Here is a 72,089-nt window from a genome sequence, read left to right on the forward strand (position 1 = left end):
CTGATTACACTGTGTGAGGGACACAAAGGAATGGGAAATGAGAAGGTTGGGAAGAAGAGCATATGGATGAATCTAGCCCTGTAAAATTAACCCAGGAGAGACCCTTTATATTTGTGATAAAACATGACATTTGTTCTGCTTCAAATGACACAATGCAATCTGACAAAGTGACACATGAGCTCTCAGGGCAGCTATTGGAAATCCATCTTCTGGAACTTTTAAGTACTCTTGCAGTAAAAGGGGGGGGAAAGCATTTTCCATGCTGTTGAGAATCAAGTGCTGTGCCATAAATCAAGCACCAGGAGGCTAGCTGGCATGCTGAAACAAAGTAGTGAATGGACGTGGTTACTGCCTGTACTGATGATGTGCAGGGGAGTCACGACAGGAAATAAAAGGCAGATATCATTTTTCCACAGAGTATGTAATTAGACCGTGGAACTCATTGCCACCGAAAGTTGTTGAGACCAAGAAATTAGGGATTGGACATTTATATGCATATCTAGAACATCCAGAGTTATAATTCATGCCCAGACTGCAAAGAGGAGCAGCAAGCAGGAGAGTTATGTGAGGGAGTTCTCCAAGTAAAGCAGGAGCGACGATGTGACCCTTGGGGTGAGTTTGCTGTCATTTTGTTTGTCGTTGTGTGCTTGCTTGCCATGTGCCTGCTTGATTTAAGTTTGTAGTGTGTTCTGTCCAAATGATGTTGTGGTATCCTCTCACACAGAAGATACCCCTCCAAGGGAGGGAGCCTTAGTTGTTAGAAAGAGACAGGTCATAATTATGGGGGATTTGATCATTAGAAATATACATAGCTGGATTTGCGATGACCAGAAGAACCACGTGGTGAATTGCCTGCTGGGTGCAAAGGTTGTGGACCTCTTGAGACGTCTAGACAGACTAATGCGCAGTACTGTGGGGGAGTCAATGGTCGTGGTACATGTAGGTACCAGTGACATTGGAAAAGGCAGGAGAGAGGTCATGGAGGCCACATTTAGGTTGTTAGGTAAGTATCAGAGGGGTAGCCGTGTTAGTCTGAATCTGTAAAAAGCAACAGAGGGTCCTGTGGCACCTTAAGACTAACAGAAGTATTGGGAGCATAAGCTTTCATGGGTAAGAACCTCACTTCTTCAGATGCTTCTTAAAGGTGCCACAGGACCCTCTGTTGCGTTGTTAGGTAAGAAATTAAAGTACAGGACCTCCATGGTAGCATTCTCTGAAATGCTTCTAGTTCCACAAGCAGGGCCAGTAAGACAGGCAGAACTGCAGGGTCCCAATGCATGGATGATACGGTGTAGGGAGGAAGGGTTTAGATTTATTAGGAACTGGGGAACCTTTTGGGAAAGGAGGAGCCTATACAGGAAGGATGGGCTCCACCTAAACCAAAATGGAACAGATTACTGGCATTGTTACCCTGGAATTTGACATTCCTGCGTGTACCTCAGAACTTGACAGTACTGCAGTCAGCCATTTTGTATGTTCAGCCACTGCCAGCTGCAAACCAACCATCCCATAGCTAGGAATAATCGTAGGCCTTTGTGAGACAAGGTCAGACAACTGCATACTCGCAGTTTACTAATCAGAATGGGAGGATGGGACAGAAAGTTATGGAACAGAGTGAGTGAATAGTGACCTGGGTTTTAGGTGCCCCAATATATTGTTGTTATGGCTAGAAATGTTTTGAGATAATGAGCAGTTTGATGAAATTAGAAGAATTGGTTACCCAGTAGAGATCATTATGCTGACCCACTAGAGGTCACTATAGGTTATGTGCTTTGTTAGAGTTAGCTATAAAAGATTAGGTAAAAGTAAATATCTCGGAGCAGTCCGAGTGAGCTTTTCTTCAGGCAAGGAGCTGACATCTAAACTCCCCATCAACTGGATGGAAAAAGGGCCCCAGAAAGCCTGGCTGGTGATCACTTGAACCCATCTCAGACTGTGAGTAACATCATCTGGGATGTCCTAAACCTATTGTGTATGTGTCTAATTAATATCTCATAAATAGTCTATTTAGATAAGGGCATGGTTGCTTGTATCAAACATTTATTGATTTATTCCTGACACCACCTGGAGAGAAACAGTTAAGTTACCACTGCTTTGGGTTCTGAAAACCCTGTGTAACTGCATGTAAAATTGAAAAGGTCATAGAGGAGTTTTTAAACTAAGGGCTGGGGGAAAGCTGACAAGTGTGGAGGAACACACGGTCTAGACAGACACATCCCTTAGGGGAGGATTTATTAAAGGAGCCATAGGTGTCGACTCCATGGGTGCTCCGGGGCTGGAAAAAAAATGGTGGGTGCTCAACACCAACTGGCAGCTCCATGGATCAGTGCCTCCCCTGACCCCAGTTCCTCCCACCTGCCAGCGGCCCGCTGATCCTTCCCCTCCCTCGCAGCGCCTCCCGCCCACCACCATCAGCTGTTCAGCAGCATGCAGGAGGCTCTGGAGGGAGGGGGAGGAGCAAGGACAGGAAGAGGTGGGGAGGGGGAGAGGAAGAGGTGGGGAAGGGTGGGGGCTTGGAGGAAGGGGTGGAGAGGGGGTGGGGCATGGGGCAGAGTGCAGGTCATGCAGCCCCCACCCCGGGATCTGAGTAGGTCAGTGCCTTTGAAAGGAGCTACTCTATCTCCAACTAAAGAGGAGAGTATAAACTTTGATAAAGTACAGGTAGGAACTGAAGAGAAACAGTCAAATGAAAAAGAGAACCATCCAGTTACATCACATGAAGACAGACAACTAAATATTGCCAGATTTTGTAAGTGGTTGTATACAAATCCTAGAAGTCTAAATACTGTGATGGGTGAACTTGGGTTCCTGATATTAAACAAGGATTGATATAACAGGTATCAAAGGAACTTAGTGGAAGGATAACAATCAAAGGGACACAATATATAGGAATATTAGAATTGGTCATGACGGTGAGGGAGTGGCAGTATATGTAAAAGAAAGCATAGGAATTTAGGAAAAATTTAGGAAAAATCTTAAATGAACCAAACTGTACCATAGAATCTTTATGGATAGAAATCCCATGCTTGAATAATAAGAGTCTAGCAGTAGGAATACACTCCCAATCACCTGACCAGGATGGTGATGTTAATTGTGAAATGCGCAGGGAGATTAGAGGGGCTACAAAAACAGAAAACCCAATAATAATGGAGGATTTCAGCTATCCCCATATTGAATGGGTACGTGTCACCTCAGGACGGGATGCAGAGGAGCAGTTAGTCCTGGAACTCTCAAGGGGAGATAGAGTTCTTGATTTAGTCCTAAGGATCTGGTCCAAGAGGTGGATATAGATTAACAACTTGGTAACAGTGACCATAATGTAATTACATTTAACATCTTTGTCGGGGGAATACCAGCGAAACCCATCACAGTAGCATTTAACTTCCCAAAGTGGAACAACACAAAAAATGAGGATGGTAGTTACGCAGAAAAGGAACAGTCACATGAGTGCAATGCCTGCAAATCACATGGAAACTTTTTAAAAGCACCATAATACAGACACTCCCCAACTTACGCAAGCGTTCCATTCCGGAATACCTTGCGTAAGTCGGGGACATATACCTGACAATTACGAAAAGAAAACAAAACCCGCTTATGGAACTTATGGAACTTTTTCCGTAAGTGCGGGTTTGCGTAAGTCGGGTTTGCATAACCCAGGGAGCGTCTGTACAGGCTCAAACTGTATGTATACCACAAATAAAAAGAAATAGTAAGAGGACCAAAAAAAAGTCACCGTAGCTAAACAACAGAATAAAAGAGGCTGTTAGAAATAAACAGCTATCCTTTAAAATTTGGAAGTAAGTCCTACTGAGGAAAATAGTAAGGAGCATAAACTCTGGCAAGTCAAGTGTCAGAATATAATTAGGAAGGCCAAAAACTAATTTGAAGAACAACTAGAAAAAGACAGAAAAACTAACCGCAAAAAACTGTTTAAAAGTATATCAGAAGCAGGAATCCTGCCAAAGAAACAGTGGGCCCTCTGGATGCTCAAGGTACTAAAGAAGCACTCAAGGAAGACAAGGCCGTTGGGGAGAAGTTACATGAATTATCTGCATGGGTCTTCACTGCAGAAGATGTGAGGGAGATTCCTGAACCATTCTTTTTCAGAGACAAATCTGAGGAACTGTGCCAGACTGAGATGTCAATGGAGGCGGTTTTGGAACAAGTTGATAAATTAAACAGCAATAAGTCACCAGGACCAGATGGTATTGACACAAGCTTTCTGAAGGAACTGAAATATGAAATGGCAGCACTACGAACTGTGGTCTGTAACCTATTGCTTAAATAAGCCTCTGTACCAGATGACATACTGAGAGCTAATGTAATGCTGAATTTTTAAAAAGGCTCGAGAGCCAATCCTGGCCATTACAGGCTGATAAGCCTAACCGCAGTACCAGGCAAATTGGCTGAAACTATAGGAAAGAACAGAATGATCAGACATATTGGTAAACATCATATGCTGGGAAAGAATCAACACAGCTTTTGTAAAGGGAAATCATGGCTTCCCAATATACTGCCGCAGCTCCCATTGGCCACAGTTTCCTGTTCCAGGCCAATGGGAGCTACGGGGGCAGTGCTTGCAGGCAGGAGCAGCATGAGGAGATCCCTGTCCCCCGCTCAAAGGCCGCGGGGGCATGTTGGCTGCTTCTGGGAGTGGTGTGGGGCCGGGGCAGACAGAGAGCCTGCCTTAGCCCTGCTGCACGGCCAGACTTTTAGCAGCTAGAGATCGCAATCAATCGGCCGAGGCTCCAGGATCTACCGGTCGATCGTGATCTATGGGTTGGTGACCACTGGTCTAGGGTGCTCAGACCTTCAGGCAGTGTGGATCAACAAATAGTTTTCATGGGGGTCCGAACCTCAAGGTAGGGCAGAGCAATAAGCAGTCTTTTGCCTGGCATCCTGGCTCAGCAAACACAGGCCTCTTGGCCTAAGGCCTAAGGTGGATAGGCAGCCACCTCAGGGGTGGGGCGGCCGCAGGAGTTAGGGGGACCTGGGCCCACTCTACACCACCAGGGCCCTGACAGTGGCAGAGGGCTCCACCACTGGGTCAGCAGGGATGCCATTGAAACAGGCTAACCAGTATTCTGGCCACACAACCGGATTATTGTCTGGTGTCCCTGGACTACTTTCTTTGACCCCATTGCAGTGTACCTCTATCTCATGGAGGTCCTCTGTCCCCAGCAGCACTTCCAGTAGCTCCTCCATGCTCCTATCCTTTGGCTCACCCGACAGTCCTTCAGGCTCCTTAGCACTGCAGGGCTCATCCTCAGGTGTGGGGCACAGCAGCGGGCTGTCTCCTTTGCCAGCTCCCTTCCAACTGAGCTGCAGGGACCACCTTTTAAACTGCCTATCCCACCCATCTGCTTCCGGCAGGGTGGGCATGGCTCACCTGGCTCCACCTACTAGGGGGTAGATGGGGCTTCCTTCCTGTCTGTCTTGGCGGGGGGGCCATACCCCCTCACTACAGGATGTCAACAAGCATGTGGACAAGGGTAATCCAGTGGATATAGCAACAAAGGGTCCTGTGGCACCTTTAAGACTAACAGAAGTATTGGGAGCATAACTTCTGTTAGTCTTAAAGGTGCCACAGGACCCTCTGTTGCTTTTTACAGATTCAGACTAACACGGCTACCCCTCTGATACTTGACACCAGTGGATGTAGTGTACTTGGACTTTCAGAAAACCTTTGACAAGGCTCCTAACCTAAGCAAAGTAAGGAATCATGGATAAGGGGGATGGTCCTCTCATGGATCAGTAACTGGTTAAAAGACAGGAAACAAAAGGGTAGGAATAAACTGTCAGTTTTCACAGGAGAGAGATGTAAATAGCAGAGTCCCTCAAGGATCTGTACTGTGACCAGTGCTGTTCAACATGTTCATAAATGATCTGGAAAAGGGAGTAATCAGTGAGGTGGCAAATTTGCAGATGACACAAAATTCCGCAAAATAGTTAAATCCAAAGCTGACTGCGAAGAACTACAAAGGGATCTCACAAAACGGGGTGACTGAACAACAAAATGGCACATGAAATTCAATGTTGATAAATGGAAAGTAATGCACATTGGAAAACATAATCCCAAGTATACATACAAAACAATGGGTTCTAAATTAGCTGTTACTCCTCGAGAAAGAGATCTTGGGGTCATCATGGATAGTTCTCTGAAAATATCTGCTCAGTGTGCAGCAGCAGTCAAAAAATTAGCAGAATGTTTGGAACCGTTAGGAAAGGGATAGATAATAAGACTACAAATACCATAATGCTACTTTATAAATCCATGGTATACCCACACCATGATACTGTGCACAGTTCTGGTCATCTCATCTCAAAAAAGATATATTAGAATTAGAAATAGTACAAAGAAGGGCAACAGAAATGATTAAGTGTGTGAAACAGCTTCCATATGCGAAGAGATTAAAAAGTCTGGGCCTATTCAGTTTGGAAAAGAGGCGAGTGATGCGGGTATGTCCTAGAGGGCTATAAAATCATGACTGGTGTGGAGAAAGAGAATAAGGAAGTGTTATTTACCCCTTCACAAAATGCATGAACCGGGGTCACCCTATGAAATTAGTAGGCAGCAAGTTTAAAACAAGCAAAAGGAAGTACTTTTTTACACAATGCACAATCTGGGGATGTTGTGAAGTCAAAAAGTATAACTGGGTTAAAAAAAGAACTAGATAAGTTCATGAGGGATAGGTCCATCAATGGCTATTAGCCAAGATGACCAGGGATGCAATTCCATTCTCTGGATGTCCCTAAATCTCTGACTCCTAGAAGCTGGGACTGGATGACAGGAACTCAACAAAGTGCCTTGCTCTGTTCATTCCCTGTGAGGATCTGACTCCGGCCACTGTTGGAAGACAGGTTCCTAGGGCTTGATGGTCCATTGGTCTGACCCAGTATGGCTCTTCTTATGTAATATAAATGTTCAGAGGGGATATTACATTATGTGCTTCAGGGATTAAGCCAGTCTCTATTAGACATTAGGATGATGAAGGGCAGATTATCCTACATCTGTCACTACAGGGTTTTTACATTGTCCTCTGAAGCATGTGCTATTAGCTACTGTCACAGTCAGCATATAGAGCTAGATGGACCTTGGGTCTGATCCAGTCTGCCAATTCCTATATACGTAGGAAGGGGGCAGCACTGAGACATGTTCGTACACACCACTTGAAACTACATTACATATACATTAACATATACGCCGTACCTCTCAGAGTGTATAAAGGTCAGCGCAAAGGGAGATGGGAGGGGAAAGCAGGATCAGAGAGACTAACCTGTCTCCGACATCAGGACAGTGGAGATTACCCGGGAAAGGTGATACAGCCTCAGGGCTTCCACGGAAGCCCTGTCCACAGCTGTGAACTTCACCTTAAAGAGGGGCAGCTTAGGGGCAGGCCCCAGTAGCACAGTTCCTGAAGTCTTTAGTTAGGTCTTTCCTAGGCAGAACTCTAAGGCCCTGACTCAGCAAACACTTAAGCATACGCTTAATTTTAAGCATGTTGACGTCAAGGAGACTACTCACATGCTCGATGTTATGCATACACGTGAGTGCTTTGATGGGTTGATGTCAGGACTCCCGTGCTGGTTGAGGCCCTGGACCAAGTGGGGGAGGACTCAAGAATATGGTGTGAGCTCAGTCTAGATTCTAGGCCAGAAGGAGCAGTTTGTGTTAGCATCACGCCAGAGGATCAAGTCAGTGTCAAAGAGGATGGGGCCGGAGCCAAGTGAATCAGCCGCAGTAGGGTTAGTAGGACAGAGGCAGAGCAAAATGTCAGGAGGGGAGCAGGGGGGCAGGGATCAAAAGGGAGGACAGGTATAATGGGTGTGCACCAGGGTCTGTTTTCCACACTGAGGCAGGGTTCTGCCTAGATGCACAGACAGCCTGCAGGGGTTTTCCCAAGGCCTTACATAGGGTGCCTGAACCAATCAGGGAACACAGTAGGCACTGTCAGTCAAGACCTCCATGGATGGGCCATCCAGTAGTGCTTGGACCTGTAAGGCTCATAGGCCTTTGTGAGAGCTGCCAGGTGGCAGCGTAGACACAGCAAACCTGGGTTTCACCCCCAGATCACCCCCAGATCCTCACAACTGGGCTTTAAATGAATTCACAGGCTGTTTTGCCTGAATAAAGCCTGCAGTATTTGGGCCTCTATCTGCCAAAAAAAAAAAGCCCCCAGTGACTGGTTTGTTTCCCTAACTCATAGCTTCCTCTTACATGAGTCACATTTAGAAAGTTTCATTAGTGGCTAATTGATTTCAGCTATCAAAGGGGAATGCAGATTCATATCAGGGTCTCAAACAATGAATTAAGTGCCAGCATTTTAGCTTCTCCTGATTCCATTTCTAAACAAACATAATCCATCTTATTAAAGTTGCATCCAAAATCTGAAAACTATTAGCCTTAATTACAAAATTAGCAAATCAATTCCAAACCAATAAATGCCAGAGCTGAAGGAGAGGTTTGTTCTGACAAGAGCCCTGGGGAAGGTGAGTGCCTACTGTTTTTGTTAATGCTGAAGCGATCTGGGGGTGGATTGGGGGAGTTAAACCATTCCCTGCCATGTTAACAGCTAATCTTGTGAAAGCCGGAAAGGAATGGCTAAGGCCCATGGCATTAATAGACCCAGTTGAGCCCTGAGTCATCCCAACATTCAGAAGCTGAAACTTCACAGTTAGAGTGGCAAGAAGCAGCGGTAGGCACAGGCTGGAATGGAGGCTGTTTAACTCCCTCCCTCCCAGAGAGATGCAAATTATTGCAGATGAAGGGCCAGATTCTTGTTTACACTAAGGCCACTTATCCACATTCTGACACTAAAGGGGATCTTAAATAGGGTGCAAATTTGCATGCACGTTAAGGGCTCTTTGTGCTGCCAGAGAGGTGTAAAGTGCCCTTAGGCCATGCACGCACTTCTGTGGCTATGGCAGTACCGCTACCGCACTGCAGCTGTGCCGCAGTAGTGCCGTAGTGTAGACGGGTTATCCCATCAATGTCGTTAATCCACCCCTCTGAGAGGCGGTAGCTAGGTCAATGGCAGGATTCTTCCATCAATCTAGCTGAATCTGCACCAGGCATTAGGTGGACCTACCTATGGCGTGCAGGGTGCAACATTTTTCACAGCCCTGAGCAACGTAGCTAGGTTGATCTAACTTTGAGTGTACAGGCCTTTGAGTAACTGAGAATCAGGTCCCAAGTCTGCAGTAACTTCCTCCTCTGTGCTGTGAACCTTTGTCCCCAACCCCTCAAAGGAGTTGTTGCCTAAGCAGTGATGGGAGGACCACGTATCAGCACAGCTCCTTCAGGAATGGGAGGAGACCATAGGCATCAGAGAGGGGTGGCCAACTGGCAGGTGCCTCAACGTTTGTCTCTGATGGTTATCCCAAGGCCCTTGCCACTCAAGGAGGAAGAATAGGACTATAGTGTTGAATTATGGTGAGTAAGGAAGAGTGGGGATGAAACTTCTACCTCCAATTAGGAATGACCCATCTCTGTGAGCATTGGCCCTTAGAAGACACAGGTTAAGATGACAAGTTCCTGGAAAAAAGAAGATTATAGGCCTTATTCCAGTTTTGATTACAGATCATTGCCGCCTTACTCCAGTTTTATTCAATTTTTATGCTCACTCCAGTTTAATCCCAGTCATGAATCCACTGGAGTTAAACTGGAGTGGGTCTAAATCCACTGGGTCTAAAACCAGAATGCCATGGCATGAACTAAGGACACAACTAGGATTGTGAACCATACCAATCAAGGGCAGGGGAAATCAATGGTCCCAAATGGAGTTACAGTGGCATGGACAAGAAATCAGAGGAATGGGCAGAAGACAGTGAATAATAAGAAACCACAATGAGAAAATGCAGCTCTGGTCTGTTTGTTAATTGAATTTATTTGAAGGACCCACCCACCCCAAACTCATTGAATAAAATATGGAGCCACTACTGTGTGACCTGTTTCACTTTGTACCTGCAGGGAGCCCAAAGCGTAATAGGGACCTGCATCCAGCACACCAATGCCCCACTTGTACTTGCTGTATCAAGGGTGAAATTCACACTGATGCAGAAGGGCAATCACGCAGCCTAGGCACCAATTCAGCTCTCAAATCGGGATGGGATTCAAGTGGTGACTTAGCTTCACGCTGACCCTCTAAACAGGGGCTGGGCTTCACCCTTACGCCCTGATGCTGCCACAGACACTTGTGCATGGGATTCTCCACACGCAAGGGTTTGCAGGACTCGAGCCTCTGTGAATTAGAGCCACGAACTGTATAGAATCATAGAATATCAGGGTTGGAAGAGACCTCAGGAGATCATCTAGTCCAACCCCCTGCTCAGAGCAGGACCAATCCCCAACTAAATCATCCCAGTCAGGGCTTCGTCAAGCCGGGCCTTAAAAACCTCTAAGGATGGAGATTCCACCACCTCCCTAGGTAACCCATTCCAGTGCTTCACCACCCTCCTAGTGAAATAGTGTTTCCTAATATCCAACCTAGACCTCCCCCACTGCAATTTGAGACCATTGCTCCTTATTCTGTCATCTGCCACCACTGTGAACAGCTGAGCTCCATCCTCTTTGGAACCCACCTTCAGGTAGTTAAAGGCATATGTAGGAAGCTGAGTCTAATTGTTCGACCACTCTATCTATAATAGAAATGTGAATGACTACATGGTTGCTAAGGCCGGAAGCACTCAGATAGCATGGTTTGTGCACTATAAATGGCCAGAAGGATCCAGTTATCTAGATGGGGGACAGAGAATGGATTCCTAGATTCTGGGGTGAAATCAAGGGAATTTCTGAAGTCCATGGGCATTTAGCCATTGACTACCATGGGGTCAGTATTTCATCCCTGGTTCCTCCAGCTCAGGTTTGAGGGGCACTGGTGCGACTCTTCCAGTACTTTTGATGCCACTGTGCCTGGTTTGGGTTCAGGCCCTATCACTTTCAGTCCAGCCCCTTTCATGAACATTACAGTCACTTACTTTAAAAAAGAATAATTTAATTTAAAAAATTACACTCTGCAAATGGAACTTATCAAATCATTCTGCAGTTGACCCTCTGTGTGTTATGCTTCTTCTGATAGATTGCATATTATTTATATTACCGGAGCATTTAAGGCTCCAATCAAGGATCAGGGCTCAATCAAGGATCATTGTGCTAGGTGCTGTACAAACCTGTTACCAAAAAAAATCCCTTGAGTGCTCAAATTCTAGGATTGTGCCAACAGGTGGAAGCAGCAGAGAAATTAGAGAGGGATGCGTCAGTGGCCAAGGAAGTAATTATATGTCAACCTATATTAGGTTTACTTAATACCAGAGTTTATGCTCCTTACTATTTTCCTCAGTAGGATTTACTTCCAATTTTTAAAGGATGTCTGTCAGTTTCTAACAGCCTCTTTTACTCTGTTGTTTAGCTACGGTGACTTTTTTTGGTCCTCTTACTCTTTCTTTTAAACTTGGATTCGTTAAGGTCAAGAGAGCCATCAGGTTGCAGGCATTTTCAATACCAAATGCAGCCCCTGCACTTATTAAACCATTAGTGAAAAGCAGAAGCTAATGTTGTTAAACGGATTTAATTAACAGGGGGCCTCGTGCATGAAGTTAAGTGGCGCCAGCACCTGAACAATTGTAGCTTTGATATGGAATGACAAATTCATCTGCCTCCAAAATTAGTCACCCGCTATTAGTAAATAAACCCATTCAGCAGCTGCAAATGTAAGCTTGTTTTACTAATGATTTTACTGCTCAGATTCTGCTTGAGGTTTCCGGCTTGTACCCACGAGATGACCTTTCAGCTAAAGGCACCATGATCCTAGGGCATTAACTTAACTAACTTTAAAATAAGGAGATCAGGCCTGATTCAAAGGTCACTGAAGTCAATGGAAAGACTCTCATTGACTTCAATGAGCATTGGATCCCCCACATGGTCATGAGGTGAGAGGCGTGGCCATGCAGTGATGGGGGTAGTTAGACAGCAGTTGCTGTCCACCATTATTTAACTCATGCTTCTTCATGTGTTCAGGTTTCTGTATATACGTTTGCAGATAGGGTGAAATTTGCCCCTGTTTTGAGGACGTAAGTGCGATTCGGGTGGGACATAAGACCAGATTTGTAAAGGTATTAGGCACATGAAGATATAGATTGGCATCTAGGGGCTAAATCCCTTTGAGGATCTAGCCGTATCTGCCACTTTAGGCACCTATCTCCAAAATTTAGAACCTGAAAAGTACCATTCAGCTGCCGCCTAAACCCATAGGTGCCTAAATTCCCTAGGTGCCTAAGTGTCCACTGATTAAGTCCCTGAAGTGCCTAAATCCTGCCTAAGTCCTGACACCCAGTGCCTACTCATGTCTAAATCCAGGCGAGATCTTCAAGCTAGACGTTCCCTTGCCTATATCATCTGTGGGACCCAATCCTGTAGTTGTTCTCACAGGCTACTGAGGACCATGCCTGCTGGGTCAGGCCCCACACAAATGGTAGCTGTTACAAGCTGTGGTACGCCTTATAGCCGAGTGGTTAGTGTACTCACCCAGATCATAGAAAACTCTGGTTCAAATCCCTATTCTGTCTAAATCAATGGGGGGCTGTTAATGTAGGTTTCTCCGCTGGAAGCCCTAACTCCTGAGCTATAGAACATTCTGACTTGGGAGCCTTTGAATGTGTGCCAGCCTTTGTGTAGCTAGTTAAATAGTCATTGAGACAGAGGCTGACTCTATACCCCAGTGGCTAGGAAGCTCACCTGGGATGAAAAGAATCATTCAAGTCCCTGATCCTGTGAAGTTGTACATATTTATGTAAAGTGGAAAACCAGGAGAAACAAGAGAACCGCATCCAGAATATCTTACAACCCAGTGGTTGGGGCACTCCCCTAGGAGGTCTGGCATCCAGTCCCTGCTCTGCATTAGGCAGAGTGGGGATTTGAGCCTAGGTGTGCCATATGTAGGGTGAGTGCTCTAACTAGTGGACTACAGGGCATAAGGTGCGGGAGGCACCACCGTTGTTTTGGTGAGAAGCAGTTGACCTGGCCTACAGGCATAGGCGGCAACTCTGTGGGTGCTCTGGGGCTCAAGCACGCACCAAAAAAAAATAGGGAGGGGCTCAGCACCTGCAGGACCGAGTAATATTTTGTGGGCTGTGACCACCCCCCTGCTCTGTCCCCGCTCCACCCTGAGGCTCTGCCCCCGCTCAGCCTCTTGCCCTGAGACCCCGCCTATGCCCCAAAGCCCCACCCCCTTCCCCTCAAGGTCCCACCCACCGCTCGCATCAGGGGGAGGGGGCAGAGAGGAGCACCCACTGGCAAAAACAAAAGTTAGTACCTGTGCCTACAGGTCTAACTCCAGGAAAGGATTCACAGCCCAGACTTTGGCACCGAGTTCCCTTTGAGGGCTAGGTCTTCAGCCCGATCCCTCTCCTTGACATTTCTTACTGCCTCCCTGCTCAGCATGCTGGCATCTGTGAATCCCATTCTTAGGCACCTAGCTCTCCTTGTGCCTTGTGTAGGGAGCCTGGGTGCCTAGCGTGAGACTGTGAATTCCACTGGGAGGCAGGGTGTCTGCAGTTCTACATTGCAATGTTGACTCTAAATCTCCTTTGTGAATTTAGCACAGAGTGGGATTTTCAAAGAGTCTAGGCACCTAACGCCCACTGACTTCAAGCTTTTGAAAATCCCACCTAGGCACGTATCTGCATTTTTAGGCTCCTAAATACTTTTTAAAAGCTGACCCATAGACCTTATGATGGTCCTATGCCTAGGGGTGCTTCGCACCCATATTCCTGGAAAAGAATAAAAATAGGGCTTGAATTTGTCAAACAGGAAATAGACCCTGATGTCTAGCGTAGACTAGAGAGGTTCAGTTTTCAATATAAAAGAGCCCATAAAATAGGAATGAAATTTAATGATGTAATAAAGGTGCAATTATGTTTTCATGGTTTATGTTATTTGAGGTGAATTATACCGCAATTAAGATATAATCAGCCTAATATCTACATGATGTAATATGTTTAAGCATTAATATTAGTATTCCATAGCTGCCTGGGAAGCAAGTCAACTGCCAAAGAATAATGGAATAATATAAATCGCTTGAAAACAATGTGTTTCTTTTAGCTTAGTTATATTTTTTTCCACCAAGGATGTAAAAATCATGGGCCTATTCTTCAGTCCGGACCCAGGCAAAAGCACCATTCCAGTCAATGAAGAGTTTTGGAGAAGCAAGGAGAGCCAGAATGTGGGTAGCTGGGTTAAAGTAAAACAAGGAAGGAAATTCAGTCTAAAACACCGTCCTCAAATCTACCTTCAGGGTGAAATTGATCCTTTTGCACAGAGCCAGTGACAGTAATTAACAGTGTGGGTAATTAGCCATTGAAACAATTTACCTAAGGTTGTGGTGGATTCTCCATCCCTGCAAATTTTTAAATCAAGAGTGGATGGTTTTTTTCTGAAAGCTATACCCTAGTTCAAACAGGACTTGATTCAGGGAAGTCCTATGGTCTGTGTCATACAGAAGGTCAGACTCGGTGTTCACAGTAGTCCCTTTTAGCCTTATAATCTCTGAATCTATGAAAAGGCTACACACATCTTAGAACTTTAGTGGACTTAAGTGTTGTGTAAGGATGATATTTATCTGCACTATATGGTTCAGCCACGAGATGGCACTGTGTTCTGGATAGCCTTCCTGACAGGGTGTGGTGCCTGTTAAACAAAAAAGCCAAAGCTGGAGCTCAAGCTGCATGGAAGCCTAAGGCTACGTCTACGTTACAGCCTGGATCAACACTCTGAGATTGATCCACCAGCAGACGATTTAGCGGGTCTAATGAAGACCCATCAAATTGACAGCAGATCACTTTCCAGTTGACCCCTGTACTCTACCTCCAACGAGAAGAGTAAGGTAAGTCAATGGGAGAGTTTCTCCCGTTGACCCCCCACGGTGTAGATCCCGCGGTAACTCAACTTAAGGTACGTCGACTCCAGCTACGTTATTCACGTAGGTGTAATTGCGTAGCATTGGTCGACTTACCGGGGTAGTGTAGACATAGCCTAAGGGTTTGGATCTAGGGTTAGCAGCTGTTTCTTTAATACATATCTCCTGTTTAAGACCGACTCTGATTCCATTTGTTGTGACACTGCATACAGGCCTTTGGCTGGCCCTATGCACAAGGGTTAGTTTCACCCTGTCTGTTCAAAGTCGAAGTATAATTACGTTTTACACATAGGATAGGGGAAGACAACCCAACCCCTCTCCACCTCCCACCAGCAGGATTTTGGTGAAACTGTTCTTAGCCCCCACTCTGAAATCTAACCTCCGTGTCATCGTCATCATCGGCTCTGACATGGTCCCCATTATCCTTCAGGAAGAAACTGTCCATAAGGGAAGGTTATCCCATAACTATCAGGCTTCTTACAGCTTCCTCTGAAGCAGGCAGGCCAGGCCACTGCTGGAAAGAGGAGTAACTGAGGCTCAGCTCTCACCCCTATGGCAATTCCTATGTTCCTTGGTGCATTCCCAAAGCTAGCTAGGCCAACTCAAGTGGAAACTGAGTCAATACTATCTATAATTGAGTCTCTCTCTCTGCCCCAATGACTATTTAAGTGTTAATCCACCGTGGAACAGTCATCGTTGGGCCAGAAAGAGAGAGTCTCTGCAGTGCCGTGGTGTGTTTGGACACCCGTATGGGAGGTGGAAGCTCCTAGAGCCAATCCCCCTGCTCCAATCACACTTTCATTATTTATCCACAGTGGAACCACTTCAACAGGAGAGACTGAGGGAGCCCATATCAGATTATCTGCCATAGCTCAGTGGTCAGCAAATTCTTCCGAGAGGTAGGAGCTCCCTGCGCAAATCTTTTTGTCCTCTGTGGTACGGAGGCTGGAACTGGACCCAGGTGTCCTACATCCCAGCTGAATGCTCTAACCGTTGGGCTTCACCTCTCTCCCTCCAAATTTTGAACAGGACCCAATCCACTAGCCATGCTCAGAGGCCGCCTCCCAGAGGAGGCCTCACATGTGACTTAGGCAGGCAAATGCTTATCTTCCCCCAGTTCGTGACTCGCTCTGGCGCTTCGGCGGGAGACAGACGTCCAGACACCTAGAGTGGGGCAGCAGCATGTGTGCCCTAAAGTTTAAAATTTAGGCACCTGCAAACTTTTACAGTGGAAAGTTAGACGCCGAGTGACTTTAGGTTCCTACAGGATTAAGCAGCAGCCAAGCGGGAGTATTGTGGAGTTCAATGGTGCTGCGCACTGGAATGTAGGCACCTAAGTTGCTTCATGGATCACACCCATAGTGGCTCCTTCATTCGACCCCCTCATTTGCCTGGGTCCCACTGTAAACACCTCAGGAGTACGCAGGCTCCTAAGGGCTGACAGGTTTTGGCTAGTACAAAATGCTGCTGCTGGGATTGTGACTGAACCGAGCAAGTATGTTCGTTCCAACACCTGGCTTGCCAGTTGGAGTCAGCACGCGTCTCTTGACTTATAACTATGGTGAAATATTGGCCTACATCGTTTTTCTGACTTCTTCACCCCTCACATCTCCAGGCACCAGCTGAAGTCATCCTCAAAAGTTGAATGGCATGAGATTCCACCGCTTCCCATGGGAGATTATGCCACACATGGGTAGATTTTTTTTTTATTTTTTGTTGTTGTTGTTGGGAGGTTTTTCTTCCTGGTATCCAGCCTTTCTCAGCTTCATGCCCTTACCCCTAATTACACTCCTTGGCCAGTAGTACTGACATCTTAAATATATTTACAATTTGCAATAAGTGGTTGCAGCTTCGGCCTTTTAGCACCTTCTCTCTGGAATACCCTGCTAAGAGTTATCAGAGATGAGGCTCCCTTCCACTCTCTATTTCTAAAAGGAAGCTCCCTTGCTTTATTTTCCTTTGCCTTCAGTCACTGGTTCAGCAAGGCTAGAGACAATACTAAGTTATAACTCCTCTATGTGTGAAGTGTCGTGAGGTGTCCTGGCACAAGGCCTGGCCCATCCCAAGTCTGCAAGCAGAATGGACCCTCCATCTGTGAATATCCCCTTGAGTGTGCAGAAGAGGGGAATCCACCTCCATCATGGACCCTCATGCACTCTGCTCCTGAACCCCATTAAAGGCTCTCTGTGGTGTCTGGGATATGTGTGTGGGGAAGGAGGATGTAAAGTGCTGTTGCCGCCATGTTGTCCCAAGATATTGGAGAGACGAGTGGGTGCAGTAATATCTTTTATTGGACCAACTTCTGTTGGTGGGCAAGACTAGCTTTCAAGGCAGGAATGTATTGGGACTGGAAGGGCATGAATTATTCCAACAAAATGTACCTCGCTGACATTTCTTTCCCCCCACCCCAGCCCACTGGCTTTTCTACAAGTAGGAGTAAGCTATCCTAACATACTTTGAACTGCAATAGTGCTTCCAGCAATTGGTAATTCCAGCAATTCCAGTGCTTGATAAACTCATAACTTTATCAAGAATCTCACAATATTTGGTGGTCATCTTAAAGCTCTAGCTCCTGGAATCATGTGATTATTTGCAAATCTTAGTTTCCATTTTTAAAAAAGCTAATCTCTAGCCCTCATGTTTGTAACTAAAAGCTCAAACACCAGAAAGCAAATTGAAATGAACTCAACATTTGTTCTTTTTTTACCATTTCATTATTTTTAAACCAGTCTTATGATTTGGAGGGGCTGACTCATCATGTTTGAACACTTGGCCTCAGCAATAGCAAATTTGCATCTGAGCATGCTTCCCGAATAGTAATTAAACTAATCATTAATTGCAAGTATTAAGCTCAACTCTATCCCTATTAGGTAGCTGATCATTTAGTCAGCTTATTACTAAGTTATAGGTTTTTAAGTACACTTAAAAATTATTCCATGGGTGAAAACTAACAATGCCCAAATTCTTCTTTGAACAACTCTGAAAATGGGTATTTCATGACGGAATTTTTCAGAGACCCAAAACCTTAGCAGTGTATGTGACTGCTGCATGATTATGCAGTCACACAAGCATTAGTTTTGCAATCATTTCTTTTCCTTTCAGTAATATCTGGTCTGTGCTTTCACATGGAACAATTTGCCCCGAACAATCTGCACAAGTGCTACTTATGTTTACATTTGTAAGAGCTGCCATGTTAAATACAAGTTAACTGCCTATCTGCAATCCTGAAGTTAAGGTGTCATTAATTTGTTTGAGGTGTTATAAGGGCTCTTTTGAACTTTCATCTTAATTACTTCTTGTTTTGCTAAAGGCTTCCTGTTGACTTACTTGCTTCCTTGTGTTTCCGTTCCTTAATTGCTCTTATGACTTGTGCAAATTGAATAGGGCAAAGTGGATGTCACATCCTTTTTAGGGGCTGATCTACTAGAATATAAGAGCTTACTACTGCTGCCAACCAGTTGTGGTATTCCTTTCATGCAGGGGGTGGTTGTGACTGAGTAAATTAAAGTGTGGATTTAAGAATTATTTTTGATTAGATAATACATAGCAATGAGTTACCTCGTTAGTTGCATTGAATTACATTGAATAAAAAAAACCCACTTGTTTTTATAGTTTCACTGAAGCAGGTTTTTTTAACATTTTCAGAGGAGGATTAGGAGCAGGGGTGAAATTAGGCCAGTGCGGCGTACCGGTAAGAAGTGGCCGCTGGTACCGGCCCATACGCAGCTGATATTAAAGTGTTGCTACCCCTTTTCCTTCCCCACATCGGCGGCCCTGCCGGTAGGGGCCCTACTGGCAGGGTCGCCAATGGAGAGGGTAAAAGGGGCAGCTGCTCCGGGGCCCGGTGATTTAAAAGGGTCCGGGGCTCCCGGCCGCTGCCACCGCCACTACCGCGGCAGTGGCCAGAGCCCCGGGTCCTTTTAAATCACCACCAGGGCCCCGGGCAGCACAGGCCAGGCAGGGCGGATGGGCCGACTTGGGGAGGCTGACCCCCAGCCCTGCCCCTTCCGCCTGAGGCCCCGCCCCTTCTGGGGGCCAGGAGCCAGTCCCCGTACTGGTATAAGTCGGCTGTGTTACTTTCACCCCTGATTAGGAGTAATCTCCTGCAAGGAGTGGAGCTGAAAAGTGAGGGAGGCCTTCCTCAGAAGGACATATAATGCTGGAGGTAGCATGAGAACAGACAAAATCCTTACACTCATACCATTTCCAAGTAATAGCTCTGCACATCTCTGATATTCTCCGGTTATGAACTAGGTTGTAAATTTGCAATTTGCCAGAAGGGGCACCACATAGCTGCATTGCACAGGAAGCACACCAGAGAACGAATTGTGACCCAGAGAGTAACCGTTCCAATTCTGACCCTACCCCCTTGCTCTAGAGGAGGAGCAAGGGCCAGATCCTCAAAGGTGTTTAGGTTCCTAACTCCCACTGAAATCTAATACATACTAAACACCTTTGAGGAGTCTGGGCCAAGATACTTCATCCCTTTTCATGGAGCAGTTCATTCCCCTCTGTGTCCGATTAGCTACTCTGGCCAACGAGTGTGTGTTTGAGGGGGTTGGGAAGAGAGGGGTGAAGCCAGGGCTCCTCCCACTCCTCACCACATCCCCCCCACTTTTTCATACTAGGGAGTATCGGGGTGAATAGACCCTTTCCCTCCCTCCCTGAGCTGGAACCTCGCTCTGAACAGGAGTCTTTCTCATGCCGACACTCCAACTCTATGCCTGCGGGGAGCTCAAAAAGTCCATTCAAAGGAAGAGAGTGGATGAAGAAGGCGACGGGGAGTAAATTGAGAGGAATGACTCCAGCCGTTACAAGGTCATTAATTCAGAAGTTGTACTTTATTGACGATCGCTCATTAATTTGCCATCCCAATCCTCTCCCTGTCTTACTCAGCTGCCTAGTGGATGATCATTCAATGTGGTAAATAAATAAAGTTAAAGCTAGAACTGATGCCTGAATGCAGAGCTCCTTATCTTATTTTGTTCTTCAGCCTGAGCATAAATAATTCTAACAAGCAGATCAAGGACAGACAGTGCAGATATGTGAAAGCAAGTTTGCTTTAAAGAGAGATCTTATTTCTGTGCTTCCTTGTTAAGACTGAGCAAGATGGGAATTTGTAGAGAGAGAAGTATGGTTTGCCAGCGGTTAGTTAGAGCAGGACCCTGGGGTGTCAGGAAGGCTGGGTTCTCATCCTAACCCACCCATAGACTGGTTGTGTGACCTTAGAGAAGTCACTGAGCCCCTAGCCTCTGGTTGCCAGAAGCAGGGAATGGGCGACAGGGGATGGATCACTTCATGATTACCTGTTCTGTTCATTCCCTCTGGCCACTGTCGGAAGACAGGATACTGGGCTAGATGGACCTTTGGTTTGACCGAGTAGGGCCATTCTTATGTTCTTATGAGCTTCCCTGCAATGCAGTCCATGTATCTTTAAAGGGATCAGAACAATCATAGCGACAGCTAATTAGTTCAGAGAGCCGCTGTATAGACTCATCCTCTCTCAGCTTCTCCTTCAAGCATTGCTGCTCTTTCTTCCATGCTGCCCCTTGTGTGTGGAGCAGCCTCCTTGAACTAATCTATAAAGCCACAAGCGGCTCTTCCTCAAGATCGACCCCTCCACAATTGAGCCATGTGCTCTTGTTTTCCTTACCTTCACTCCTTTGTCACATCTTGTCTCAAATTAGGCCCCGAGCCTGTTATCACTGCCATGCATGCTTAACTTTCCACTTTCAAGTAAAGTCAATGGGCTAGATTTTCAACTGTTGGGAGTGATCAAAACTCCATTAAGTTCGATGGAGCTCTGCTAATTTAAGGCAGTTGAGGATCTGTACTGCATACATGTATGCTTGCAGGACCTGTAAACTCTTCAAGTTAGGGACTCTCTCTTGCCATGTGTTTGTACAATGCTAACAGGATGGGGCCCCGGTCCTGTTTGGAGGCTCTAGATGCTACTGTAGTGCAAATAATAAATAATAATCCATATTGGTAAAATGATTTTGGATCTTTGAGTGAATGCTGCTACATATGAGCAAAAGATTAATTATATAGATATGTATATGTATATATATGCTCATATGTATATGTATGTATCCGTGAAAGAACTGTGTAAGTTATCATGTAGTCATTTTGGCTGAGTGGCAGGGAATGAATCTTAAAAACGCAATTTGCAACTGCTGGTAGCACAAATCATTCATCTGTTTTAACACAGTTTTTGCTTCCTGCTTCTGTGAACACACTTGCAGCTGCCATAAATCTATAAAAGGAGCAGATTAATACGTTCCCATCTCCCCCTTCATATTCTTTGTTCTGATTATTGCTGCCAGTCAGCACCGATTGTTATTGTCTCCTATTACTAATTTGTATTTGGAATTGCTTTCTTAAGGAAGAGGTATTCACCCTTCCAAAGCAGGCTGAAAGGCAGAAGAAATACATCTTACTCAATTTTACTGGTTCACCCCAGGGCAAATGGGCCAGCAAAATACTAATACCTCGCTCTTTATAGAGCTATTTTCATCAATAGATCTCGAAATTCTTTACAAAGGAGGTTAGTATCATTATCCCTATTTTACATATGAGGCATAGAGAGAGGAATTAATTTGCCAAAGATCACTCAGCACCCTAAAATCTAAAGCTCCTGTGTTCCAGTCCCATATGGTATCCGCTAGCTACACTGTACCTTTGCACCATTCTAAGCAACACTCAAACTCTCAGAGCAGGTGAAAGTGGGGCACAACGCTTGTGCTGATCTCAGTGCAGGATTGAATTTCACCCTGGCTGTCCACCTTCTTTCACTGGGGTCACTTCAGCTCAGCTTCATGTATCAGTGGAAATGAATACTCATTTTGGAGGCCATTCTAGATTTGGGCACATTTTGGGAAGCCAGCTGCACTGTTACTGCTATGTGGCTAGCTGAGTGGGTCAAAATACTGGGCAAAATTTTCGTGACAAGGTCATCCGCTTTTTTGGTCAAAATGTTGGCAGTACATGAGTGGATGCAAAAGGCCAAGCCACAGCAGTGGGTTTTGAAGTCGGCGAGGCACACAGAAAGTGGGATGGTTGGGGCATAGGGAGCAAAGAGCATGAAGGGAGAGTCTGCGAGAAAGTTGTTTCTAGGTCTTGGAGCTGAGAACCTGTGGATCTGCTCCAGTGAAGGCATTTTTGACATAACCTCACCTTCCAGGTAACCACGGGCATCATACTTAAACTTCTGTAAGCAGTGTGAGCTGCTGTAGAGTGACCAGACAGCAAATGTGAAAAATCAGGACATGGGGGTGGAGGTAATAGGAGCCTATATAAGAAAAAGACCCCAAAATCGGGACTGTCCCTATAAAATTGGGACATCTGGTCACCCTAAACTGCGGTCACATGACATTCTGACTAAACAATTAGCAGTGCTCAGTATCAATGGAGGACATGTTAAACGGATTTAAATCACCATCCAATGAGAGTGTTTCTTCTGGGGCTTCACAGGGACCTGTTCTTGGTCCCACTCGATATCTAAATGAATGATCTGGAAGAAAATATAAAATCACGGCTGTAAAGTTTGCAGGTGACAATAAAATTGGTGGAGTGGTGAGTAATGATGAGGATGGGTCAGTTATACAGACTAATCTGGATTGTGTGGTAAACTGGGTTTTTCCAAACATGGTGCATTTTAATATAATCAAATGCAAGGTCATATCTAGGAACAAAGAACGTAGGTCATACTTACAGGGTGGGGGACTGTATCCTAGAATGCAGTGACTCTGAAAAGGATGTAAGGGTCATAGAGGATACCCATCTAAACATGAGCTCCCAATATGATGCGGTGGCTAACATGGCTAGTTTGATCCTTGGATGTATAAACAAGGGAGTACCATGTGGACGTCGGGAGGTGGTATTACCTCTGTGTATAGCGTGAGTGGGACCATTACTGAAAAACTGTATCTAGATCTGGTGCCCACACTTGGAAAGGGTTCAGAAAAGAGCTTCACAAATTATTTGAGGACTGGAAAACCTACCTTACTATAAGCAGTTTAAGAAGCTCAATCTATTTTAGTTTATCAATGGCAAGGTTGAGTGACTTTATCATGCTCTAAAAAGTACCTACATATGGAGAAGATCTGCAGTGGTAGAGGGCTCTTTAATTTAGCATAACCAGATCCAATGGCTGGAAGCTAAAACTAATGAAATTCACACTGGCAGTAGGGCACAGATTCTTAACAATGTAGGTAATTAACTACTGGAATAATTTACCAAGGGATGTGGTGGATTCTCCCTTTCAATCAAGACTTCATGTCTTTCTAAAAGATATCCTCTAGCTCATCCAGAAGTTATGGATTTGATGGGTGAAATTCTATGGCCTATGTTATGCAGGAGATTATACTAGATGTTCATAGAATCATAAGGGACCTCAGGAGGTCATCTAGTCCAACTTGCTGCTCAAAGCAGGGCCAGTCCCCAGATTTTTGCCCCAGATCCCCAAATGGCCCCTTTAAGGATTGAACTTACAACCCTGGATTTAAGAGGCCAATACTCAAACTACTGAGCTATCCCTTCCCCTCAATGGGTCCTTCTGGGCTTAAGAGCTATAAATCACTGATTTTGCCAATTCATCCCCTTTGAACTAAATATTCTATGGGTTTTTGCCCCCTCCCTAGTTCTAGTTTCCTTCATCTTCTCAACCATCTGCTTCAGCTTCCCTTCTAAGTAGATAAAGTCACAGCTCTAGTGTCTCTTGGTTGGCCTCCTTGTTATAGATCCACTGCTCCGTGGCTTCTGTTGTGATTCTCATTTTAAGTCGCAGCATGAATCTTCTATGGCACTTTTCACGTTGTTGGAATCGCCAAGTAGTGTGGTTCTCTGTACTCAGTCAACATCTTGGTAGCTTGTACAACAGTGCAGGGAGCAAAGATCTTTGGATTCTGCCTTCAGTTTCTTTTCTACTTGTTTTTGAGTTGTTCATTTTTAATTTTTGTCACCAGATTGCTCACTCTCTCAAACGCATATTTTAACATCATCGAAGTCAGGCTTGGGATCCAGGTGGAAGCCTAGAGCCAGCATCACGTATTGTGTTATTTCCCTTCAGACAGAAAAGTTTAATTAGTTTATACACTCGATAAGAGCAAATGAGACAAATACATTCTAGGCACAGGAGGATACGATCCTAGCTTGTAATTGATTTATTTCTGCAAGGTAAAGCACACTATCTACATGGCAAATAGAAAGCAGCAAATATTTTGCATGAAAGGAAAATGATACAGCGAGCCAGATTGCTGAAAGGTGTTGACCACTTTGCATTTTACGATGGAAGGCTTCTGAATGATTGCTCAGTTCTGATACACAGGCTTAATCTGTCTCTATGCCAAAATAAAATAAAAAATTGAGAACAAATTCTCCCGCACCCGTCTCACTGGTGAACCATGAGTAGGCCTGATTAATATTTGGACGGGAGACCATGAAGGAAAAGCCTAGGTGCTGTAAGAAAAGGTCTTTGGAGAGTCACTAGGTGGCATTCTTTCCCCTCCGAGGGTACGTTTCCACTACAAAGTTAACTCAAGTTTCTCCACTTGGTCTAGCGCGAGTGAGAGCATCCGCACTGGAAAGGGTAACTGGAGCCATACTCAGTCACTGTGTCCACACTGACACTGAACTGAGTGAGGTGCTAGGCCTTTTGGGGGCATTTCCCTTAGTTCTTAACATTGCACTAGCTCAAGGGGCTGGTAATGGGATTTCAGAGGGACAGTCTTTCCCCCGCGCCCCCGTTGAATGAAAATCCGCAGAATTCAAGTTTTAGTTTTTTACACAGAGAGACGGATTCTTGTCTGGTGTAAAATGGTCTAGTTCCAGTGACAGAAACGAGAGCTCTGAGGATGATGGGACCCTCGATCTCTCCTTCCCCTCATTTCAGCAGGGCTATAACCAGGTTGAGGCATGCCGGTGGGACTGCTGGAGGCAAGGTTGCACTGCTACATCCTGCGAAGTAAATGCTGGGTGGAGGTAAAAAAGCCAGCACTGGAGAATGAAATTCTTCCCAGAACCTTTTCGCAAGTGCTAAAATTAACAAAGTAGTTTTAAAACATGCTTAGTATTTTCCAAGTGACTGTTCAGACTCTTAGTATTAAATGTAGGACAGTAGCACCGAGCAGCCCCAACTGAGATCAAGGCTCTGCTGTTCTATACACGGTGCAAACACCTTTTAGAGTCCCGGCCCTTACGAGTTTACAATCCAAGGCCCCAATCCTGCAAACACTGATGCACACACATGTGAGCAATGCTTTTGAACTCAATGGGACTGTAAAGCTAAGCAAGATACTGAAGTCGGGATATACACTGGGGACTTCCACAGGCTTAGATATGGTGGTCAGGGGTGTGAAGAAGTCGGATGCCTGACTGACATACCCGGGCTAGCAGAAGCCCCTAGTGTAGGCCTGGATATATCAGCAAAGCTGCGCTTTTACCGATATCACTTGTTTTGCTCATGGGGAGGAGGGGTTAATTTATTATACTGGTACAAAGTGCAGTTTTGCCAGTGTCGGTGATTCCGCATTGCCGATGTAGTGTCCTGGTATTCCTACGCCGGTAAAGAATTCCTAGTGTAGAAATGGCCTGAGGTATGTAAAGTTAACAACGTGCATAAGTGCTTGCAGGGTTAAATAGACGAGGCAGACAAAGGGTGCGAGCAGAGAAGTATTATTAGGCCCATTTTTCAGGTGGAGCAGTGAGGCAGAGAAAGATTTAGGGCCTGATCCAATGCACTGAAATCAATGGGAGACCACTGGTTTCAATGGGCATTGGATCAGGCCTACCCAAAGTCACACGGGAAGTCTTTGGCAGAGCCAGGAACTGAACCCTGATCGCTTGAATCACTGAGACTAGGTCTGCACTACAGACCTATATGAGTATAACTACGTCACTTGGGGGGTTGAAAAATCTACTCCGCTGAGCGATGTAGCTATACTGATCTAAGCCCCATGTAGATAGTGCTGGGTTGACAGGCGAGCATCCCCCTTTGACAGAGCTACTGGCTCTTGGGAGGGATGTGTGTGGATTAATTACGTTGACGGAAGAAGCTCTCCCACCGGTCTTCACTGAAGCGCTACAGTGGTGCAGCTGCACCGTTTTAAGTGGAGACCTGCCGCCAGGGCCAGTGCAAGGAAGTTTCGTGCCCTAGGCGAAACTTCCACCTTGCGCCCCGCCCCCCCCCGCCAGCCCTGCAGCAGCTCCCCACCCCCCCCCCCGCCCTGAGGCGCCCTCCCCCGCAGCAGCTCCCCCCCCCGGGGAGCCATGCAGCAGCTCCCCACCCCAGCTCACCTCTGCTCCGCCTCCTCCCCGAGCACGCCGTCCCCGCTCTAATTCTCCTCCCCTCCCAGGCTTGCGGCGCCAAACAGCTGATTGGTGCCGCAAGCCTGGGAGGCGGGAGAAGTGGAGCGCCTACCGCGCGCTCGGGGAGGGGGCGTAGGAACGCTGTAAAAAAAATTGGGGGCACCGCTTTTTGGCGATCCCAAATCTTGGCGCCCTAGGCAACCACCTAGTTTGCCTAAATGGTAGCACTGGCCTTGCCTGCCGCCCTGAATCAGAAGAAACAATGAGTCCAGTTAGAAAATAATACTAGCCTAGACCATCCTGGTGGCTCCCAGACAGCTGGGAGCAGAAGAGCCGGTTTTCATAAAGATATAGCCAGACTAAAGTATTATTAAAATGAATGAACACAGCATTGTGCCTGGTTCTCTTTAGGGAACATCTCGAAGTGAAATAGTAAAACGACAGGCACTAGCCCATGACAGGGCTCAGAGATTCCAAGGCCAGAAGGCACCATTGTGACCATCTAGTCTGACCTCCTGCATAACGTAGGCCATAAGAACTTCCCCAAACTAATTCCTGGAGCAGGTCTTTTAGAAAAACATCCCATCTTAATTTAAAAATTGCCTGTGATGGAGAATCCACCGTGACCTTGGTAAATCGTTCCAATGGTTAATTACCCTCCAGTTAAAAATTTACCCTTTATTTATGCCACACAGGCAATGAAAGGGTTACTTTCACCCTCAGGAAGGGTGAGCCTAAGGGGATGATTAGACTTTCTGGATGCACCTGAAGGGTGGGCCATGCTTAATTAAAGATGCAGTGCGGCGGGGGAAGGAGCTGACTGGTAACTCTAAAGAAAAGAAGCACCGATTAAAAGGGGGTGGTAGGGAGAGAGGGGAGCCTGTGAGCCTGCTTTAGTAGCAGAAAGCACAGATAAGGCCCAAAGAGGGGCTGTGGGAAAGGGCTTGAAGGAAAGTCAAGATAAGAAGCAGTCTAGGGAGGCCATGAGGACTCTGAAAGAGCAGACTTGCCCCGGGGGGGGAGGGATAGCTCAGTTGTTTGAGCATTGGCCTGCTAAACCCAAGGTTGTAAGTTCAGCCCTTGAAGGGGCCATTTAGGGACCTGGGGCAAAATCAGTACTTGGTCCTGCTAATGAAGACAGGGGACTGGACTCAATGACCTTTCAAGGTCCCTTCCAGCTCTCTGAGATAGGTATATCTCCATATATCAGGGTCCCTGGATAGGGACCCATGAAGAGAATGAGGGTTCCCCTAATAGCTACCTTGAAAAGGTAGTGTGGAAAGCCCTGACATGGGGGGGCTGAGAAGGGAAAAGCATTATTGAGTATAGAAGTGGGCCTCTCCAAGGAGAAAGTGCTAGGAGGTGTTGCTTTGCACAAGAGCAAGAAGACTCTGCAGGGTTGTGAGCCTGGGTGGGGATGAAAAGCTAAATTTGGTTGATTGGACTCTTTCCTTACCCCAGAAGGGGTGGGACTATCCATGACATGACCTGGCTGGAGGGCCAAGTCACAAGAAGAGGCAGACCACCATGGGGCTGGAGCTGCTGTTGACAGGAGGTGCTAGATGAGGCAAGCCTGCTTTGCTGTGCCCAGGCATGCGGCATGCACCAGGAGTGAATCAACACTTCTATATAGCCATTAGCTATATTTTTGGGAAATGTTAGATTCATAGATTCATAGATTATAGGACTGGAAGGGACCTCGAGAGGTCATCGAGTCCAGTCCCCTGCCCGCATGGCAGGACCAAATACTGCCTAGACCATCCCTAATAGACATTTATCTAACCTACTCTTAAATATCTCCAGAGACGGAGATTCCACAACCTCCCTAGGCAATTTGTTCCAGTGTTTAACCACCCTGACAGTTAGGAACTTTTTCCTAATGTCCAATCTAGACCTCCCTTGCTGCAGTTTAAACCCATTGTTTCTGGTTCTATCCTTAGAGGCTAAGGTGAACAAGTTCTCTCCCTCCTCCTTATGACACCCTTTTATATACCTGAAAATTGCTATCATGTCCCCTCTCAGTCTTCTCTTTTCCAAACTAAACAAACCCAATTCTTTCAGCCTTCCTTCATAGGTCATGTTCTCAAGACCTTTAATCATTCTTGTTGCTCTTCTTTGGACCCTTTCCAGTTTCTCCACATCTTTTTTAAAATGCGGCGCCCAGAACTGGACACAATACTCCAGCTGAGGCCTAACCAGAGCAGAGTAGAGCGGAAGAATGACTTCTCGTGTCTTGCTCACAACACACCTGTTAATGCATCCCAGAATCATGTTTGCTTTTTTTGCAACAGCATCACACTGTTGACTCATATTTAGCTTGTGGTCCACTATAACCCCTAGATCCCTTTCTGCCGTACTCCTTCCTAGACAGTCTTTTCCCATTCTGTATGTGTGAAATTGATTTTTCCTTCCTAAGTGGAGCACTTTGCATTTGTCTTTGTTAAACTTCATCCTGTTTAACTCAGACCATTTCTCCAATTTGTCCAGATCATTTTGAATTATGACCCTGTCCTCCAAAGTAGTTGCAATCCCTCCCAGTTTGGTATCATCCGCAAACTTAATAAGCGTACTTTCTATGCCAATATCTAAGTCGTTGATGAAGATATTGAACAGAGCCGGTCCCAAAACAGACCCCTGCGGTACCCCACTCGTTACGCCTTTCCAGCAGGATTGGGAACCATTAATAACAACTCTCTGAGTATGATTATCCAGCCAGTTATGCACCCACCTTATAGTAGCCCCATCTAATTTGTATTTGCCTAGTTTATCGATAAGAATATCATGCGAGACCGTATCAAATGCCTTACTAAAGTCTAGGTATACCACATCCACCGCTTCACCCTTATCCACAAGGCTCGTTATCCTATCAAAGAAAGCTATCAGATTGGTTTGACATGATTTGTTCTTCACAAATCCATGCTGGCTATTCCCTATCACCTTACCACCTTCCAAGTGTTGGCAGATGATTTTCTTAATTACTTGCTCCATTATCTTCCCTGGCACAGAAGTTAAACTAACTGGTCTGTAGTTACCTGGGTTGTTTTTATTTCCCTTTTTATAGATGGGCACTATATTTGCCCTTTTCCAGTCTTCTGGAATCTCTCCCGTCTCCCATGACTTTCCAAAGATAATAGCTAGAGGCTCAGATACCTCCTCTATTAGCTCCTTGAGTATTCTAGGATGCATTTCATCAGGCCCGGGTGACTTGCAGGCATCTAACTTTTCTAAGTGATGTTTAACTTGTTCTTTTTTTATTTTATCCGCTAAACCTACCCCCTTCCCATTAGCATTAGGAAGTGGATGTTGTCTTGCTGTGCTTCTCCTCCCCTCTTCCCCCCTCTTCCCCAATGCACACACACACACACTCCCAATTCATCTACATAAGCTTGGGTCTTAGTGAAATCTTGGCACATTGTGGCGAGACATCGTGCAGACATTTCATATGAGCAAAATTATTTCCCCCAACATTTTATTCTAGTAAATAACTTCTGCAGCAAATCTTTCAGCCAACCAAACAATAATGTAGAATTGTAAATTGGACTCTCTTTACAAGACATTTCTTCTGGTTCAGTGTTGTTGTTTAAAAAAAAAAAAAAACCCTTGAATTTCTGTGATATAAATGCATTTTCATGCCCTCTTGTGATGATGCTGATTTATGGTTTAAATGTGCTTTAACGTCTCATTCATCTGATACTCTCAATTAGATGATACAGGCAGTAATTTTTAATAGGATGTGTTATTTCTTACTTTCCAATGAAAGTTAGCTTGAGCACCTCAGATATGGAGATTAATCATGTTTAATAATTGATAATTGTTAATAATTAAATACTAATTCCACTTACTGAGTAGTGGTTCTATTTATGGGAATCATCTTACAGTTTATAGTTTTTGTGCAAAGTACTTAAAATGTACTATGTAGCTTTCAATATTGTTACCATTAATTTCAAAACTGCTAAAGGAGCACTGTCGACTTAAAAATCATACGTTATAAATACCTCTCTCCTGCTATGTGTATATCACACCAGACATTTTTAAAAAGGAGAAGACTCCAGGGGCTGAAATTTCCAAAGCAGTCTAGGGGATTTAGACACATTTCCTCCATTCACTATTTCAAAACTAGGAAACTGAGACATGTCTGCCATTAAAATCAATGGTTAGCATTAGCATAGGTGCTGGAACTAGAGGTGCTGGTGATGCTGCCTCACCCCTGGCTTGAAGTCATAGTAATAACCCAAATACATGGCTTATGCCTTCAGCACCCTGCCTATAAAAATTGTTCCAGTACCACTGATGGTTAGGATTTTCAAGGAGAGTAAGGCAGATAATCACCCAGTTTCCATTTGTGTCTTTGAAAATCACCCCCAATGTGTTTAAATCTCCTATTTTGAAAAAAATGTAGTCCTACTTTACTTGGTAGTTGTTGTTGTCTTTTCGTTTCCCTCTACCTGAGCAATGAAAAACAGGGGAGGAAGGATAGCTCAGTGGTTCAAGCATTGGCCTGCTAAACCCAGGGTTGTGAGTTCAATCCTTGAGAGGGCCAGTTAGGGATCTGGGGCAAAAATCAGTACTTTGTCCTGCTAGTGAAGGCAGGGGGCTGGACTTGAAGATCTTTCAAGATCCCTTCCATTTCTATGAGATAGATATGATCACTTTCAGTCTTAGCTCCCCATTCTGATTCCCCACACATGTGCTTAACTTAGCTATGTTGAGGAAGCCGCATTGATTTCAATAGGAATCCTCACAATAGTAAAGTTAAGCATGTTTACAGGATCCAGACCTTAAGTTCTTTGTGCTGTACTGTGCACGGAATGTTTATTTAGCATATAGATGTAATGCTGGGTGACTGAGGCAGGCTACGGGGCATTCCAGACCAGTAGTCAAGGGTACGTGAGTTGTCCAGTATCTGGCAGGTCAATCCGTATCGGAAGCAGTCAGGGGCAATTGTTGGAGTCCTTACAGGACTTGGTAGCTGAAAGAACTGATCCAAGGGGCTGGGGCAGTGGGTTGGTGAGGTGAGGCAAAGGGGCAAAGCAGGGCAGTCTATGCATGCCATGGCCTGTTGCTCAGACAACTTCCTCTTTCTGCTAGGGCCTTTACACAGTCCAGGCACCCAAAGGAAGTACTGCCTGTCCATGCAATCAGGGGTCGGGGACATGGCTGTTATGGGCCTGTAGGCCTGTAACAATAAGACTGTTGATCAAAGACAGTAGCTGAGGCTAACGATGCCATCTGTGGGCCTGGATTCAATAGTGAGGTCAGGACACAGGAAACATTTTAATTTAGGATTTAAGACTTAAATTGAAATGTATTATTTTTACTTGTTTGTTTGTTTGTTTATTTATTATGTATGACCTGAGCAACTAGGAGCCACTGGAGCCAAATTTGTCTCTTTAACAAAACCAAACACACAATTACTGATTTCTCCTCCTTTACTCACACTTGGCAAGCTGGGCCACTAAAATCAGTTGAGCTAATCACAGATGATCATACCACATCATGCAAGTAAAATGGGGCCAGATCAGACCCTAAGTAATATATCATCATTGATCTGGCAGTCTAGCATATGTCAGTTATCAAAGGAAAACACCTGGGTAGCAGAGAATTCCCCGGGTTTGGGGTACCGCTGGCTCTCATAGAATCGGCATAGGAAGTATGTTGGGGTTTACATGGAGTAAATGAGTATTGCTGCGTTCCTGTAATTCCTGGGGTGTAGAATGGACCTATTTGGGTCCTAAAATATAAGCCAGTGAGCAGTATGACCCCACAGATCATGAGTACAAAGGCGGGAAACAGCGATCCTCTCCCCACACACACACACACACACATCTCTCACCTTGCAGCCATCACGTTTAAGGGAGAGAAATCGGGGAAATAAAGAATAAACTTCTCTGGATCCTCCAGAATCTTATTTATGGGCTGGGCACAAAATCTTGTCCACTCCCACTTTTGTAGCTAATTCATGAGAGGTGTGCAAGTAGAAACGAATCTCAATTTGTTCACATCCTAGAGAAGCCACGTTGTACTAAACTTTCCAGGCGTGGCCTGTAAAATTTCCGAAGAAAGATCAATTTGTGTTTCATTTGATACAGACTCCCATGCAAAATACATTATGTAATACGACCAAAGGTGCCTAAATAACTGACAAAAAGATTGTGCTGTTCGAAAGTACAGTTTCATTATTCATGTTCTTTATGACAGTGTAATGTAGTGTTGTAGTAATTGGATATTGTAGATTAATAAACAATGGGTAATGGAATGGTGGCAGTGGGAATAGAGCATCGAATATCTCAGGGTAAAGCAATCTGTTCTAAAAAATTACATATGTTCCTTACTATACATGTTTCTAGTCGCATTTCAATTACTCCTATTATTCTGTCACGGTTGCATTACCAGAACAATGGGATTTACTGGATAATAATGGACCCAATTGGTAGTCTGGCAGGTACATGTATTTCAACAAATCAAAAATAATCTTTCATAAAGATTCAAGGAAGGATTTCCATCTTGCATTTTCTAGTAATTCATCAGCTTGTTCTCCATGGGCAAGATGCTTATTTCATTTACTCCAGACGAACTTCACGGTGAACTGCAGAGCTGCTCTTGTTCTACGTTGGTGTAACTAAGATCAGAATCCAACTTCATGTTTCAGCACTGCAGTGTAGCGTTAATTTTAGAAAGGAGTTTAAAAGCTGTGTAACACAGCACTGTTTGACGTCATAGGGGTTCACGTGACTCTTTAGTTCTGATTCATGTATTTTCACATCTATCGTGTTTTTGGTTTCAATGAAACCAAAAACTCATGCAAAACTTATCCAGAATTGCCAATTTTCACATCATCCTCATAGGTTTTGACACAGGACCAAAACATTTCAGCCTCTTGTTATTTACAAGCCTCATAAGTGGAGCTGACAAGGAAATTATATTTTCCTCATGAAAATTTTCAGGGTTTTGTTTTGAAAAACTGAACCCTTCCCTATATTTTTGGCTTGAAATCCAAAATGTTTGGTTGTCAGTAATTGAAAATTGAAATGTTTTCATTTTTTAAAACTGAAAACTTTGTTTTAAAGCTAAAATATTTGGTTTTCAGTTACTGAAAACCAAAACATTTTTAGGTTTTGGATTTTTTTATGAAAACTTGAATATTTGTGTTAAAAACAAAAAAAAAAATCTAAATTTCTTGTTGAAACCTCCATTTTTTTACACACAAAAAAAGTTTTATCAAAACAATTTCAACCAGCACCATTCACAAGCCTTCCAAAGATCTTTGGTTGAATGTCAAGACTGTAACAAAATCTGAAAGCAGGAGAACCGTGTGTGGTTTGGGGTATTGTAATAGAAGGTTCTCCCAAGCAACCACAGAAACTCAAAAGATTGAGATGTTTGGCACACACAGTATATGGATAACGATCAGAACCTCAGTCAAACTCTCTAAATTTCATTGTCTGCAGCAATGGGCTGATTTTCAAAAGTGACCACCCAAATTGTACCAGTAGAGCTTTGTTTGTGCATATGAACAAGAAGTTATGCATGCCACAGCTTGTCTGTTTTGCACCCACAAATGGGGACTGATGGCGTCTCACACAGTTAGTCATGGATTTATTTTACACACACAAGTTAGGCGGCTAGTTTTGTCAATTTGGTTCCACTCTACTTTTGTTTCATCAGTGAGGAAATTCTGGCAGAATTCCATCCAGGAGTAGAATACATGAATGAGATCAGTTTTAGCAAATTGAGAAATGTTACCTTTGGATTTTAGAGCATCTTTTTATTTGTTTATTTTTGTTCATCACAACGTGGCAGTAGTTTCTGCTGAGGTAACAATGAACTTATCATACAGACAACCCATGTCAGTCAGAGATGCAGCTACGGAGCATTTCCTTCAGCCAGCTTCCATCTCCATGCTTTTTTAAAAACCATGCTTCTGAGATGAGGGAGCTGTTTCAAATCACTCTAGCTACAAATGTGGCCCTTGGATAGTTAATTATTTGAAACATTCAACTCTTTATCCAGGACGCAACCGTTTTCCAGTAAACTCAGCCTGAAGACATACAGATGCTCATAGTTTGGCTTATTACTATTAATTAATTACTATTAATATTATAACCCACTGCACCAATGTGCAGCCTCTCACTCCGAGGTTTAAGAATTACTAATTGTGCATGTGAGTCCGTTTTTAATAAAAGCAAATATCCACAAGGAGCAAGGCACCCGCGCCTTTGACTTTACTAACCGAAAAACAGTTTCCGTTCCACATCAGCACATGTGATTTTGCAATGGTCCGAGTATTGTCATTTACCCTCACTTACCCCCACCAAACATCCTAGTATCAAACAAGGATCAACGCCTAATTCCAAAATTCAGACTGCATTGGAAATATCCAGCTGGTGAATGCTGTAAATCCTCTTAGCCTAAATCCTGGGTACTCTGTACCCTCCAGGGGCAAATAAAGAAATACACAGCTGGCCATTCCAGTTACTCTCTGGGTTACCTAGGGAGGTGGTGGAATCTCCTTCCTTAAGAGGTTTTTAAGGTCAGGCTTGACAAAGCCCTGGCTGGGATGATTTAGTTGGGGATTGGTCCTGCTTTGAGCAGGGGGTTGGACTAGATGACCTCCTGAGGTCCCTTCCAACCCTGATATTCTATGATTCTACTCATTCAGCTGGCCTCTTTCAAGTCCCCTCGTGCCAGTAATGCTGTGTTTCCACCACCATCAAATGACATCTCCAGAGCCCACTCATTCAGTTCCAGTATGACTAACTGATACGAACTTTGAAGAGAGAGAAAGAAGAGAAAAAATGATTCACTTGTATGTGATCATATGAACTCATCACAAATATCACCCTGAGGGGTTACACTTCCACCAACTCAGAGCAAAAATTGTTCTGCCTCACCGTGTCATGGGGCTAGGAGACATATCTTAGCATCAGCCATCCCAAATTTTCACAATGTGTGTTGATGTGCTTAACAGTTTACCTGTCATTTTGCAGAGATTAACTGGCAAATCCACTACTGTTTTCTATTCACCGCTGATCACTGAGATATTGGGTAAAATTTTCAACAGCACCTCAGTGATTTAAGAGCTTACGTCCCATTGACGCATAGGCTCCTGAGTGCTTGTTGCTTTCCAAAATGGGACTTGGCTGCTTCTGAAAGAAAATACTGATTCTATAGGTATGATCTATAGGTATGATCTCCTGTGCTTTTCCAACTGTTATCTAACCATGGTACTCTAGCTGTCACTAGGGGTCTTTTAGCATGCAACACCTGCGTGCACTTTAGATTTTACACATAGAATCATAGAATAGAATCATAGAAGATCAGGGTTGGAAGAGACCTCAGGAGGTCATCTAATCCAACACCCTGCTCAAAGTAGGACCAACACCAACTAAATCATCCCAGCCAAGGCTTTGTCAAGCCGGGCCTTATAAACGTCTAAGGAAAGAGATTCCACCACCTCCCTAGGTAACCCATTCCAGTGCTTCACCACCATCCTAGTGAAATAGTGTTTCCTAATATCCAACCTAGACCTCCCCCACTGCAACTTGAGACCATTGCTCCTTGTTCTGTCATCTGTCACACCTCTTTAGTGAGCATTGCCATGCATGTAGACAAGCCCTAAGTGACTTGTCTAAAATCACACAAGAAGTCTGGGGTAGAATGAGGATGGGAACCCAAAGCCTAAGGTAGTCCATAAACACTGGACAGTTCTTCCTCACTTCCATGCTAGTTGCATAGTGATGCAATACCCTCTAATAATGCATAAGCAGAGGAACAGCCTGGATTTTCATTTGGGGGTCACCACCCAAATCCACTTGATTTTCTAAGGATTATGGGGGAAAGGTAGACTTTATTTTCATTTCCATCTACTGTATTTACCTTCCCATTACCCTTTTTTTGGACATGATCAAGATTACAGATGGACCCAAAGTAACCCCCCATCCTGAATACAAATGCGCCCAAACTATGGGGGAGTTAAGATATGGCTCCAAACTTTGCAGCTTATCTCTACTCTAGGTGCAAGGCAGCACTTTAAAAGAACAATTCAGTCAACGCATAAAAAATATGAATTGCTGGTAAAACTTGTTCCCTCTGTGTCCTTGCCCTGCTCCGGCACATCATACATAGTCATTTCCCCAATGTGCATAGATTGGCAAGCTAGGAGATTGAGGGAGGCCATGCTTCAGTAATTTTCGCTCTTGCCTCTAGCAGTATTTGGATGTGCCACTGGCTCCTTGCCTTATTAACTGGCAGATTTTTCTGGGAAGATCTACCACTACCTGCTTTTCATCTGGCCAATGGAGATTTATTTGCCCTCTAGGCTATTCATGGGTCATGCCAGGTTATGCTTTCTTAAAACTTTGGTTTCCAGTTACCAGTTAGGAGTAATATGTTTTCTGATGGTGTATTTCTGAAATGTATTCTTTCTCCTTTGGTGTGAGATAGCAATGTGATTTCTCCACTGCAACCTTACAATAGCCTTGAGGACCATCCATGTTTCTTTGCTACCTATGGTTCACTCCTTTGTCCCATTCCAAACCACCATCTGTCAGGCTAAGAATGTCTGCGTAGGAGTCTCTTTGCAGCCCATAAACATTTGCTCCCTGATCAGAGTACAAGATTGCTAAAGTTAAACAAGACAAAGAAGGATTGTGCTGTTTATTCCAGTCCCAGGGAGCCAGAGACCAGGACCAATTATTTAATCTTGGTTTCCTATATCAGTTTATAGGTCTGATCTCTTCTAATCTGAATTTAGTTTGAATCTACAAATTAGTTTCTCTGGTTCTTTATCATCACAAGCAATTTACGTGACCTTATGTCACCTGTCATGATCACCAAAGGGTCTTGCAACACTGTTTTGAACTTGTGCTTCCAAATTTAGAATGAAAACTAACCACTAGAATGAAATTTCAAAGCATTCAAAATCTGATCAAACTCTCCTAATGGAGCTGAAGTCTAGCAACCACAAGAAACATTAAAAAGATAAATAAGAGCAACAAGAGAAGTAAAATATTAGCTACGTGTGTTATCTCTACAATCTGAAATGGATACAAGGTGACAAAGGCAGCTGGTGGACAATAAACACACTCTTCAGGATGGAAAGATTTTCCAGGATTGAGCAGCAAACACACTGATATAAAAAAGATTAGTTACAGTATGTGGTTTCCAGCTGAACTAATGAGTGTTGGGTTCCCCTCCCCCACCCCCTGCTTCCTCAGATAATTACAATGCTTTGCACTCAGAACATTTCATTCAAGGTTCTCAAAATGCTTTAGAAACATTGAGGTAGGGCTCTGCAAATGCCGTAAGAGAATTAAGTACCCAGATTCCATTGCCTTCCAGGGGAAGTCCGGCACTTATCTCCATTTTGCCTTTTTTGATCATCCCAGCCTAAATAATTAAGCCACACAACGTAAGCGTTTATCCCCATTTATATAGCTGGGTAAATGAAGAAACTTTCCCAGATCACACAGGGCTTGATCCAAAGACCACTGAAGCCAATGGGAGTATTTCTAATTATTTCAATAGTCTTTAGATCAGGCCCCCAGTAAATCAGTGGAAGACCTGCGAGTAGAAACCAGGAGCCCTGGGTCTCAGGCTTCCATGTTCTAAGCACCAGGCACCTTTCCCATCCTTTGGGTTTTTCCCATGATAATTACAGAAGAGATAAAAGGAAAGAGGAGGAATTGATGCATTACAAATTATTAGTAGCAGGTGGACTGAAACCAAAACCAATTATCTGCTGTGATGAAGACATGAAACTTGGCAATTCACAATTCTAAAACCAGTGAACCTAATCTGTTCCTATTCAGGTCAATGACAAAGCTCGCCCTGAATACAATAGGAGCAAGATCAGGCCCAGTATTGTGTATTTTTAGTACCTATGACATGCTGAGCTGTTGAATTATTCATCCATGAAGAATTTAGCTGATGAATTTGGATATTTTTATTCCCAGGCATGTATTCATAAAGTGGAACCTGCCCACCCCCATAGTGCTGTACAAGATACTCTCTGACCCAAAGAGCCTACAGTCTAATTGTGAAAATGATGCAAGTGAGAGCAGAATCAGACACACAAAATGATGAATCTGAAAAATATTGCATGTGACACGCTCAGCCAGGAGGTATAAAAGATTTGAAAAAGTCCATGCAACTCCGGTGCACACAAATAGAAATCCGCTGTGTTCATGAAGAGGCAGTCTTTTAACCCAGCCCTACTGGCCTTGTGTACCCCTAAATTCCCATTAGGTTTGGTGGGAGTTTGAAGTTGGCAAGGATGGCAGGATCTGAGACTTACTTTATCTAAGACAGCAATTGCCAAGTTTTATTGGTTCAGCTGCCGCCTTCTTTAAAAATGGATGTTTGAAGTACAACATGAAATATTTTTCTTTCTGTGCACATTTTTTTTAGGATTGGATAGGCTGACCTTCTATATTTCCAGACTCTATAGTAACATAAATGCATAAGGAAGCCTAAAATGTTAGATGATAACATCCTTTTTAAACATCTCAGGTTTCTAGACAACACATCGAAAAGATACACAACAAAGATACACAGCTGTTATTATTATTCCTGGCTTTTGTGCTACGCAGATTACCAGACACAAATAAGTTAGAAATGACATTTTGATATATTTTGGTAAGCTGCTGAACTACCTCAATGGCTTGACCCACCCACTCCTAGTCTTTATTCAGGCCTAATTTAATGGTGTCCAGTTTGCAAATTAATTCCAGTTCTGCAGTTTCTCGTTGGAGTCTGTTTTTGTTGTTGAAGAATTGCCACTTTTAAGTCTGTTATTGAGTGTCCAGGGAGGTTGAAGTTCTCCGACTGGTTTTTGAATGTTATAATTCTTGACGTCTGATTTGTGTCCATTTATTCTTTTGGGTAGAGACTGTCCAGTTTGGCCAATGTACATGGCAGAGGGGCATTGCTGGCACATGATGGCATATATCACATTGGTAGATGTGCAAGTGAATGAGCCCCTGATGGTGTGGCTGATGTGGTTAGGTCGTATGATGGTGTCCCTTGAATAGATATGTGGACAGAGTTGGCAATGGGGTTTGTTGCAGGGACAGGTTCCTGGGTTAGTGTTTTTGTTGTGTGGTGTGTGGTTGCTGGTGAGTATTTGCTTCAGGTTGGGGGACTGTCTGTAAGCGAGGACTGGCCTGTCTTCCAAGGTCTGTGAGAGTTAGGGATCATCCTTCAGGATAGGTTGTAGATCCTTGATGATGCGCTGGAGAGGTTTTAGTTGGGGGCTGAAGGTGACGGCTAGTGGCGTTCTGTTACTTTCTTTGTTGGGCTGGTCCTGTAGTAGGTGACTTCTGGGTACTCTTCTGGCTCTGTCAATCTGTTTCTTCACTTCAGCAGGTAGGTACTGTAGTTTTAAGAATGCTTGATAGAGATCCTGTAGGTGTTTGTCTCTGTCTGAGGGATTGGAGCAAATGCGGTTGTATCTTAGAGCTTGGCTGTAGACAATGCATCATGTGATGTGGTCTGGATGAAAGCTGGAGGCATGTAGGTAAGTATAGCGGTCAGCAGGGCCGGCTCCAGGCACCAGCTTCTCAAGCAGGTGCTTGGGGCGGCCGCTCCGGAGAGGGGCGGCAGGTCCAGGTATTCGGCGGCAATTCGGCGGACGGTCCCTCACTCCGCCTGGGAGTGAAGGACCTCCCGTCTGAATTGCCGCCGCAGATCGCGATCGCAGCTTTTTTTAGATCGCGATCCCGGCTTTTTTTATTTGTTTGTTTGTTTTGGCTGCTTGGGGCGGCCAAAACCCTGGAGCCGGCCCTGGCGGTCAGTAGGTTTCCAGTATAGGGTGGTGTTTATGTGACCATCGCTTATTTGCACTGTAGTGTCCAGGAAGTGGATCTCTTGTGTGGACTGGTCCAGGCTGAGGTTGATGGTGGGATGGAAATAGTTGAAATACTGGTGGAATTCCTCAAGGGCCTCTTTCCCATGGGTCCAGATGACGAAGATGTCGTCAAGGTAGCACAAGTAGCGTAGGGATGTTAGGGGACAAGAGCTGAGGAAGCGTTGTTCTAAGTCACTACAAGAACTAAAAACAACTAATTTCCCCCATACTAATTTGCCCCTACTGTTACTCACACCTTCTTGTTAACTGTTTGAAATGAGCCACCCTGATTACCACTACAAAAGTGATTTTTCATCCTGTTGATAATAGCCCACCTGAATTCAATTGTCCCACTTGGTAAGGCAAGCCCCATCTTTTCATGCACTGCTATATATCTCTTCCTCCTGTATTTCCCACTCCATGCATCCGATGAAGTGGGTTTTAGCCCACGAAAGCTTATGCCCAAATAAATTTGTTAGTCTGTAAGGTGCCACAAGTACTCCTCGTTGTTTCTGAGAGTTTTGAGTTTAATTTGTTCCAGTAACATGCAAAGCAAGTCACTGAGATGCCTCAGAGCAAGGAACTATAATATAAAAATATGGAGATATACCTATCTCATAGAGCTGGAAGAGACCCCAAAAGGTCATTGAATCCAGCACCCTGCCTTTACTAGCAGGACCAAGTACTGATTTTCCCCTAGCTCCCTAAATGCCCTCTCAAGGATTGAATTCATAACTCTGGATTCAGCAGGCCAATGCTCAAACCTCTGAGCTATCCCTGCCCCTCATGTGTGTTCACTTTGGTTTTGATATCTCTTGCCAGGGTCCAAAGCTTTTTTTGCTCCCACACTGCAAAATCAAAGGTACGTTTCTGTGAGCCAGAGCTTTCTGCCCAGAGGCAGACACTCATGAGAGCGACAGACCAGGCTGAGTGCATATTCCTGGTATTTATACAGGAATCAGGGCTCCTGTATAAATTTGCTCCCCGCAGACAGACACTAAATCCTATGAGCAGTGACACTGAGAGCTCATCTCAGGAGTTATTACATTCCTTATCGGGATGAGCAATCTCCTGGTGCTTGAGACAGGTCATCAGTCACTTTGAGCAGCATGCCATGTTTTCCTGCTGGGCTCAGCAGGGCTGACTCTTTTTATTTCCCAGCACAGAGTTCTTCTGCATGTTTCCCACAATGTTACTATGGAAAAATAGTCAAGTGTTGTGATTTGTGGCCCTGATCCTGCAATTTGTTCTGCATGGGCAGACCCATGCATCCATGCAGAGCCCAACTGAATTCAACAGGGGTTGACCCACATGGAATGTCTTGCAAGATCTGGGCCTTATACATGCTTCCTTGTCTACTGCTGGACTTCAGCACTAATTATAAGACTCCCATTGCAGGAGTTCTCAGACTTAGCTCCATCACTGACATTGTAAATGCTATGGGGCAGAGACTGTCACACCCTGTATGTACAGTGTCCCTGGATGAGGCCTCTAGGTGTTACCATCCTACAGGTGTTAAATAATGATGATTAACATCATTCCACTGTGATGGGGCATGCAGGCTAACAAGCTCTTCTGGGTTCATAGGCACAAGGCCGGTTCTGCTTGGAAGAAGCAAGCTTAAAAGGGAGAACGTGCCCTAGGAAAGGGTGGCAACTGGAGGAAAACTGCTGTGCCTCGGAGTTAGCTGACTCTCAACAGAGTTGCTGAGGAGAAGAGAGCTTGAAAAGGTCTGCTGCTCACAATGGCTCACCAGACCAAGTACAAGCCGATCACTACAGGGAAGGGCCAAAGATAAACTCCGATCCAGGGTTCAGTCTTATCTAACTGCCATAAACAAGCCAGACCTCTATAGATTGTCTTAAAGGAAAGTTCCCCCTTTACTGTCCCCTTAACTGGAAGATCCTGTACCTGAGAATCAAGAAATTCTGAAACAAGGTTCCCAAAGGAGGAAAATATTTTGGAAGAGGAAGAGACTCTCAAAACGCCCACACGAGACCCAGTAAAGGCTCAGCCTATGACATCCACTTTAATACTTTCTTCCTTAAGTCTTCGGACACTGACACTACTATAGTGTGACATCAGAGGTATCCAAAGCAACGAAGTGACCATATTGTCTAAAAACCCAACCAATTTTATAATGCATCCAGAACTCTAATCTGCCTGCCTTCCCTAGAGCTGGTGGCAGGCCAGGTTAAAGCCTACAACAGAACACTTTGTTTCAGTCATGTTCCCGAAGCCTCTCTCTCAAACCACACCCAACCAATGGGAGCCATGGGAGCCCATGCAAACATATAGGGGTGTGGTGGACAGTAGGCCACCAGTTCCAGTGGCCTACTTCTCCACTGAAGCAAGATACATGTTTAGAATATCGTGAAGGCCCCTAAGTCATTGTAGCTAATTGACCCTAGTTTGATGAGTTGAAAAGGGTCAGGCCTGGTTGAAGTTTTGAATGAATGTCCAGGTCTGTTCTCATTTTATCCCTACTTACAAAGAAATAATACTTACAAAGAAGGAATAGCTTTCACTTGTCAGTGACCGCTGGGAGGAGGTGTGCTCTGTCCATCTGAGCTACTAAAATGGGCTCCGTTACTGTAGTATCTGAGTGCCTCACAAGCCTTTTAATAGATTTATCCTCCCAGCATCCAGGGCCAGATTAACGTATAGGCAACCTAGGCATGCTCCTAGGTTCCAGTTTGGTGGTGGTGGTGGGCAACCTGAGTGGTACTGTGGCCTTGTGCACCCCGATTGCAATACCACTCACTCAAATTTGGTCCTGCCACCTTCCATCATTGTGGATGGGCAGCGAGGCCAAAACAGAGTGGCGCTGTGACCCTCTGTGCCAGGTTGCAATGGCACTCACTTAAATTTGGCCTGGCCAAGCCACCTCCTCCTCCCTGTCATGAAAGAGAGGCACCAGGGCCAAATCTGAGTGGGCAGTGGAACGGCCAGTACTGCTCCTCTTTGCTGCTGCTCTACTTCCAGCAGCCTATGTTGCCTCTGCTCTGCCCAGAAGACTCAGTGACAACCTCAAGTCCATCTACAAGTAGGGGAAGCTGCAGTCAGTGCCCATATGGGGGGACTTGTTGAGAGAGAGGTGGCTGGGGGTGAACATAGGAGAGTTTTGCCTACGACCCAGTAATGAGGAATTGAGGCAGAGACAGATTAAGGTCCAAGTCTTCAAAGATATTTAGGACCCTAATTTCCATTCCAGTAGGAGCCTACATTTCTTTGTGGCTTTAGGCCGAAACACTGTGTCCAAGAGCACACAGGAAGTCTGGTATAATTTGGTGATTACCAAAGTCCAACAGAAGAGAAGTCAGTTGTGTAATGAGAGGTAAAATAGTTGAGTCAGAGGTTATTGGCGTTTTTTGGGAGGGTGGGTCTAATCCTGCTCCACTGAAGTCAATGGAAACGTTGCTCTGGGAGAATAATTTTTATTATTCTAGAAAATTAAATTCTCTTTGCCTCGCGACCCTTTAGGGTTTGTTCTGCTGCTCTCTCATCTCTGGTCTTATTTTTGTTATTTTTAAACACACTGTCTTTATACAATGGGATATAATCCTTGAAGTGAAAGAAAACACCGGCTGTGAAATACGTTGGCTTTCCAACAGTCCTGCAGTCAACACATGCATTCCATTATTTAATTGATTGCAGATAACCTTTGGAAACTTGGATCACACCACCAGCTAGCAGCCAATTTCCACTGAAATCCAAAACATGTTTAAGGAGTGAAGTAATCTAAAATAAAATGGCTTTTTATTAATACTCTGCCAGACATGGCTGTTGTTCAAAAGGGAAACCACAGGGGTTAATCCAAACAGTTGAGCAGTTATTGTCAACAGAGGCTTGGCAGAGTAAATACCATTGTAATCTGGTTTTTGTGTTTGCAGAAAGAGTGTTATGTGTTTGTGTGGGAGATTTTTCTCTCCTCTTCTGAAATTATTGCACTATCCTTTCCAGATTTGCAAATAACTTAAAGGAATTGGTCTATTTTTAATTAAATATCTTGAAAAGAGGAAAAAATCTTGAGAGTGTTAATTGTCAGTGGAGCTGTTTTATTATAAGCAGGTCTGATAGCGCCACCACTTATTAAGGTGGCATGACACTTCCCATTATAAGACCCTGTTTTCAGTTTACAACTTTGCCAATATTTTTCTAAAAACAATACACTCTGGTTCCACCACAGGTGACTATGCTTGATACAGGGATCACAGAGGAAAATTCTTTGGCTTGTGCTATGTAGAAGATCAGACCAGATGATGATAATGGTCCCAACTGGCCTTAGATCAGTTGTGGGCAACTTGCAGCCCGTGGGCCACATGTGGCCCATCAGGGTAATTTGACTGCTAGCCGCGAGATATTTTGTTGATGTTGACCACCCGCAGGCATGGCCCCCCGCAGCTCTCAGTGGCCACGGTTTGCTGTTCCCAGCCAATGGGAGCTGCGGGAAGCGGCGGCCAGCACATCCCTGCAACCCACCACTTCCCGCAGCTCCCATTGGCCAGAAACAGCAAACCTCGGCCACTGGGAGCTGCGGGGGGCATGCCTGCAGACGGTTAATGTCATCAAAATGTCTCACCGCCTGCAATCAGATTACCCTGATGAGTTGCAGATTGCCCACCACTGCCTTAGACTCTATGAATCTATCATCGAAATATTTTTGCACAGATGAGCTGTGTGCCTGGCTGGTAGAGAGCTCAGCCTGGCCATTGCAGCTCTATTCCCTACTGTATGTTTCCTAAGGTTTTCTCCAGAAAGTTTGGGGCTTTCTGCTGTTTCCCTTAGGAGACCATTCTACCGCCTGATAGATCTCAGTGTTAGGAAGTTTTTCCTGATAGTCCTGATTTTTTTCTTGACTATTGCTCTGCTGCTAATTTTAGTTTTTACCTCTCCTACCCAGGGCCACACAAGTTTTTGGAGCACCTGGGATGAAAAGTGAAACTGAACCCCCACCTTCCAAAAAGCCTGGTTCATAGGCCCCTACATCCATGCCCTCCCAGGAGCCGCCTCCATTGAGGGAGCCCCCTACCTTTTCCACCCCACTTCTTACCTCGCCTTTCCCAGCTAGTGAGACTTGCTCTCAGGTGCCAGGTCCATCCTGCTTCCTGACTGGACCCGAGCACTGTGAGAAGCCACCCTGGTTTTGGCAGCCAGCAGACAAGAGCTCAGCATGTGTACACACGCCAGATTGCCACACCACTCAACTCTGGGCCAGCCACCCCCTGCCTCCTGTGATGACAGCAGGGCAACCAGACCAAACCTGTGCAAGGCTCCAATCCCACATGCCAGGTTGCATATTGTTCCATGGGTATGGGGCCCTCTCAAGTGGATGGCCCAGTGCAAACTGCCTCTTTTGCCTCCCCTTCTGGGGAGCCCTGCACCTACCACCTTGCCTAATTTCTCTCTCTCCTTGGTGTTGGAACTCTTCAAGTATTAGCAGGTTCTTAACATGTCTCTTCTCTATTCTCTCTTAGCCAAACCATGACTTTGCATCTTGAGGAAACAGACGAAAACCCAAATATCTGAACAACCAAGACATGCATCTGCCTAAAGCATATAAACTCAAAACCATATATCTCTAACCCAGGTACCTCTTTCGTCTGCCCCTTCTAGGTGTATATTATATCCTCACTTGCCTGCCATGCCTACCATTTAGGTAGTAAGGCGAGGGTGGTGGCTTCACAGACTACTTTGTAGAACGTGTTCCATGCGTATGGTGCGGCGTGGAAGAAAGCACAAAGGTGTTTGTGGGAGAAGCAGACAAATGGGCATTACTGATGGAGTTGAGCAGGTACAGGAACAACTCACTAAGGGGCCCTGATCCTCTCCCATTGTCGTCAGTGGTTCAGGATCAAGCCCTAAGAATACAAGAGCAGGTAAGCAGGGAGGATCAGAGGAGTGAAGAGACCCGAAGCTGCAATGCTCACATAGCCCGAAAGAATTTGATTGCGACCCCAAACCAGGCAAAACCGAGAAGTTTTGTTTGCATTTTGCTTTAAGGGTTTGAGGATCATTGAAACCCCCAAATCTAGAGAAAATGTAGAGGGGTGTTAGCTGAAACAAACAAACAATAAAAGTCCAGGGCAAAGCCCTGTGAACCGAACCCATGGAATTTCATGCAGATCTGGTTATTTCTGGGTTTTAAAAGATTCTCTTTAACCAGGCCATGTTCAGTGATCAGGTGTCAATGGGATAAAAGGACCAGATGTGGCAATGGTAACATATTATGCAGTGCACTGTCAAAGTGCTGTGCAGGGAAGAACACAGGCATAATCCGATGCTGAGACACGTCTGCTTTGTTTCCACTGTAAACATTCTCCAGAGGAAGAATCTATTAGGGTGCATTTAGTTCTAAGCGAGCATTTTTATGCAGTTAAAAGAAATTGGCTTATGCCATTTGCCTACAGAAGACAACTGATGCACTCGCTACTGAGAGACATTTGATTTCTCTGCTTGGCATCCTTAGTTCATTTTACAGGCTGTTAAAAATCTGAGGGACTGTGTATCTCAGAGGACATTTAAAATGTAGCACGCTTATTTTTAAACTAGAAGTGAGATCTTTGGACGACAACTTGTCTGGAGCCACGCTGCTTCAAACTGTCACGGGAGAGTATTTTTGTCCTTATAGTAACTTATAATTAGGTTTCTTTTCAGCGTGAAACTCTCCAGATCCACACTCATGCCTAAGACCTGTCAAAATACACAAGGGCTTGATGGGAATAAATCCAAAGCAGCATTGCACAGAAAGAGGTGTCACAGCTAGAGGTTTCTTTCTGTCTTTGAATAAGGACAGAAACAAGAAATTACTTTAGGGCCACACCTTGCAGTTGCCAGTTAGTCAACATACCCTTGGATGTCCAATTATGCCCATTCCTATCTAAGGGTATGTCTACACTACGAGAGTAGTTCGATTTTACTTAAAGCGAATTTGTGGAACTGATATTACGAAGTCGAACGTGTGTATCCACACTAAGGACAGTAATTCGACTTTGTGAGTCCACACTAACGGGGCTAGCGTCGACATTGAAAGCGGTGCACAGTGGGCAGCTATCCCACAGTTCCTGCAGTCCCCGCTGCCCATTGGAATTCTGGGTCGAGCCCCCAATCCCTGCTGGGGCAAAAAATGTGTCGAGGGTGGTTTTGGGTAACTGTTGTCATTCAACCCTCACTCCCGCCCTCCCTCTGTGAAAGCGCCGGCGGGCCATCAGTTCGCGCACTTTTCTGGTGATTGACAGCGCGGACGCCACAGCACCGCGAGCATGGAGTCCGCTGTGATCATCGCTGCAGTTATGGCCGTTGTCAACACCTCACGCCTTATCATCCACCTTTTTCCGAGGCAGATGCTGAGAAATCGGGCGAGGAGGCTACGGCGGCGTGGTGAGGACATTAAGTCTGAGAGGGGCACAGACCTCTCACAAAGCATGGGACCGCGCGCCGTGGACATCATGGTGGCAATGGGTCATGTTGATGCTGTGGAACGACGATTCTGGGCCCGGGAAACAAGCACGGACTGGTGGGACCGCATAGTGCTGCAGGTCTGGGATGAATCACAGTGGCTGCAAAACTTTCGGATGCGTAAGGGAACTTTCCTGGAACTTTGTGAGTTGCTGTCCCCTGCCCTGAAGCGCAAGGACACCCGGATGCGAGCAGCCCTGACTGTCCAGAAGCGAGTGGCCATAGCCCTCTGGAAGCTTGCAACGCCAGACAGCTACCGGTCAGTCGCGAACCACTTTGGAGTGGGCAAATCTACCGGTCAGTCGCGAACCAATTTGGAGTGGGCAAATCTACCGTGGGGGTTGCTGTGATGCAAGTAGCCAACGCCATCGTTGAGCTACTGCTCTCAAAGGTAGTGACCCTGGGAAACTTGCAGGTGATCATAGATGGCTTCGCTGCGATGGGATTCCCAAACTGCGGTGGGGCTATAGATGGAACTTACATCCCTATCCTGGGACCGGACCACCAGGCCAGCCAGTACATTAACCGAAAGGGCTACTTTTCAATGGTGCTGCAAGCACTGGTGGACCATAGGGGACATTTTACCAACATCAATGTTGGATGGCCGGGCAAGGTTCATGATGCTCGCGCTTTCAGGAACTCTGGTCTGTTTAGACGGCTGCAGGAAGGTATTTACTTCCCGGACCACAAAATAACGGTTGGGGATGTGGAGATGCCTATAGTGATCCTCGGGGACCCAGCCTACCCGCTAATGCCCTGGCTCATGAAGCCCTATACAGGCACCCTGGACAGTGAAAAAGAACTCTTCAACTACCGGCTGAGCAAGTGCAGAATGGTGGTGGAGTGTGCTTTTGGACGTCTCAAGGGGAGATGGAGAAGCTTGCTGACTCGCTGTGATCTCAGCAAAACCAATATCCCCATTGTTATTGCACGTTGCTGTGTGCTCCACAATCTCTGTGAGAGCAAGGGGGAGACGTTTATGGCAGGGTGGAAGGTTGAGGCAAATCGCCTGGTGGCTGATTACGCCCAGCCAGACAGCCAGGCGATTAGAAGAGCCCAGCGGGACGCGCTGTGCATCCGGGAAGCTTTGAAAGCTAGGTTCCACAGTGAGCAGGGTAACCTGTGACTATTAAGTTTGTTTAAACAGAAGCTGAACCTGCCCCCGTTTCTTTACCCAGTTAATGTTGACTATCCTCTCCAGTTACCAACTCCCTTCCCCCCTTCCAACACACCTTTAAAAATAAAATAAATGAAACTTTGTTCATTAACACCATTTTCTTTATTAAGGATTTCGTGGTAAAGTGTGGAAACTGGGACGCAGTCTGTGGTGGGGAGCGGGTGTAGTGATGGAAAGGACGCTTCTAAACTCGAGGAATGACAGGCTCCTGCTCCTAGAGCAGTCCGCAACAGAGCCTGCCACCCCTCCTTTTCAGGACTCTGTGTGTGGGGGCTATGTGACTTTGTGGCGGGGGAGGGCGGTTACAGATCCCCTGCTGCGTGGCTCTGTCATCCAGGCTAAGGACTGCTGCATAAGATCTGTAACCGCCCTCCCCCACCACAAACTCACATAGCCCCCCCCACACAGAACATGAAAACCACCTCCCAGACTGACCAGGGTGCCTAATGACTGCAATGTGTGTGTGACCTGCTGCTGAACCTGCCCCCGTGTCTGTACCCTGGTAAAGGTGACTGTCCTCTCCAATTACCAACCCCCTTTCCCCCCCTTCAAACACACACTCTTTTAAAAGAACATGATGGAAACAGTAATTAACAGAAACTTATTTTTTATTGACAACTACACAGTTAGGAGATGAAACTGGGGCGGGGGCTTGGGTGAGGTGCTTTTGGAGTGAAGGAAAGGACGTATCAAATCTTTGGGAATGAGAGCCTTCTGCTACTTGAGCAGTCTGCAGGGGTGGAGTGACTGTTTTCATGGCCCCTGCCGCCCCTCCTTCTTGGGACTTTGGGTGAGGGGGGGATGGGACTTTGTGGTGGGGGAGGGCGGTTAGAGATAGAATGCAGCGGGGCTCTGTCCTCCTGCCTCTGATCCTGCAGAACATCTACAAGGCGCCGGAGTGTGTCCGTTTGCTCCCTCATTAGTGCAAGCAGCGTTTGAGTCGCCTGCTGGTCTTCCTGCCGCCACCTGTCCTCCCGTTCACTGTGTGATCGCTGGTATTGCGACATGTTCTCCCTCCACTGGGTCTGCTGTGCCGCCTCGGCTCGGGAGCAGCCCATAAGTTCTGAGAACATCTCGTCCCGTGTCCTTTTCTTTCGTCACCTGATCTGCGCCAGCCTCTGGGAGGGGGATGCCGGGGTAGCTCGGGAGACACTCGCAGCTGTGGGATGGGAAAAAGGGAGTGAATTCCTCACAAAGATACAGTTTTGCAAACAATGAATATAGTCTCTCTGTGAACAAGACCATGCGCAGTACCTATCACATGCGCACTCAATACAAGGTCAAATTTTTGGCCTTCCCATTGAGTGCCTGGAGTCTTGCTGTACAGATCACACAAGTGGGGCCGGACAATGGAATTCGGCTAGCAGGCGGACATGGTAAGCCGTAGACTTTTGGCTGCTTAAAGCTTAATTTATAGCAGTGCCCTCCTTTCACGTTCCAAGCAATGCTCCTAGCGTTGGCCAGTTCCTGCTGCCGGCAATCCAGCCAGCATGAACTCTGCCCTTGTCCCTCCCCTCTCGCGGCTGTCCCCGGAGAAGTTCCCTGCATGCTGCCCCTATCCCGCCTCCACCGCGTGGCTGTAAACCGCTGGTTACAGTTATGTAAAGGAACAGGCAATCAGTCCCAATACTAACATTCCCCTAATTCACAGCAGGTCACCATGAGTGATATCACTCTGATGAGGATTTCGGAGACAGAGAAAGACCGCATGCTGCGTGAATGCCAGCAAACACCAGGGCCGTATGCCGCCATGCTTTGCGAAGCAATGATCCCAGAGTACTTGCTGCTAGCCTGGCGCGGAAAAATTTCCTACCATGGAGGACGCAATAAGGCTGCTCTCCCCAGGAACCTGATGCAAAGGCTTTCACAGTACCTCCAGGAGAACTTCCTGGAGATGTCCCAGGAGGATTTCTGCTCTATCCCCGGACATATTGACAGAACTTTCCAGTAGCTGCACTGGCAAGGACTAAAAACTAAAGCGCCTAGGGCAAACTAATCATGAAAAACCCATTGTTAAGATACCATTCCTATTCTGTTCAAAATAAATGTTTAACACACGTACCTACTGATCCTTCCCCTGATTCACGGTCCGGGTTACCGCCTTGGAAGGGTTGGTAGGGGATCTCCGTGAGGGTGATGAAGAGATCCTGACTGTTGGGGAAATCAGCGTTGAAAGCGCTGTCGACTACCTCGTCCTCCTCATCTCCTTCCTCATCCTAATATTCAGCAGTCCCTTTGTCACACAGCAACTGTGGGGACACTGACAGAGAACGCAGGTTAAGCACCACATTTGAATTCAAGTCGTCTAACCTGCTGCTTATGGCATTCCTGAAGGCAGATATTCAATTAGGCCGACTCTGGTGTGCAAACCTTTGGTTGACATTAACAGCTCTTATTTATTTTGTTAATATTCCGTGTGATTGCACTGAATTGTCTGGGGGAGCAGTCCAACATTTATACCCCAATTAAAGATGAACATACATCTTTTTCTCGACAGTAAATCGCAGCGGCAGTCCATGCAGAACATCCTTGCAATGGGACCTTGAGCCATCGTGGCTCTTTAGTATTTGTGTCACAAAAGCAGCTAGACGGTTCAACGGTCATCGGGAGGCCACTGCACTTGGTGCTGTACAAACACGTAGTAAAAGGCAGTCCCTGCCCCAAAGAGCTCACAGTCTGAAACAGACAAGGTAAACAGAGGCATCTGAAATGACTTTCCCAACATTTTACAGCAGCTCAGAACCAGGGCTAGAACTCAGGTCTCTTGAATGCATGAGGCTTCTCTGCTGTGTGCTACATGCAAACATCATCACTACAAACTTCTGAGAGCCATTCTGCAAGTGCCCTCTATCCTCACCTGCCCTGTGTGGTTTGATTGGTTGGAGAGACCAACAAGACACAATCCCCCTTCCGCAGCTGCACATGGGTCACTCCAAATCTCAGTCCCTGCACTCTGGGAGCTCCAGGCCAACTCCTGCTCACCTTTCCCCCACCGAAAGGCTGACCAGAGCGGCTGGAAAGAGGTAGGGCTGTGACCCGGCCCCTCCCCTTGCCCAACCTGCAGAGTGGAGCTGCCAGATTAGAGGGAACAATCTGCTTAATTCTCCTGTGCACAAGCAGCAGCTCTGGGAGATGTTATGCCTCCCTGAATCGTAGTCACCCCCATCAGTCCGCTCGGGCAGTACAGCTCCCTTGGAAGGGCTGGGATTACAGCTCGGTCAGCGTTTTTCATTTGAAACGTGAAAAAGGAGAAGAAAAAGAACCTTCCCTCCCTGCCCATGAAAATGAAAATTTTGTCTCCCAGTTTGTTTTTCTTTGTTTCTTTTTGAAACCAAACAATAAAAAGGTTTTAGATTTTTCTGGGTTTTATTCCCTCTTTCTTGCCCTATTTTAATGGCAAAATGGAAAAATGATAAAAGGGGGGAAGGGTGAAAAAAGAAAAGGGGGGAGGGAAGGAAGGAAGGAAACACGAGAAAAAGAAAAACCTGAAACTGAAAGTTAAAAAAAAAAATTGGCATCTTTCTTACTTACTTACTTTCAAAAAGACCAGAATAAAAATCAAAACTTTTAAAAACTTTTCATGGATCACACTTGGGTTTTTTTTGCCCAGCTCGATTTACATTTTATTTTGAGCCTTTCAACCAATTGATTGGAGTTTGTCACAATACCTGACGCTAGGAGCATTTTGCTTCATTCTGGGGTTTGATTGCAGGGATGTTGAATAGCCCTGCTGGGTACCTGTGACCTGACAACTGCTTTGTTAACAAAGCAAACCATGACACATTTCTTATAACGTCATGCGTCTGACGAAGTGGGCATTCACCCAAGAAATCTTATGCTCCAATACAACTGTTAGTCTTAAAGGTGCCACAGGACCCTCTGTTTCTTTTTACAGATCCAGACTAACACGGCTACCCCTCTGATACTTGACATTTCTTATAGGCATTAAATAGCCTTGGGGGGATTCCAAAGTTGCCCCCGTCAGCAACTTTCTTTTAAAATAACAAATTCAGGTGCATACAAAGAATCAACAGTGCTACAAATCAATAACACTTTATGGGTCAAAACCAGATTGACTCTCTGTGAGATAGAGTGCATGGAGTGGTTCCCACTTACATAGGATCTTAATTTGGCCCTATGTTTTCAAAGCTGTGTTCATTTAATTTATAGCACCTAATCAACTGATAAATCAGCCCAGCTGTACTGTTGCCACAAATCATAGAATCATAGAATCATAGAATATCAGAGTTGGAAGGGACCTCAAGAGGTCATCTAGTCCAACCCCCTGCTCAAAGCAGGACCAATTCCCAGCTAAATCATCCCAGCCAGGGCTTTGTCAAGCCGGGCCTTAAAAACCTCCAAGGAAGGAGACTCCACCACCTCCCTAGGTAACGCATTCCAGTGTTTCACCACCCTCCTAGTGAAATAGTTTTTCCTGATATCCAACCTGGACCTCCCCCACCGCAACTTGAGACCATTGCTCCTTGTTCTGTCATCTGCCACCACTGAGAACAGCCGAGCTCCATCCTCTTTGGAACCCCCCTTCAGGTAGTTGAAGGCTGCTATCAAATCCCCCCTCATTCTTCTCTTCTGGAGACTAAACAATCCCAGTTCTCTCAGCCTCTCCTCATAAGTCATGTGCTCCAGACCCCTAATCATTTTTGTTGCCCTCCGCTGGACTCTTTCCAATTTTTCCACATCCTTCTTGTAGTGTGGGGCCCAAAACTGGACACAGTATTCCAGATGAGGCCTCACCAATGTCGAATAAAGGGGAACGATCACGTTCCTCGATCTGCTGGCAATGCCCCTACTTATACAGCCCAAAATGCCGTTAGCCTTCTTGGCAACAAGAGCACACTGTTGACTCATATCCAGCTTCTCGTCCACTGTGACCCCTAGGTCCTTTTCAGCAGAACTGCTACCTAGCCATTCGGTCCCTAGTCTGTAGCAGTGCATGGGATTCTTCCGTCCTAAGTGCAGGACTCTGCACTTGTCCTTGTTGAACCTCATCAGGTTTTTTTCTGCCCAATCCTCTAATTTGTCTAGGTCCCTCTGTATCCGATTCCTACCCTCTAGTGTATCTACCACGCCTCCTAGTTTAGTGTCATCTGCAAACTTGCTGAGAGTGCAGTCCACACCATCCTCCAGATCATTAATAAAGCTATTAAACAAAACCGGCCCCAGGACCGACCCTTGGGGCACTCCACTTGAAACCGGCTGCCAACTAGACATGGAGCCATTGATCACTACCCGTTGAGCCCGACGATCTAGCCAGCTTTCTATCCACCTTACAGTCCATTCATCCAGCCCATACTTCTTTAACTTGGTGGCAAGAATACTGTGGGAGACAGTATCAAAAGCTTTGCTAAAGTCAAGAAATAACACATCCACTGCAGGGTCTTGGACTATGGCCCTTCTGATGACACCAGGGCAAGTGAACAATAACTCTGTTAAGTCAATGTTACACTGGTGTAAAACTGGTAGAAGGTACAGGACAATCGGGCCTCCTCTGCTGGAGTTTAAATTTATTCTTGTTACATTCAGTCTCTTTAGACTGGGATAAAAAAATGTGATGACATAAGAAGGAAACATGCAGTTGCTATTGTTCAGTGGTAGGACTCTGCTTAAGTGTTGGCTCCCCCCACTTGGTAAGGCAACTCCCATCTTTTCATGTGCTGCGTATATATATATACTGCTTACTGTACTTTTTATTCCATGCATCTGATGAAGTGGGTTTTAGCCCATGAAAGTTTATGCCCAAATAAATTTGTCAGTCTCTAGGGTGCCACAAGGACTCCTTGTTGTTTTTGCTGATACAAACTAACACAGCTACCACTCTGACTCCTCTTAAGTGTTTGATCTATTGCTAGCTGGAAAGAGAGCAGTTTAGAGACATGATCCCTGAAGATAAAGAATCCATCCCCAAATGCTCCACCATTCAGTTACAGCAAGATTTTTTGAACTGTAAAAAATTGAAGCACATTGTGTTTGGCTTTCCCTATAGAGATGATAGTGCGGGGAGACAAAGTCTTTAGTGTGGGACAAAACAGAAAAGCGAACAGAATCCAGATTAGCCACACAAGGCAAGAGTGCAATAAACAGAGAGTGGACATGGCGAGTATCTTAAAACAGTTGGTGGTTGAGCTCCAGATGTTGTTCTAAAGATCTTTCAGCTGCTGACACATACAGGTAAGGTTCTAATACCCTTTAAGCTGCTCAGGGATGTGGTCTGATTTAAATGTCTGAGAGGCTCATTCATCAGCTGCTGTGGTTGATTAAAATCTTCCCCAGCAGCAGCATCTCTTTGGCCTGGTCCACACTAACCCCCCCACTTCGAACTAAGATATGCAACTTCAACTACATGAATAACATAGCTGAAGTCGAAGTACCTTAGTTCGAACTTACCGTGGGTCCAGACGTGGCAGGCAGGCTCCCCCGTCGACTCCGCATGCTCCTCTCACGGAGCAGGAGTATCGGCGTCGACGGCGAGCACTTCCGGGATTGATCCAGGATTGATTTATCGCGTCTAGACAAGACGTGATAAATCAATCCCAGAAGATTGATTGCTTACCGCCGGACCCGGCGGTAAGTATAGACGTACCCTAAGTCTTCTTTTTATGCAGCTAACAGCCCAGAACAATATTTCTGAAGTCTTCATTTTCAGTAGGAATTCTAATTTGGCCATTAATTATCGGTGATGTTATTGTGTTGGAATTTGAAAGTAGATAAATAATGACTAGAAAAGCTATTTACCTCCAGGTCTTGTTTCAAGGGCAGAAGAGCTTGATAGTAATCTAGGACCAAGAGACCACCTCTCCCGTTATGTCCCATCATGACATCGGCTAGGCTCACTGTCTGTGCAATCAAAATTTCTGCCTGAACTGGCCTTTTCCTCTTTAAAGACCTCTCCTCTATGGAGCCCTGCTGCTGGAGATGTCTGGTGCTCCCTTGTATCCATCGTTAAGGCCCTTTCTCCTAGAGCTGTTGGGACATTTTATTTTTCCCCATGAAAAAGTTTGACAAAAAATGGTGGTTGGTTTTTTTTTGTTTTTTTTTTTTTAGAAATGTTTCAAGTTTTCATTCAAAATATGAAAACCAAAAATTTCAGTTTGGGGTTTTTTGACAACTCTCTCCTTGCCCCTCCCAAAAATGTTGAAAATGGACATTTCATGGGGAATAGGCATTTTAATGAAAAATTCATTTTGTGTTGGGTGGAGGGGAAAAAAAAAAACTCTTGGTGGAAAACTTTCAACCACATCTACTTTTCTACACTGAGATTTAGTCATTTTGATCTAGCTTTTCACTTCTGCTCTTCCCTTTCATTTTTGGAAAAGTAAGTTGGGGGCAAAAAGCCAATTCTTTGTTCCCCTGAGTGGCTGGTTCCCCATGTGCTTTTGGACCAGCTCTTCATTTTTCACTGTCATTTTAACTCTTGTACAATACCAGTGAATTCTTACTATGGGTGTTCTGTTAAACCGGGAGCAAATTCTGCCACCTTGAGTCACAGTGAATAATACTTCATACTCAATGAAAAGCCTAATTGATTTTTTCCACAGTAAGTTACTACTCAACCTGAGTAAGGTGGAAGAATCTGATCCTACAATAAATATGGTTTTTCAGGAGCTAGCTACTTGTGGAGTAAGAAGCTACTCGCTGTAAGTGCAGCAGAAGCTGGGCCAAAATGAGAGTCGGATTTTGATACCCTTACTTGGGTTGAACAGTACTTCACGCCATGTGTATCCCCCTGGATTTCAATAGGACTTTTTAAGCAATATACTACTACTCAGCATGCATAAGGGTGCCAGAACCGGGCCCTAATGGCAGGCCTAGATCATGATAGCCTTATTTACAGAATTCCCCCCCTCCCCTGTGGATGTTAGGCTATTAGTGGTGTACGGTAGGTAGCATTCACTGTGAGTGAAGAAGTGTTAACAAACTGGCCCTTTTGCATTACTTGTTCCAATCAGAAAAAAAAAAAGAAAACTGTTACTCCCCGTTTGAAGGATCTAGATTTTCCTATCTCTAATCCTGCATCTCTTTCGGGATTGATGAGTAATTTGCACTATTTATATCTCCATAGTCATCTCTATAAGCTATTAAAAAAGAACTAGTTCTCAGAACTCACAATCACGTAAAATGCTTAATGCTTTCAAACCTACTGACATTTGAGAATGCTGAAGCTAATCCAGACACTTTTTTTTCCCAGCTAAGCACATGGATTCATATAGCTGTAAACACAATAGCGGTAGCCTGCTAAGAATACACTCAGGGCCTGATCCAAAGCCCGCTGAAGTCAATGGGATCTTTTCATTGACTTCATTGCTTCGGACTGGGCCCTTAAACAGCAGAAGTCAATACTCCTCAGCAAGTGTATGGTCCGATCAGAATCTTCTGTTGTCTCTCTGATTTTTGGCTAGATGATAGTCCTATTAACTGAAACGACACTTCTAGATTCTGTTTACGCTGGATCTCCCAAAAAAGAGGAAAAAGATAATTCACTCCTGAAAGGGAATTTCTGCAGGCAGTTGATAAGCCAAAAAACCTGACACAACATAAAGCAATCGTACTAAATGTCCTGCCAACAACCATAGAGATTTAAAACAAATCAGTAATGCAGGGGAAGTTTGTGTTGCTGGTGCGAGGCTCAGACCTTACAGGTCATGTCCAAAGACAAAGTTGCAGGGTCATTAGGCAGGTGTCCATAATGCTCACATTTTGCAGAGGGAGCAAGGAGAGAGCGCTACAGCTGTTCACACTGGGGGTATAAGCACCAAGTTTTCATTTTCTTATGGATGGGGGAGTGGAACCCCCAACACAATGCCCACAGAGCAGGCAGGCCATTCGTCCGGTTTGAAGCCGGACAGTCCTGCTTTTGTCTGGTTTGGCCCTTGTCCAGTATTGCTGCTAAACCGGATCTGTTTTTTTCTGGTATCAGGCAGGGAAGATGTCATTTTGAAGAGCATGCTGCTCCGTCCCCACCTACATGATCCCGCCCCCACTGGCATGACCTCACCCGGGGCATGTGACATCACACGGACAGGGCAGGCTCATACAAATGGGGGCGGGCCTTTGCCATTCCTAGAAGAACGGGAATGTCCAGTATTGTAGGATGCCTTAGTGGCCTCCCCACCACTGAGACATGAGCACTATTGCTTACGACAGATAAAATTATAGCAATCCCACCAGACAGGAATGCTACCGTCAAAGCTGCACATCAGTTTCCAGTCTAACCTCCTCTGCTGCTTTTTCCCCAGCTCAGAGTTTTCCAAAACGTTCACTTTTTGAACTGATATTGCACTTGCTTGGTCTGTGCCTGGCGGTGATTTTTATTTATTCATTCACTTAATTAACTTGAGTGAAATCCCTTCAAACCACTTTGAGGCAGAGGGATTAACAGACAGATATACACTTTCCCATTGGGAAAAATTCCGAGCACTTTCTTCTTTGTGGAGATAACGGACACATGGATTCACAGATTCCAAGGCCAGAGGGGATTACTGTGATCATCTAGTCCGACTTTCTATAACCCAGGCCACAAAGGCCCGGCCCGTAGGGGATTGACCCCCCCACTACCTCAGCAGTATTAACATGCTGCTCTTGCCAGCTGAGCTAACCAGCCAGCTGTGCAGAAGTAGACAGGTTTGAGTTCGTGCTGTGTTACTTCAGTTGTAGGTCAGTGTAGCTCCTTTTGGTATACAGAGAAAGGGTGGCCTAGTGACCTGGGACTTAGGAGACCCAGGTTCGATCGCCTACTCTGCCACAGACACTCTCTGTGATCTTGGGCAGGTCACTGCCTCTCTGTGCCTCAGTTTCACCTCTATAAAGTGGGACTAATAGCACTGCCCTACCCCACACAAGGGTGCAGTGAGGCTAAATAGACTGGAGGCTGTGGGGTGCTCAGATAATACAGAAGCTACATAGGTTTGTAAGGGGGGGGGAGGGACTATAGGCTTGTCTACATGGTGTCTCAGTAAATTCCAGTGTGCACTGACTGGCCTGTGTGGACCCTGCTGGTGTGCATTGAAGTTCTCTGGTGTACATTAACAGAGGGCTGTTTGAAACAAAACTATAGTAACACATGCTAGGGAACTTTTAGTGCACACCAGCAGGGCCAGTTAGTGCACACTAGAATGTACACCCCTCCTGGCGCAGACTGAAACGCCCTGTAGATAAGCCCTGTATCTCTGAGAGGATAGTAACAATGGAATCACACGGTGTTGAAGCAGGCCTTACACGAGCAGTGTGGATTTTGCTACATTTTGGGGGGGAAAATGGGTTCAATCCAACAAAGTTATGAGCATTAGAATGAGGGGTAAACATGTGCAGTATCAGGATGCCAGGGGGCAGACTTGGGCTCCTTTTCGACCCTCTTCCTCCCTTTCAGAGGCACTGTGGGAAAGGGAAGCTCCATAGTAGCCTTTTCAAAAGGCCTGTACGCATTTATTTTTTAACTGGACACTTAATTTGTTTGTGTTTCATCAAGGGAGTTGTTCTGTGGTTTGCATTACAAAACTCATTATCAAATCAATATAGCAAAATTGGCTGGAGTTAAATCCCTGGTCATTTTGGATTTAGCTAGGGGTCAATCCTTGGCCGATTGCTATTTTTGTTGTGAATGTTACGAACCTAATTGCTAATTATTTTTCTGAGCTCGTGCTATCTGTGGAAGTTATAGCTGCTCTCTGTGTTTTAAGAAGACTGGCATCCCTTAACACGCTGTGACAACGCTCCTCCTCTATCTTGGTGGGTCCTGCGCTTATTGGCGGATTTTCTTGCCTCAGAGATTCACCATGTGGGTTGGGGAACAGCCCAGAGACCTTCCCCTCTGGAAGAACCCACAGTCCAGGTCAGTTGGGAGGTTTGGGGGGAACCCAGGCCCGCCCTCTACTCCGGGTTCCAGTCCAGGGCCCTGTGGACTGCAGCTGTCTATAGTGCCTCCTGTAACAGCTGCATGACAGCTACAACTCCCTGGACTACTTCCCCATGGCCTCCTCCAAACACCTTCCTTATTCTCACCACAGGACCTTCCTCCTGGTGTCTGATAACGCTTGTGCTCCTCAGTCCTCCTGCAGCTCACTCTCAGCTCCTTGTGCCTCTCACTCTCAGCTCTTCACACTCCCCCCACAAACTGAAGTGAGTTCCTTTTAAAACCCAGGTTCCTTGATTAGCCTGCCTTAATGGATTCTAGCAGCTTCTTCTTAATTGGCTCCAGGTGTCCTAATTAGCCTGCCTGCCTTAACTTGTTCTAGCAGGTTCCTGATTACTCTAGTGCAGCCCCTGCTCTGGTCACTCAGGGAACAGAAAACTACTCATCCAGTGACCAGTATATTTGCCCTCTACCAGACTCCTGTACCCCACTGGTCTGGGTCTGTCACAACACTAATAAATCCATCCAGTTTAATGCAACATTAATATCGCACTGGTCAGCAGACAAAATCTGACTCCTTATTTCTTTCTCTCTAGCTTATTTGTGTATGTCCGGCCTACCATGTCTTCTGCTTTCCCCGGTGGACTACTGCTTTTAGGCTCTTTCTACTGGGAAATTCAACCAGTTTTGTTTTTGTTTTTTTCCTGGTGCTGGGTTCTGGACTCAGTGCAAGGGAATTTCATGAACACTAAGAGTGATGCGTGAGTTAAAAAATAGTCCTAGAACTGAAATATTTCAAAACAATCTCATTCTTCAACTGTTCCCACCACATTCTCTCATGAGACCTAATTCTGCACAGCTATTAAATGACTGGACATGTCTGCCTTTCCCACTGACATTGTCTGAGTTAATTAACTGTTAAGCTAATGTCAACCAGTCCTAAATCTCAGACCCTCTCCTTGTGCTGGAGAGACGAGGAAGAATTGTAACCATGGCACAGGAATGCACACAGTGCTCTCCAGTTTGGGTTTTCTGTCCGTCTAACTTTAAAAGTGGGGACTGCACATTTCTAATGGTTTGTGCCTGATCTATGCAAATTGACAATCTCCTGCTGTTTTAAAGAGTCGGCAGGGCCTTAATTTCCCTGCGATCAGAAATATTCACAGCATTTTTGTGTAGTCCCAGCACTGCAAATCCCAAAACCCAAATCCCAAATCCCAAAACCCCACTTTTGGGTTCAAAAGTGACTGATGTTCCTGTGGTTCAAAAATCAGGAGTCAGGGCCAAAAATGAACCGGAAACATTTTACAACAAAAATCCCTTACAAAATGTTTCCAGTTCATTTTGCCCATCCCCATGCCACCAAACTGTCATAGTCTCCCAAAATTTTGTGAAAATAGGAATTTGGCAGTAAGAATATGCGAAACTGCATAGTATTTGTGTGATAGGTTGGGTCACAGAAACCCCCTTGGGACTGCTGTCTGATGTGCTGGGACTATCTCTGAGCCCATTTTCCCTGGCATCTTGGGACTTCAGTACCCTGCCTTGTTGTGCCAGACACACTAGCCTGCTATAAACACAGGCCCAGGTCTGAACCAGATCCCCCACAAACTGCAGACTTAACTGAAAACAGCTTAAGAAGTGCTCCAGTCTCTAGCACCCAGGTACCCAGTTCCCAATGGGATCCAAACCCCAAATAAATCTGTTCACCCTCTATAACACTGATAGAGAGAGATGCACAGCTGTTTGCTCCCTCAGGAATTAATTACTTGCTCTGGGTTAATTAATAAGTAAAAAGTGATTTTATTAAATATAAAAATAGGATTTAAGTGGTTCCAAGTAAAAACAAACAGAATGAAGTAAGTTACCAAGCAAAATAAAACAAAACATGCAAGTCTAAGCTTAATACAGCAGGAAACTAAATGCAGGTAAATCTCACCCTCAGAGATGTTCCAATAAGCTTCTTTTACAGACTAGACTTCCTCCTAGTCTGGGTCCAGCAATCACTCACACCCCCGTAGTTACTGTCTTTTGTTCCAGTTTCTTTCAAGCATCTCTTTGGAGTGGAGAGGCTATCTCCTGAGCCAGCTGAAAACAAAATGGAGGGGCTTCCAGGGCCTTATATAGTCTTTCTCTTGTGCCACATCACAGCCACAAGATGGGGTCTCTAGCCACCTGGGCAAGTCACATGTCTATGAATGATTCAGCTTTTTGCAGGCCGACACCATTGTTTACATGTTAGTTTGAAGGTTCCCAGGAAAGGTCAGATGTGGATTGGCGTCTCTCAAAGTCCAGTATTAGTTAAGTACTCCCAATTACTTGACTAACCCCTTCACACTATGTTGACCAAATCTGTCTTATGTGCTTCCTACAGCAAACACTTTAAATACAAGATTTCAGAGTAGCAGCCGTGTTAGTCTGTATCCGCAAAAAGAAGAACAGGAGTACTTGTGGCACCTTAGAGACTAACAAATTTCTTTTTTTTAAATACAAGCATAGAGCCAACGCTCATAACTTCAGATATAAAAATGATACATGCATACAAATGGGATGAATATATTCAGTAGATTATAACCTTTGCAGAGATATGTTGCATGGAATCTCTAGCATAAAACACATTCCAGTTATGTCATATTTACACTCATAAGTATATTTCTATAAAGCATTATGGGTGCAACGTCACAATCTGTACCTCTCTCCATTTCACCGCTACTTCCCAACCTCTGCCAATTTGTCATAGCCACCTATTGTCTCTTGTCTTAAGCTTAGATTTTAAATTCTCTGTGGCAAGGACTACGGTTTTGTTATATGCTTCTACAGCACCTCGCAGAATGATGCAGCACTTTATTTATGCATAAATAAGAATAATCACATGATTTTAGAATGGAAAAAAAAAATGATCCAAAATGGGCCCAGTGGTGTCATTTTTGCAATTTCCAATTCACAGCGAAATGAAAAATGCCTCAAATGTTGTGCGTTGCTAATATTATGCGCATCCCTAGTTATTACAAATATGAGCATAGAACGGTACATGCAAATCTACTTCCAAAACAACCCTGACAAAACATAATTATACGATTCGTTATTTTGGTTCCTTCCCTCCCCGTGGTTCGCCTATGAAGCATGTACTAGTGCAGAAAGTAAATTGGTATACCCCTAAGAAAGCTCTCAAGAGCTAAATGTAGAGAGTATCGCCCTGGCTTTAATAAGGAGACTAAAATAATAACGGGCATTTTTCACCCTGTGACATTTAAGGGGGAATAACATTAAAGGCCTAGCGATCTGTCTGTGGTTCATCAGTATTTGCATTTTTAAATTGTTTTTACACAAGGCTAGGGGGCTTGAATTAAACAGGAGCCTGTTAGTCTTTTCTCTGTGTTACATCAGCTTTTTAATTAGTTTATTCTCCACCATTCAGAAGGCACCAAGTCTGGGAACTTTAAAGCTACTTCAGGTTAGATTGGTGCCCTAAAGTGAAATATTATGCAAAAACGTAAGCGCTACATATTTCTTAAGCCCAATAGCAATTTCCCCTCTGTCCTCTATTGCTCAGGTTCCATAGGGCGGTGAATTTAATTAAGGCCAATGGAAAAGTTCAATTGGTTAATGTTCCATCAGTCTTACATGAACTAAGGCTAGTGACTTCCAGTTTTATGCTTTATGTCTTCACCTTTAAATTTATTAAGTGATTTTTTTTTTCTCTTGGGGAAGGTCCCTATGCAGTATACAAACGCACTGATCCACACAGACAAATCAATCTTTTGCGCCTCCGTTTTCCACATGAGGCTACCTTTGAGGGCAGACTCTGAGATATAATGGTGGCCAAAGACAACACTGAGACACATTTTACTGGGAAAAGAAAAGGGGTCATCAGCTTGGCTTGAGATATTGTTAACGATCTGCTGTGGTGTATCTAGAAAACTGTCAGTACTTTCACTTTTGTAAGAAACAAAGCAAGTGAGGGGTAAAGAACCAAAGTGATGACTTGCCAAGGATTACGCATGGCAGATGGTTAAGGCAAGAGGAATAGGAGAAGGGACTAGGGGTATGTCCACACTACCCGCCGGATCGGCGGGTAGCGATCGATCTATCGGGGATCGATTTATCGTGTCTCATCTAGACGCGATAAATCGATCCCCAAACGTGCTCCCCGTTGACTCCGGAACTCCAGCAGGGCGAGAGGTGGAAGCGGAGTCAACGGGGGAGCCGCGGCCGTCGATCCCGCGCCGTGACGACGGGAGGTAAGTCGATCTAAGATACGTCGACTGGCACCAATAATGCAGGAGGGTCATGGCGGAAGAAGCAAGCCTGAATCCTCCCTCATTGTGGGTGATCATGCCATGGTTCTATATTGCCATGCAGGGGAATGAGGGTAAATAAGGAATTCCTGCTCAGCCTCTGATCATAGGGTGGGCACAGTGGTGGGCAGAGGCTGCATGCCTGATACTTCCCCATTATGTAGGCAGGGATTGGGTGGCATGTATTGGCCAGCAGAGAAAAGAGGAGTTGCAAGTAACTTTCCTACCCAGAGCAAGGGCGGAGATAGGGAGGAATTCTTACTGAGTCATAATTCCTTCTTGAGGCTCGAAGGCCCCTCATCAGTGTATCCCTAATAACAGCACGAACGTGTGTCATTTATCATAAAAAGTCAGTAGCATTCCAGCAGCAGACAATTTAGTTGGCCCATTCGATGTTCATGGTGATTTCATTTGTATGCTAGATACACCTCTTCAGTGAAGTCACAGCTAATGATTATGTTTTCAAGGCAACTGGACAGCTTCACACCTGTAACTATCTCAAAATACCAGCAGCATTAGCAGTTCTCTAACTGGTCCAGCTTCTCATTGACTGTCTGAGAGTTGATTTATTTCCTAAAGGTCTTTATCCAGGATGTGGCTGAATTAATCTGACGTCAACAGCAAGTCATCAATATAGCCAACCCCAGATGTTCGAAAACCATGAGTCAGAGTCGCCCAAATCATGAGATTTGCTCCAAAGTCATGAGAGCTTTGTTAAAGAATAAATTGTCTTTTTTCAGTCTGTCTTTTGATGTTTGAACGCCCCTTGCCCACCACCTGTATGTGTGTGTGTGTGAGCCCTCACCTACACTGGGTGGGGTGGGGGATCGATCTAAGTTACGCAACATCAGCTACATGAATAACGTAGCTGAAGTCGACATACTTAGATCTACTTACCATGGTGTCTTCACTACGGTGAGTCGACTGTTGCTGCTCCCCCATCTGCCTGTGCCTCTCGCCGAGCTGGAGTACAGGAGTCGACGGGAGAGGGCTCGATGATTAATTTATCACGTCTAGACTAGACGCGATAAATCGATGCCTGCTGGATCGATTGCTGCCCGCCGATCCGGCCGGTAGTGAAGACATACCCTGAGAGAAAGAGAGAGAGAGAGAATTAGTGCTGCCAATGCTCCCAAATTTATTGGGAAAGGTGATGTTGGCCCCCATGGCAGGACTTCTCACTGGCTGCCTGAATGTGCAGTGCTGCTTCCAGGTTCTCTCCAAACCCCCAAATTCTAATTCATTAATTCTGTGTCCCCTCCCCTCCAACCCTATCTCTGTGTCTCCCCCATCCCAGCAATTAATTGTCTCACTGTCATACGAATTCTGCCTTCCAGCATCCACCTTTGTCTGTCCCCAGCACCCACATCAATGCTGTCCCCACATCAGTTTTGTCTTCCCTCCATCTCTGCTCCTCCTTTGGCTCTTGACCTTCCTCTCCCATCCATGGAAGGAGTGCTTCAGCAGTGGCCTCATCTCCCCCTTCCCAGGCTTGGTGTTACAGGAATGGAGAGAGCCATTGCTCACAGAAGAGAAGCAGAGCCATAATAGGGTTGCCACCTCTGAGGTACATATATATATATATATGGGACATGCTGGATGAGCCTAAGCCCATAAAGCTGAACAGATGGCAATGTGTCCTGAGCACCCTGATAGATTTCCCAGGATGGCTACCTCAGAAAAGGACCTAGGAAAACCTGGACAGGTGGCAGCCATAGCCCATGATGCACATCTCACCTTTTGGGGTAGGGAGAGCCGGCATGGTGCCTGACCTGGCCACGGTGCATCATGGGACATGTAGTCTGGCTGGGAGCCCAGCTCATAGAGAAGAATGGGGACATGAGGCAATAAAAACTACAAGTGTCTGAGGCACTGCGGCCGCAATCCACTGGTACTTTTCCTCTGTAGGGAGATGGGGATCAAACAAAATTTCCTGCCTTAGGTAAACCCTTTTTAAGGCTGGAGAGGGGGACTCTGGACTCTCCTCCATTGCCTACCCAAGAAGAAAGACTGCTGAAAGTACCTGAAGGGACAAAGGAACTAACCTGAGGGGAAAGGCAGGGGCGAGTCCAGATTGAGACAGGGGTCCAGTCTGTAAGAAGAAATAACTGGAACTCTGAGCTACAGAAACTCTGCAACTTGCCTAAAATAACATTTAGGGTGAGAAATTACTTCTTGAAACCAGTCTCTTTAAGATCTTAAGCTTAGTATGTGTGTTTTATTTTATTTGCTCAGTAATCTGCTTTGTTCTGTTTGCTATCCCTTATAATCACTTAAAATCTGCCTTTCTTCGTTAATAAATTTGTTTTGTTTATTATTAAACTCAGTTTGTGCAATTTCTAATGGGGGGAGGCAAGAAGTTGTGCATATCTCTCTTCACATTGAGGGAGAGGGTGAATTTTTATGAGGTTGCGCTGTGCAGATCTTTCTATACAGTGCAAGACCGTATTATTTTGATTTTATTCCCCAAAGGGGGTATGCACATGAGTGCTGGGTGAATCCTCTCACACAGAGCTGACTTTAGTCTGTGTCTGCAGCTGGGCGTGGCCCTACCTGTGTTTGTCTGTGCTGCAAGAGGCCGGAGAGCCTAATTCAGCAAAACAGGGAGCAGGCATCCAGGCTGGTGGAGCAGGAGCAACTCAGTGAAACCCCAGTATATCAGATAGCATCCCAGAAGGGGGTTCTAACCCCTCACACCCCAATTTTTCCATCCATACAGTTTTCCCAGAAAATTTTCAACCAACCCTGGGAACAAATTTTTCACAAAAAAAGTCACATTTTTCTGCTAGCTCTCATCACAATAAACTGCCTGTGTCAACTGGGAATGTATTTACTTGTTTCAAAACATGGCCCTGGATGATGTCAAAGGTCCACCAAGATAATACAATTAGCATGCGGCCATAAGTCCTTTGTTATTATAATTTATCTGTTGTATTACTGTAGCGCTTTGAGGCCTGCCTGAGATCAGGGCCCCCTTATGCTATCTGCTGTACAAAAACTCACAGTAAAGGACAACCCTTGTCACCAAGAGTTTACAGTCTGAATAGACAAGAGTGGGAAGTAGTACAGAAAGCACAGGAAGATAAAGTACCTTGCCCAGCACGTCAGTGGAAAAGCTGGAAAGAGAGCTTAAGTCTCCTGGTCCCCACTACAGCACACTAGCTCTCAAAGCCACACTTCTATATTTCCCCCTCAATTCCTATTTTAAATCCAGCTATATAGGGGTAGATGAATTTTATGCGATTTAGGACTAGAAATGATCGTGTTATACTAAGTAGAAGGCTGTTCCTTTAAACCACATCTGCAAAGGCCGGTTCACTCAAATGATTTGAGTCTGTTGGAAGTTTTGGTTTATGTCATGAAACATTCAGCTAATGAAAACGGTGCAACCCCTGATTTTTCCATTGCTTATCATGAAGAATTAGGAGTCTCAACAGCCAATTCTTTATTATAATATAAAGTAAGCTGCTTCTCAATTTATATTACAGTAAGTCTGGAAAGCTTCGACCTCCTGTCTTTTTAGATAGAAAGAGAAAATATAGCTTAGCAGATGCACACTCTACACTTGATCCTTATACTATTTTCAATAAAAAGTTCTTCTTTCTATAAGCCACATTTAATTTAATTTAAACCAGAACAGGTTTCCTGCATTCTTCATTTCCATTTTGAGTGCTTCATTTTAATTTTTATTGAAGTAAAATGATAGAAAACTTCACAAATCAAACGAACAAAATGCAGCAGGAGGTCCCTTTTTCCCCCATCTTAGCTAAACCCAACAGCACATAACATTTAAGGAGGTAGGAGAGAAGACAGAAAAAATAAATAGGAAGAAAGTAAAGGGGAGGGGTACATTTGTCAGTTTCCTCCTAGATTTTCTCTTAAGGGAATATACCAATTTACACCATCTGTTTGTTTTGGGTTGTTTCCCCCCCCCCCCCCCCCCCCCGTTTCTTTCAATAATTTGCAGAAAATGTGCATGGACACTTAGATGCCTCCACAGAATAAAGCAATGCAAAAGTGTTTAGTTGTGACATTCTAGGCCTGTTGAATCCAATGCAACATGGAGGAAGAGATTGTTCCATCTCTTACAAGTACCTGCCTGAAAAGCCATCAGCAAAAGTTGAGTTAGCATCCGGTTATTCCTTCCACATTCTTCAAAGCTCGAGTACCCATTATTGCCAACGCCCAGTGTTTAAAAATCATCTGTCAGGTCTACAAAAATCATCAGATTGTTTTCAAATCTCATGATTTTTAAGCCAATGTTTTTGGGGCTCTTTTTAATGATTTTGGAACCATTAGTGTGCACACACACACACACACACAAACATATTTTCAAGCTATTCTCCACAATCATGACAGCTGAAAACTAAACTTTTTAAAAATATATATGTTGACATTCTTTCATATTCATTTGACTCCAGGAGACAAGGCATTAAAAAAAAACACACACACACACAAAATAATTGCAAGACTTGCAATAAAATCACAAGAATTGGCAACACTGACTACCTCAAGATTCATGGAAAGGGTTTTTTTCTGGCTGATTTAGGAGGAGGAGAGAGAAAAAAAGCCATAAGAACTAGAGGCTTTGAATGAAAATGCTAGAGAACATTCAACTAGAATATAATAATAAACATTTTTTCGCTGACTGAGACATGATGGGAGTGACCAGGTATTGCCTTTATTGTGAGTGATTGCACAAGTCTGAGTTGTCAGCTAATGATCACCCAGTGCTCTCTGTTGAGCTGTTATTGTCTGAGTTTTTGGAAGTGCAATAATTGACTCATCCTGTCATCTTCAGCCGAAGTGCCGAGCATCTGTGAAAAACATCACAACTTCCTACATGTCAGCACTAAATACACACTCCTCTGCCTGCAACGGGAGGGGGGAGGGGAGAGATGTCTTATTATTATAGATAATCTAGGTGATTTATTTTGATTTTCACCGTTTTGTCATGTTGTCAGGCTACAAGTGCCATGTCATCTGAGTGAACCTACATTCCCTCTCTAACTTCAGTGAGAGATGTTATTGTTCACTTGTTCTTCCCCGGCTATCATGTAAGTGGAGGTTAGTCACATGCTGCATTTCATTCAAACCTCCTTAGACTATACTGGCAGGAGAAAGGATGGTCCAACGGTTAGAGCCCTAACTAGGGTGACCAGATGTCCCGATTTTATAGGACAGTCCTGATTTTTGGGTCTTTTTCTTATATAGGTTCCTATTACCCCCCACCCACTGTCCTGATTTTTCACATTTGCTGTCTGGTCACCCTAGCCCTAGCTGAAGACCTGGGTTCATTTCCAGGCTCTGTTACACACTCTGTGTGAGCGTAGAGTTTCTTGGCCTCTCTGTGCTCTAGTTCCCTGCCTGTCAGTTGGGGATAATAGCCATGTTCTACTGCCCAGGGAAGCTGAGAGGATAAATACACTGAAGATTGTGAGGTGCCCAGAGACTACAGTAATGTATCAAATAGCTTAATTAATTTAGAACCTGGGGGAGGACTGACATAAGCACAGGAACGGGTCAAAACATGGGATATGAATTTTTAAGATGGTTTTGTCCCTTTTTTGAGGGAGTGGAAGGGGGCAAATTGGAAACTTCAGTGAAAATGTTGGATTTTGAAATTGTTTGACCAGCTTTAGCTGGCCCCAGTGGGGCAGTGAGGCCATGCTGGTTCAGCTGCACTCTTACTCCATGTTCATTGCAATGGTACCACCCTCTGACCTACTCTGGTTCCCTCTCCCACCATTTCTGGCACAGCTCCCTGAAGCAGTGGCTTCTGGGAGGCTTTGAAAGCCTACTTGCCGCATTGTGGGGGAAGTCAAACTCCCATAATTCCCTGGGAAAACTCCTGTAATTCCCTCAGCAATAGGTGGGCCACTGCCTTTTGGACTAGCTGCCTATTGCGTGTGTTTCCACTCTCAGTCCCAGATACCGACCACAGCAGACGTCCAGCCTTGAAGGTGAAAAAGCGTGGATTGCTGGGGCCGGGTGTTCATCTGAGGGGAGTTTTCTTACCACCTGAAGTTGGAGCAAACATTTCAGACTACTCCCACAACATGAGTTTCGAGGCACAGCATGCTCTTGAGTGTTCCCAGCTTGTATATCCCCCGCCTCACAATCAATGGATGGTGGTCATGGATTCTGCAAGACTTCCTAAAGGCCTCCATTTTGTTTAGCAGCATCACCTCCATCTTCCTTGAATTGAGTGCTTCTGTAAAACCAGGTGCTTGTTTCTTGGATGGGGTGGAGGGAGTAGAAGTGCTATGAAGTTCTCATTCAGAACTGAATTACAGACATCATTCTATCATCCGCAAATGTCTGGCTTTTGTGACTGTAGCTTCTCATAATGCCTTCAACGTGGGGATGGATGAAAAACTTAATATGTATGGATCTGTAAAATGTACCTCTCTCTTTAAGGGGCTTGTCGTGGGGGGCCGTGTGTCGAGCTGGGCTGCCCCTGTTGGTCCAGTGCGGGGTTGGTACACCCCATCACACGATCGTCGTGACTCCCTGTTGGATCAGGCAATTGCAGGTCTCAGGGCCCCCGGTGGGGCCAGGTAAAGCCTCAGTCTGTGCCTCGCAAGCCTCCTGGCTGGGGCATACAACTGCAGTTGGGGCATTGACCCTCTGGGCAGGGTAGAGTCAACAAATAGTCTGCAACCCCTGGGCGGGGCAGCACAAAGGGTCAGCTGCTCCAGAGGGCAAACAATAGCTGATGGGGTGGTGCTGACCCTCTGGGTAGGGCAGAGCAAACCGTCAGTCTGTAGCCCCTGGGGCGGGGCAGGGCAGAGCAGAGCACACACTCAGCCTATGCCCCTGAGCTGCCTCGCTAGGGCAGACAATAGCAGGGTTTTTTGTTTTGTTTTGTTTTGGGTGGGGGGCTCTGATTCTCTGGGCAGGGCAGAGCAAACAGTTAGTCTGTGTCTAGGAGCATGCCTGGAAGGGGTTAGGGGGCGTGGTCTCCTGGGCTCACAGTGATTGGTCAGGCCCCAGTAGCCCAGTGCGGGATTGGTATACCCTGTCACAAGGCCAATCCATCTCCCAAAGAAGCCAATAAGTGGGGTCCTACCAAATTCATGGCCCATTTTGGTCAATTTCACAGTCATAGGATTTTAACAATCATAAATTTTATGATTTCAGCTATTTAAATCTGAAATTTCACGGTGTTGTAATTGTAGGGGTCCTGACCCAAAAAGGAGTCATGAGGGGGATCAAAGGGATATTGTGGGGGGGGGGGGAGGCACTGCGGTACTGCTACCCTTACTTCTCTGCTGCTGGTGGCAGCATTGCCTTCGGAGTTGGAGAGCGGCGGCTGCTGGCTGAGAGCCCAACTCTGGAGGCAGAGCTGCTGCCAGCAGCAGCGCAGAAATAAGGATGGTATCGTATGGTGTTGCCACCCTTACTTCTGTGCTTCTGCTGGTCGGGTGCTGCCTTCAGAGCTGGGTGCCGGGCCAACAGCCGCCACTCCCTGGCCTCCCAGTTCTGAAGACAGCGCAGAAGTAAGGGTGGCAATACCACAACCCCCCCTAAAATAACCTTGTGACCCCTCCTGCAACTCTCTTTTGGGTCAGGACCCCCAATTTGAGAAATGCTGGTCTCCCCCCGTGAAATCTGTATAGTATAGGGTAAAAGCACACAAGAGACCAGATTTCACGGGGAGACCAGACTTCATGGTCTGTGATGTGTTTTTCATGGCCATGAATTTAGTAGGGCCCTACCAATAAGGGTGTGTCTTTACTGTGTTTAAAAACTGGTGGCAGCAAGTCTCAGAGCCTGGGTCTACAGACTTAGGCCCATGCTACGGCCCTAAAAATATCTGTATAGATGTTTGCACTCAGGCTCTGAAGCTCAAGGTGTTGGATGGGCTTCAGTGTCTGAACTGCAATGACTACACTGCAGTGTTTTTAGTGCCATAGTGCAAGCCCCACAAGCCTGAATCTGTAGACTTGGACTTTGAGACTTGCTGACGAGATGCAGAGTAGACACAACCTAGGAGCCTTTCCATTCACTTCAGTGGGAGCTGGATTGAGCCCTAAGCGAATGTAGGTCCAATAAGCATGTGCGCATTGGAAATCATGGGAAAAGCCCCTGAAGGTGGTAACATGAGACACATATGTGTTTGTCCTAGCTATACTACTAACGCTGTGCACTAATGAAAAACGAAAATATCAGCCGAACAGCTCTTCGACGGCAAGTGTCAGGCTAATTCTTTGATAAAACT

General features: G+C 45.2%; 1 long non-coding RNA gene across 1 annotated transcript; it reads left to right on the plus strand.

The window, feature by feature from the left end:
- Positions 1-1,845: 1,845 nt before the first annotated feature.
- Positions 1,846-50,761, plus strand: LOC128832929 (uncharacterized). Its single transcript, XR_008444085.1, has 3 exons — positions 1,846-1,935; positions 45,543-45,655; positions 50,352-50,761. It is a non-coding gene; the product is annotated as an uncharacterized LOC128832929 (long non-coding RNA).
- Positions 50,762-72,089: the final 21,328 nt, after the last annotated feature.

This window comes from Malaclemys terrapin, chromosome 2 (genome assembly GCF_027887155.1).
Source record: "Malaclemys terrapin pileata isolate rMalTer1 chromosome 2, rMalTer1.hap1, whole genome shotgun sequence".
Classification (NCBI taxonomy): Eukaryota; Metazoa; Chordata; order Testudines; family Emydidae; genus Malaclemys; species Malaclemys terrapin.